Source organism: Rhinopithecus roxellana, chromosome 13 (assembly GCF_007565055.1).
Source record: "Rhinopithecus roxellana isolate Shanxi Qingling chromosome 13, ASM756505v1, whole genome shotgun sequence".
Lineage (NCBI taxonomy): Eukaryota > Metazoa > Chordata > Mammalia > Primates > Cercopithecidae > Rhinopithecus > Rhinopithecus roxellana.
The window spans coordinates 20,301,907-20,363,298 of NC_044561.1; the positions used below are offsets into that span (position 1 = coordinate 20,301,907).

Below are 61,392 nucleotides of genomic sequence, written 5' to 3' on the forward strand. Positions count from 1 at the left end.
CCCCGCCATTCAGCTGGGGGCGGGTGTGGAAGTGGGGGTAGTGTCAGGGCCACCCAGCTCCGGACGGGAAGTCAAGTTGGGGGCGGGGTGAGGAGCCGACTCCAGAGAAGATCAAGCAGGAGAGGGAAGCAGAGGGGGCCTGGCCCGGAAGACGATGGTGTCCCACTGAAGACCTGGCAAACCTTCCAGATCCAGAGCGGCGTGTGCAGGCACAGACCACGGTAGGCTTTTCCCCGGGGCAGGGCCGGGGGTAGAGGCCAGCCTCCAAATTTATCCTCCACCAAAGCAAACATCGCTCACTCCCTTGTGGGTCGGGGGCATCTGGTGGCTCACACACGCTCCAGGCCTCAGTTTCCCCTTCTATGCAATGGGCATGGTGAGCTACGCCCCGAACACCTCTCTGAGGATGTCGAGGCTAAGCAGGAGAGAACAGATGCGAAAGTGTCATGTGGACATGTGAGGGTTTAAAGAGCATCAAAGGGTTAAAGGGCAGAGGAGAGAGCTCTGGACATGGTGGCTGGAAGGAGGCCTGGATTTGAATCCTGGCTGTCTGGGACCCTGGAGGGGTCAGTCATCTGGGGGTTTTGAGTCCTGGATTCCCAAGGGACACTCAAGTTCTCTTTTCCCCAGAGTAGTGCAGGGGGCCGAGCCCATGAAGACCTCGGTTTCCTTCTGATGGAGAGGTGGTTCCTGTATAGCAGGCTCCAGCATGTGTGGTCAGTCAAGTTCAAGGCCCCTGTGCACTGGCCTTGGGCCAGTGCAGGACTTGACTGCTCTGTGCCTCACTCACTGTGTAAAATGGATCTAATTATGGGATCACGGTGGCGAGAAAGGAAAAATATAGGTAAAATCCTTGCACGGAGCCTGACATGAGAGGGGAAGGGGCTTGACCCCAATCTTGCCATCAGCAGTTCCCGAGGCCTGGGGAGAGGCTTCCGAGGGGATAGGGAGACTATCTCCTGGGTGGGCCAGTCCTGGGTCTGGATGCTGGGGTTCCCTGGCACGCTGGGGCCGGGTGGGGGCCTGGGCTCTGCCCCAGGAGTCCCTGGTTTATTTTACATCTGTGGATCTTAATTGTCTCCTCTCCAAAACGGCGACTGTAATTCCCATTTGGAAGAACTGTCGTGAGGATCTGTAAATGGGAGCTGGGGAGAGGGGACATCCTGGAAGTCTGAGGGGAGTGGGAAGGGGCAGCAGGGCCAGGAGAGAAAATTTCTCCTCCCCCTCCTCCTCTTCCTCCTCCCAGAGCCTCCGCCACGTGGTCCTGGCACCCCCTTGTGGCCGGTCCTCAGGGCTTCCCCAGGAGGTGCTGGACACGGCATAGGCTCCTCCAAGACCCCCTCAGCGGTGCCCCCCTCTCCAGCCTTGGCCTGTATCTGCCCACCCCCCATTCTGAGCCTCAGGCATCCCCGCCCACCTCCTCAAATCCCCAAATGCCACCCCACCTGGCTCTGGGGGAGGCCCAGGCTGCAGGCTGGCCTGGGGCTAGCGGGGCCCTGGCCATGGGGCCTGCTGCCCGCTGGGCAGTGGGGGGCGCTGCAGCCCGTGGTTTGGAGCTGGGTAGGTGGTTGGGTGTCAAATGCTGGTCTAGGAGCCCTGGACCTGGACTTCCCCCAGCCCTGGGCCCAACTTTCCTGGGGACCTGGGTCTCTCTCTATATCCCCCACCACTGCTCCCCACAAGCCACTCTTTAAAGAACCTTTTCTTTCTTTCTTTTTGTTCCCCTGTGTTTTTTTGTTTTTTGTTTTTTTGAGACGGAGTTTCGCTCTTGTTGCCCAAGCTGGAGTGCAATGGTGTGATCTCGGCTCACTGCAACCTCTGCCTCCCGGGTTCAAGCGATTCTCGTACCTCAGCCTCCCGAGTAGCTGAGATTACAGGCATGCGCCACCGCGCCCGGCTAATTTTGTATTTTTAGTAGAGACGGGGTTTCTCCATGTTGGTCAGGCTGGTCTTGAACTCCTGACCTCAGGTGATCTGCCCACTTCGGCTCCCCAAAGTGTTGGGATTACAGGCATGAGCCACCACGCCTGGCCCCAGAGAAGCTTTTCTAGACACTTTGGGACTCATGGACTTATCTAGAAAGGGAAACTGAGACTCTGAGAAGCTTCCTTCTGGAATTCTCACAAGCAAATCAGGACTGAAACCCAGGGTTCCCAGCTCCCTGGGAGGCCACCAGTCCACATACTATTGGGAATGTGCCACTAATTTGCTGTGTGGCCTTGGAGAAGCGACTTCCCCTCTCTGGACCCCATAGCTAAGATAATAACAACACAGCCTGGTGCAGTGACTCATGCCTGTAATCCCAGCACTTTGGGAGGCCGAGGCAGGAGGCTTGCTTGAGCAGGTGTGATTGAGGCTGCAGTGAGCTATGGTGGCACTACTGCACTCCAGCCTGGGCAACAGAATGAGTTCCTGTCTCAAATAATAGCAATATCAATAACCAAGGCATGTCTTCCGTGCTGGCCAGCCTTTGTGGAGGACATCGCTGACCTCACAGGTTGACAACACTGTTCCCCCAATTGGTAGACATTGGAACTGAGGCCTGAGCGATGAGGCCACCTGCCCAAGATTGCACAGTTTGTAAGTGGCCGAGGTGAGCCTGGACCTGGGGTCTGGCTGATTCCAGAGTCCACTTAGTCTCCCCCGCTCCACGGCGCAGCCTCATCTCTTCTCCGAGCTTTTCCTTTATCAAGTGGGGACGCTGAAGCCAGTAGGGGCCAAGACAGGCCCTAAGTCCTCCACCCCCACCCGGCACGTGGGAGGCACAGGCCACTGTCCTCCCTCTGCAAGGGTCCCCTGCTGCCAGCCCTCTGGCTAGGGTGGACTTAGGAGAGACCTTGACAGCCGAGAGGTTCACAGAGAATCTGGCTCTCTGGACAGCCCACCATGAATGACACCAGGCCCAGGCGTTGGTCCCACCCAGAAAGGGAGGAGATGGAAACAGGGTCCAGGGGTGGGGTGGGGGCGGAGGCTCGGCTGGGCAGAAGATCAGAGCAGGATTGTGTCATGCAGTTCTGTGGCTTATCAGCCACCGGGCGGCCTGGTCCAGGCAGAAGGAGGGGCTCTCCGGGGAGTGACTCTGCGGGGACCCCCTTGGGCCTGGCTGCTCAGACCACACCTGGGCCTCCAGGGTCCTGTTTTAGGGAGGCTGGGGGTAGGGGGCTGGGGTGGAGACCTGGCTCCGTTACACACTGTGTGACCCGGCACAAATCATTCCACTCTGTGAGCCTCAGTTTCCAAGTCTGTCAAATGAGGATTAAAATGCCTCCCTCAGAGAATGGGGGTCAGGACTTGAGCCCAGGGGCTTCTGGTGAGCACTTGGTAATGCTTGGTTTTGTGGGGAGCGGATGGGAGAGAGGCTTATGAAAGCCTTGGGGGCCTGAGCCCCAGGAAGGGCACTACTCCAGGCTGGGAGGGTCCTGGAGGTCTGGGGGGGACCCAAAGGTGCAGGAGGTGGGGGACAGGTATCATGCCCCAGTTGCAAGACACAGAGGGAGGCCTGGCCCCTGCAATCCCAGGTCCCACCAGCGGCTCCCCAACCTGGCCCCATCCCTCCCCTCACCCCAGGAAGCTCACTCTTCCTTCTCTTCCCAGGGAAGAGGATAGTCCAACCTCAGCCAGGTCTCGCCCCTCCATCCTCCCCACCCAGTGGGATGGGACCACTTTATTCTTTCCATGTCATCACCGTCGCCAGGCCGGAGGCTCCCATCACCCTCCCACCCACCATCCTCAGAACAATCCCTCAGGCTCCCCTGGGCACTGGGACGGGTCAGGGTAGCCCCAGTGTGCTTGGCGGGGGGAGGGAAGGGAGAGAAGGCCAGGGCCACACCTCTGCACGGCCAGTTTCAGGCTGAATAGGTCCTTGGGCCGCTTCCTGTTCTGTTTATGGCCTCCGAGTCCAGGAAATCATTGAGTGACACGTCCCTCCTTTACCCCCCAGCCCCACAATTATTTAATAGGGGCCGCTGTGGTCTCTCTTTTGGAAAATCCAGTGGGAGAAGAAAGCTGTCAGCTCGCCTCTGACATCAGCTTTGTCCCTGTGCCAAGAGTCAGGGTGGCCAGGGCGGTGTGGGGAGGAGGGGCTGGGGCGGGGTAGGGAGGAAGCCAGCTGCTGGTGGCCCCTGTGACGTGAGGCTGCCACATGGTTCCCAGGGGCGGGGGTTGGAGGGCGAGGAGCAGGGATTGTTGGAGACACACGCCGGGGCACACGCAGACCTGGAGGCTCAGAAATGCACGTGTGCACGCCCAGGGTTAGACCTCCCTGCTCACCTAGCCCTCGTGCCCAGGGATCCACATTCCCACACAAACTCAGGCAGACACAAGGCCATACACACAGTCGCACTGGCTTCATGCCCATGGGCACGTGCGCACACAAACACACACACAGACACACTCACACAACCACACAGAGAACTCACAAGAGCAGCCAGAGATGTGCACCATCTGCTCTCTCTCAGACACACAAAGCAAAAGGTACAAGCAGATCCACACACTTGCACACACCACACATGCACACACGGTACCAGACACAGGCATGCACACAGAGGCACTCACTACACACACATGCTCAGGTAAATGCCCACTCAGACTCAGACAGACAGGCAAACACACTCAGCCACGTCCCAGGGCCACAGGGAGCCCAAGTGTGCGCCCTCTACTGCGGGCTGGGGCTCTTGGCCTCGGGCTGCCCTGGAAAGGTGGCTGTGGCCACTTCCTCTTCCCGCACCCTGCGGTGAGGATGAAAGGCTCCCTGGTGGAGTAGGAAAGAAAGGCCTGTGACTGTCCTGGGCTCCACCCAGGTGGGATGGGGCAGGGCAGAGAGCCCAGGGGTCTGAGGCTGCGGAAGGGAGTGGACAGTGAGCGGCTGGGCTCTGGGAGGCCTTTGTCATGGCACAGGGTGCTGCCAGGTTCCCCACGTTGAGCACCTGCTCAGCCCCGCCCCATCCTACCCTGCGGCACCTCTGGCCCATTCCAGAGCTGGAAGGGAAGTCAGGAGCCCCATGAGACACTGCTGAGTGACCTTGGGCAAGTCACTCCTCAGCCCCTCTGGGCCTGGCTTTCAACATCGATACCAGCGGCTTGCAAATGTTTTTGACTGCCACCCACAGTAAGAAATACATTGCACCTTGCAACCAGATGAGGATGCAGATACAGACACACACAGGCAACCGGAAAAAAAAGTTTCATGGAGCAATCCTCGCCCTGGCTCTGGGCGATGCTAGGTGATTTCGCTATTCCATTTCCTTTTTGAAAGTGTTGGTGGCAACCCTCTCATTGAATCCATGGCCCTCGAAGAGGCAGAGGCCCGCAGTATGAAAACACTGCTCTCTCTACGTCTGCCTGCAATGGTCTCAGGCTAGTTCGAGATTCCGGGAGAGCCTGGGGGAGGTAAAAGTGCTTGCAGAGTCTCAAAGGCCATGCTCATGAAATGCTGATGGCTGAGGTAGACAGCAAACCATTCTACAGAGCCCTGGGGGGGACCGGCCCCACGCAACGCCACAGCCAGGCCTCTGGTTGGCCCTGCCAATGATCAGGGGCTGCTGCTTCCCTTGCAATTTCTATCAGAAATGAAGAAAAAAAATGCAGTCACTCTGATTCATCTCCAGGGGGTTGATTCCTGACACAGTCGGTCGGGAAATGTCAGGGTGATGATGGGAGCAGTTGGCAGAAGGCCAGGGTGGCTTCTGGCTTCTCCTTGGCCCTGAGGGGATACTGCTGGTCGCTGCCAGAGACTGGATCCGGTAAGGGTGAGAAGGGGCAGGCGATAGGCCCAGCATCTGGACCTCAAGAGCCCCCAGAAGACAGCTGGGCTCTCCAGGGCCCAGAGATGGGGGGAGTACTGCTTATTTCCCCCGCAAGGCTCTGAGATGCTACCCACTCTCCTAAAACCCACACCAGACTCCATTAACTGAGAGGACCCAGGAGCCACCTCCTGCCCTGACTCTCAGACCCCACTGCGCTGACCACGGGACCCAGCCCTAACCCAAGCCCCTGACTCGGTCTGGGGTTTGAGCTCCTTCTTCGGCCATAGCCAGATCTTATTAGAATGGCTGCCACGCGTCAGGCGTTTGTCCACATTTCCCAGGAAACATCCCGGTGATGGCCCCACGAGGCTGTTACAACAGCATCCTCATTTGCAGAGGGGAAACTGAGGCTGTGAGAGAGGAAGGGCGGTGCCCCGGGCCACATAGCTGGTGGTTGGGGCAGGAGGGATTTGAACCCACACCACTGGGGTGAGAACAGTAGAGGCACGGTCCGCTGGTGGCATTACACTGTCACTCCTCAAGCATTGAAGAGTGTGGTGCTCTTGCCTTTTTGGCCAGGATGCTCAATTGGCTGGGCTGTGCCAGGCATTCCTGAGTTTCCCCATCTCCTCTGGCCACCCCTCACCAGCCCTGGGCCTGGGACCCACCCTCTGGACCCCCGCTTCCTTCCTAGGCCCACCTGAGGACTCTGCTCATTTTCCAGGTACCAGGGCCAGAGGGGCTGGGGAAGGAAGGAGGGAGGACAGACTGGGCAGCCAGGGGTGCCTGGAGCACTGTTTCTGGGTCACCGGTCTTGGGGAATTCCCCAGTGCCCGGAGAGCTGCTTACCTGGTGAGTAACCGCTGCTGGCTGCCCACACAGAATGCCTGACTGTGAGGGGACCTCCCGTCCCACCCCTGCCCATGCCACTGCCATGCTGCCCTCTCTCCTGAGAGCCCCGGGGTCCAGGAAAGAGACAGACAGGCAGGGGGCTGACCCCACCCCCGCACCCCCCCACCCTGGGACTTTGCAGGGGGCGGCTGGTGATTCAAGCCCCTCAGAGCTGAGTTTGTCTCCTTCCTTCTCAGTTGGGGCCTGGGGGTGAATCAGCTTCTGGGGGCGGTAAGGCCAGGTCAGCTGCTGTTCTCAGATCAGGCTTGGGGTGGGGGTGGTGAGGGGCCAGGAAGGGGGCTCTAGGGGAGTGAGCACACTGCCCTGCCAGCCCCCTTCCACAACCTGTCTGATCTTTCTGGGGCAGCCTTGAAGCTGGAGGCTACGTGGGTATCTTGCCTCGATTTACCATCAGCAGAGGCTTGAGAGGTCTTGCTCCTGCCCAGCCTTCCCCACTCAGCACCCTGGCATGGACCCAAGTGTCCCCATCTGTCAAATGGGGACAAGAACCCTTGCTTCACAGGGAGGTCAGCACAGTGGGTGGTGATATGCAGAGAGGCAGCTTGCCGGGTGCCCAGAACCATGCTGAGCCCTGAGCCCTCAGAGAAAAACCCACAATGGCGGTACCATTATTCCCATTTTATAGCTGACGAAACTGAGGCCAGGAGGTGGTAGTGCCTTCCCCAAAGTCCCTTAGCTCATAACTGGCAGAGCCAAACCTCCAACCTGGTTCTGAATGAGGCCAGAGTCCATTCTTCAAACCCTCAGACCTCTTTGTCTCCTTTCCGTAAGAGACTTGGCACTGACGGTTTTTGGAAACTGTAAAATGCTTTCTCAAAAAATACTTAACCTCTATTCATGTCAAGGTATAACCCTGAGCCAGGTGCTGTCAAGAGTACAAGTGAGTCTCAGACCCCATTGAGCTCTCAAAGGTTGAGGAATAAGACTCGCCCCCACTTGAAACAAGAGTGGGTAGGACAAGGCCGATGTGAGCTGGTCGGGCTGTGGGAGGCAGGGGAAGCTTCCTGGAGGAAGGTGACCCGAACACACCTGCCATGCCCTTCACTCTCTGGGAGCAAGAGGTGCTGCAGGGATTGCTGTGGCCTGCAAGACAGAAGCTGGGGTTCCAGACCTGGCTCTGTTGTTAACTCTTTGTGTGAGCCACACATAGTATCTTCACCTCTCTGAGCCTCAGTTTCCCCATCTGAAAAATAAGCAGCTGTGATATTCCAGGAGAGACTTGTGGATGGCAGGTAAAAATCAGCAGAAAACAAGCAGCTGGGTAGCTGAACGTGCTAGAGGGTGCACTCACTTCCTGGAGAGCTGTGATGAGTTGGATGGCACAGCCACCTGGAGACAGCACTCCCAGGTTCTGGCCTGGTAACTCCTGCTCAATGTCAGGGGGTCCCATGTGGCTGGGACTGTCCCGCTCACCCTGAGACCGGTCAAATCCCCAACAGGCTCCAACTGCAGGAGCAGGACAGGCTGTGGATGAAGTCACAGCTGGAAGGGGCCAGGCTGGGGCTGCCACTCCAGGGTGGGGCCTGGGGTCGTGACCCTGGGAGCCAGCAGCCAAGAAGGGAGGGTGCCTTCCATGAGGGAGCCGGCCGGGGGCGGGGAACACACACACAGCATAGAGAGGGAGGGAAGAAAACAAACTCCCAGAGACCAAAGTGGGCCTGGAGCGTAGCCTGGGCGGCTGATTCCTGGGGGCCGCAGCCACGTTGCAGGCGGCACACGGACTTGCAGCTCCGAGACCCTGCCCGGCCTTCCCTCCAGAGGCCCAGAGCAGGTGGTGCCTGAACATGGACAGGAGGGGGAGGCTGGGCCTGGGGCACCGAGGGGCCCAGAGCACTTGGGGAGCACAAACCAAGTCAGGTACCGTGAGAGGAGGGGAAACTGAGGCACTGGAGGGGCCTCAGTCAGGGCTGGGGTTAAGTGGCCCTAGTGTCAGTGTCTTCTAGACCCTGTCCTCACTTCCTGTTTCCTGTGGGGTGGGGCTGAGATTAAACAGCGATCAGGGGTGGATTATAGGGCTGATGTGGGATCTGGCTTGCCAGAAGGCATGCAAGACTTGGGGGTCCACTTGGAAGGATGCAGGGGAGACACTGGGCAGCATGGTGGTGGATGTAGGGGTGGCTGCAGGAGAACTCTTGAGCCTAATGAGAGACTCAGGCCGGGTGATGGGGGTTTGATAGGTGGAGGCCACAGTGAGCCCCTGGTCACGTGGATTTGGGGTCCAGGTCAGGAAAGCCAGGCTGAGTTAGGTGACAGGGGTCTAGGTGATGTGGGATGGGGCTGGGAGCTGGTCCAGAGTTCACGTGCTCTGAGTGGTCAGGTCCTTGTGCAAGAGATGCTGGGGGAGGGGTAAGAAGAAGGGTTGAGTTGGGGTGTCCTGGGATGTGGGATTGCCTGAGCCAGGCCAGGGCAGGTGGGTCTCCTAGTAGTGTACGTTGACCCCAGAGCAAGTGTATAGGAGCAGTAAGTGCCAAGTGGGACCCTCCATGGTCCCTTAAAGAAGAGACAAGGTGTGGGGTGGGAGGCAGGAAGGAGGAAGGAGAGCCAGTTCGGGAAGTGCTAGCTGGGATAGGCAGTTTTATCACCTCACATCTGAGGCCCTGCTGGGAGAGAATGGGGGGGCAAGAGCCTAGATAAAGCAGGGTGTGTGTGTGGTGGGGAATGGCAGCAGGCACCAGGGCTCGTCCTGGCACGATGAAGGAGGAACGCGTGGCTGGGCAGGTCCGGGATGTGGCAAGAGGCAGGAGCTGGGGGCATGGAGGATGGGCGAGGGGGTGGTGGGGACCCGGGCAAGGCTGCAGGAGCTCCCTGGCCTTGGAAAACCAACTTGCACACCTTGATCTCAGGTCAGGGTCGGGCAGAAGGGCTGGGAAGGGGCCCCAGGGGACTAAATCCTCTCCTGGTACTGGGGGGGGTCCCCTGGCAGCTTTAGAGACGGCATGGCCCCAGATGACGGCATGCTGTCTGGCCAGCGCGCCCGCATCTCGTAGAGTGTATTTATTTTCACTTTTCTGTTGCCTTTCTTGGAGATGTCCCTGTGCTCATTTTGCCCTGCTCCCCACTACTCCTTCCTGCCCTTCCTCATTCACAAATCGCCTGGCTTCAGAAGACCCTCTAGAAGCACTTTTTGGGGACCTCCATCATTCTCTGAGGCTGAGCTCCAAGGGGCTTCCAAGGCAGGTCTGGAAGGGACCAGCCACTTCTGTTTCCCCAGCCATCAATCAGCACCCTGAGGAGGAAACTGGGGTATGATTTCACCAAGCCTCTCTCGGTCCCACTTCAGAATGGAAATGCTGGACCCCCTTCCCAGAAGCACCTTCCCAGAGTGTCCCGACAGAACTGAGTCACAGCCACCCCTACCCCCATGTCTTCCGAGCTCCTTCCCCAGCCTCACAGGTACAGTGGTCAGCAGGGCCAGCACACTGGTGGTGTCTGGAGGCCTGACCCTCTGGGGCCCTGGGCAATGCGTTCCCCTCAGAGCCCCTTGGAGCCCAGTGGCAATGGGCAGATTGGCGGAGGCTACCTCTAGGGTGGCTTCCAGCGCCCATGTTCAGTTCCACTTTATGACCGTCTAAAGTCCACGCCGGCCCCGGCCCCTCCTCCTGGAGCCTCCTTCTCAGCCAAGCCCCAGCCCTCCTCCTCCTCCCACTGCCCCCCTAAAGCCCCCCAACCAGGGGGCACAGAGACCAGTCTCCATCTGCTAGTCCAGACTCGCTACCTCCCCAAACCCAGGTGAGTCAGGACCGTCTGGGGCGCCCACTGCTGGGACCCCTGCTGACTCGGCCAGGGGCCCCCTCCTGGCGATGCCCATCTTCAGACAACTCCTGGGACAAACCAGGCAGGAAAACCGCAGGGCGTTTTGTCGAAGGCTTCATTATAATTTTATCAATCAAATTCTTAGAAGAGGGAAAAAGTCTGTTCTCCCCACCCTCCCCCCTCACTTGTCCCCCCCCCTTCACTCTCACTTTCTTCCATTCATAATTTCCTATGATGCACCTCAAACAACTTCCTGGACTGGGGATCCCGGCTAAATATAGCTGTTTCTGTCTTACAACACAGGCTCCAGTATATAAATCAGGCAAATTCCCCATTTGAGCATGAACCTCTGAAAACTGCCGGCATCTGAGGTTTCCTCCAAGGCCCTCTGAAGTGCAGCCCATAATGAAGGTCTTGGCGGCAGGTAAATACACCCGCCCCGCGCCGGCTTCGCGTCCCCGCTGCGGGGCGCGGCGGCAACTTGGGGCGCTTGGTAGCGCGAACCGGACGCCCACCCGCCGCAGACACACGGACGCTTGGGGCGCCCGCGCAGCCACCGGAGGCGCGGGGTGGCGGCCCGGAGCGAGCGCGGGCACATGGTCCCAAGCACCCCACGCCCCGCGGCAGGTTGGCGGCGAGGGAGGGGGCGCCGAGCCTTCCTCCTCCTCCTCTTCCTCCCCCTCGCCTTCTCCTCCTCCTCCTCCTCCTCGCTCCCAACACTCTCGCTGGCTGCTCTTCCCTCTGCGCTGTTTCGCAGATTCACTCTCCCTCTCTCTTTTTCTTTTCTTTCTTTCTTTCCGCTTTCTCCTTTCCAACCGCGGTCCCGGGCTGCTCCCAGGGAGGGGCGCGGGCGGCGAGCAGCTTGCAAACTCCGGCCTGGGACGGGAGCAGGTGCCGCCTCCATCTGCTGGTGTCTGGAAGCGTGTGGTCTGCGCTAGGTGAGATATAGGGGTGTGGCCCCCCTCCCGCAGCCACCCCGGGGCCTCAGCACTGCCTGGGGATGCTGGGACGAACAGGGGACCCAGGAGAAGTGAACTTGAGGCTGCCCTCGTCCCCGCTGTCCCAGCATGGGGGATCCGGGGGAGGTCTCCAGCCTCACTCACCCGCTGACCCCGGCCCCCACCACCTTCAGATGCCCTTCTGCGGAGCCCTGGAAAGGCGTCTAAGTGGGCTTGGGGGAATGGGGAGAACAGGCCCCCCTGGGGGAGGGGCAAGCCAGGACATGTCGGGACAGCTCCCAGCTTTCCTGTCACCTTTCACTTTCCTTCCTCCCCGCCCACCCGACTGCCTGTGACCTTTTGCCTTTTCTCTCTCCTGGTGCACCATTTCCTTTCCCTCCCTGAGCCGGTGTGTGTGTTAGGGGGGAGGGGAACCCCGGGACAAGGGACAGCAGATGAATCGGGAGAAGACATGGAGTCAGGGGCTGTCCAGAGCTGGGGGAGCAGGGAGTTTTGAATGATGATTTGGGGATGGGGAGTGGGGACAGCCAGGCAGAAATGGGGTGAACCTGAGTGAGATGGGGGACACTAGGGAAGGAAGAGATAGAGGATGATGGGGACGGGGGCAGAATCGGGGGCAATTGGCCAGGGAGCCAGAATCAAGTGGCAGGTTTGGGAGGGAGACGAGGATCAGCTGAGGACTCCTCCCCACTCCCCCATGCCCCGTGGTCCCCATGGGTGCCTGACTTGGGAGATTTGGGCTGCAATGGACCAGTGAGTGGGAAGCGCTGCTGAGGAACCTGGGCCACCCTGGGAGGTGGGAAGCAGGGATCTCCTTACTGGCGCCTGCTGGGCCTGGGGCCTGGTGCCTTCCAGTCAGAGGGCCAGGGGGCCTTAGGGCCTTTGCCTTCCTGAGGGAAAGGGTGGGATGGCTGGGAGTCCCTCCTGGACCCTGCACCCTTCTGGTGGAAATGGCTTGCGTCTTGCCCTCGTCTTAATGTCATCCCAGAAGAGAGCAGGGAGAGCTAAGGTAGAGAGAGGGCAGCAGAGAAACACACGGAGTGACAGAGTGAAGACTAGGCCCCAGGAAGACAGCTGCAGGTGGTGAGGAGGAACCAGGAGTCCTCTCCCATGCGACCCTTGCCAGACCCCCATCCGGTGTGCCATGACCCCAGGCCACCCTTCCCTGCCTTTCTACTCATGGCTTCTTCCTGCCTGTCCCCAGGAGTTGTGCCCCTGCTGCTGGTTCTGCACTGGAAACATGGGGCAGGGAGCCCCCTCCCCATCACCCCTGTCAACGCCACCTGTGCCATACGCCACCCATGTCACAACAACCTCATGAACCAGATCAGGAGCCAACTGGCACAGCTCAATGGCAGTGCCAATGCCCTCTTTATTCTCTATGTAAGTTACCCCCGAGATACTGACAGGAGATGCCAGGGAGGGGGCTTGTAAATATCACTAGGGGGTGTCCTGATCTGGGTTGAGGGCACCTTTTGGGGCTGGAAGGAGAGAATGGCTTGATTAAACCACCCGCAGACTCCTGCCACTTCCTGCCCACGCTTCCCAGGGAAGCTTCCTCAGGGTGCCCAGTGAGCAAAGGGAGAGCTAGGTGCAAAGGTGGGGGCCTGGCACTTCTTGTCTTGTGATTGTCCTGCTGCAGGGAGGGAGGGATGGAGGGGAAATGCGCGTGAGGCACCAGGGAGATGCGGTTGAGAGGCAGTGGGCTGTGGGTGCTGGGCGTGGAGGGGCGCCCTGGAACATCGTGAATGCAGGGATGGAAGTACTTGTGTGTGGTGCCCCAGCTGGGGCTAGACACCGAGTTTTCCCTTCTGCCCCCTTAGGGTGGTGATGATGATGATGATGACTGCGTGCATGGCTTAGGCTTTGATCTTTACCAAGGACACTCACACTACAATTACTTTTGGCTCTCATGACAATTCTAGATGCTTACAGGGCAAGGAGTTGGGTTCTCATGCGCTAGATGGGGAAACTGAGACTCAAGAGCTTGCCCAAAGGGTTGGCGGCAGGGCTGGGACACAGACCCCTGACTCCCACGTCACCTGCCCTCTGCCCCTTAGTACACAGCCCAGGGGGAGCCGTTCCCCAACAACCTGGACAAGCTGTGTGGCCCCAACGTGACGGACTTCCCACCCTTCCACGCCAACGGCACGGAGAAGGCCAAGCTGGTGGATCTGTACCGCATAGTCGTGTACCTCGGCACCTCCCTAGGCAACATCACCCGGGACCAGAAGATCCTCAACCCCAGTGCCCTCAGCCTCCATAGCAAGCTCAACGCCACTGCTGACATCCTGCGAGGCCTCCTTAGCAACGTGCTGTGCCGCCTGTGCAGCAAGTACCACGTGGGCCATGTGGACGTGACCTATGGCCCTGACACCTCGGGTAAGGACGTCTTCCAGAAGAAGAAGCTGGGCTGTCAACTCCTGGGGAAGTATAAGGAGACCATCGCCGTGTTGGCCCAGGCCTTCTAGCAAGAGGTCTTGAAGCGTGCTGTGAACTGAAGGATCTCAGGAGTGAGGTCCAGATGTGGGGGCCTGTCCTAGAGTGGCTGGGGCCCAGGGCATGGCTAAACCCAAATGGGGGCTGCTGGCAGACCCCGAAGGTGCCTGGCCAGTCCACTCCACTCTGGGCTGGGCTGTGATGAAGCTGAGCAGAGTGGAAACTTCCATAGGGAGGGAGCTAGAAGAAGGTGCCCCTTCCTCTGGGAGATTGTGGACTGGGGAGCGTGGGCTGGACTTCTGCCTCCACTTGTCCCTTTGGCTTCTTGCTCACTTTGTGCAGTGGGCAAACTACACAGTCATCTACAACAGCCCTGACCACAGTGAGACAGCAGGGCCCTGGGGAGTGGACCAGCCCCTGGCAAATGATCACCATCTGTGCCTTTGCTGCCCCTTAGGTTGGGACTTAGGTGGGCCAGAGGGGCTAGGGTCCCAAAGGACTCCTTGTCCCCTAGAAGTTTGATGAGTGGAAGATAGAGAGGGGCCTTTGGGATGGGAGGCTGTCTTCTTTTGAGGATGATCAGAGAACTTGGGCATAGGAACAGTCAGGCAGAAGTTTCCAGAAGGAGGTCACTTGGCATTCAGGCTCTTGGGGAGGCAAAGAAGCCACCTTCAGGTCTGGGAAGGAAGACACTGGGAGGAGGAGAGGCCCCGAAAGCTTTGGTGGGTTCTTCCTTCTCTTCCTCGTGATCTTCCTTACAGCCTGGGATGGCCACGGTCTGATGGCTGAACCTGCAGCAGGGGTTTGTGGAGGTGGGTAGGGCAGGGGCAGGTTGCTAAGTCAGGTGCAGAGGTTCTGAAGGACCCAGGGTCTTCCTCTGGGTAAGAGTCTGTAAGGAGGGGCTAGGGTAGCTCAGAGTAGCAGCTCACATCTGAGGCCCTGGGAGGCCTTGTGAGGTCACACAGAGGTACTTGAGGGGGACCAGAGGCCTTCTCTGGTCCCCAGGGCAAAGGGACAGCAGAACTTGAGGTCAGGGTCTCAGGGAACCCTGAGCTTCAAGCGTGCGTCTGACCCGGAATGATTTCTATTTATTATGATATCCTATTTATATTAACTTATTGGTGCTTTCAGTGGCAAAGTTAATTCCCTTTCCTTGGTCCCTACTCAGCAAAATATGATGATGGCTCCAGACACAAGCGCCAAGGCCAGGGCTTAGCAGGGCCTGGTCTGGAAGTCGACAATGTTACAAGTGGAATAAGCCTTATGGGTGAAGCTCAGAGAAGGGTCGGATCTGAGAGAATGGGGAGGCCTGAGTGGGAGTGCGGGGCCTGGCTCCACCCCCATCCCCTACTGTGACTTGCTTTGGGGTGTCAGGGTCCAGGCTGCAGGGGCTGGGCCAGTTTGTGGAGAGGCCGGGTGCCTTTCCGTCTTGGTTCCCGGGGGCTGGTTCACACTGTTCTCGGGCGCCCCAGCATTGTGTTGCGAGGGGCACTGCTCCTGGTTGAAATTGTGCCCCCTGGAGCAGTGGGCAAGACAGTCCTTGTGGCCTACCCTGTCCCTGTTTCTGTGTCCCCATGTTGCCTCTGAAATAGTGCCCTGGAACAATCCTGCCCCAGCACCCAGCGTGCTCCCACACAGCAGGGAAGCTCCTCCGGTGGCCCAGACACCCATAGAGGGTGGGGGGGCCTGGCTGGGCCAGACCCCAGGAAGGTGGGGGAGACTGGGGGGATCAGCTGCCCACTGCTCCCAAGAGGAGGAGAGGGAGGCTGCAGACGCCTGGGACTCAGACCAGGAAGCTGTGGGCCCTCCTGCCCCACCCCCATCCCACTCCCACCCATGTCTGGGCTCCCAGGCAGGGAACCCGATCTCTTTCTTTGTGCTGGGGCCAGGCGAGTGGAGAAACGCCCTCCAGTCTGAGAGCAGGGGAGGGAGGGAGGCAGCCGAATCAGGGCAGCTGCTCAGAGCAGTGTTCTGGCTTCTTCTCAAACCCTGAGTGGGCTGCCGGCCTCCAAGTTCCTCTGACAAGATGATGGTACTAATTATGGTACTTTTCACTCACTTTGCACCTTTCCCTGTCGCTCTCTAAGCACTTTACCTGGATGGCGCATGGGCAGCGTGCAGGCAGGTCCTGAGGCCTGGGGTTGGGGTGGAGGGTGCGGCCGGGAGTTGTCCATCTGTCCATCCCAACGGCAAGATGAGGATGTGGCTGTTGAGATTTTGGCCACGCTCACCCTTGTCCAGGATGCAGGGGCCACCTTCCCCTTCCTGCTCCATCCGGCTTAGCTTGGGGCGGGCTGCACTCCCCCAAGATGGGCTTCAAGAAAGACAAACTTGCCTGGAAACCAGAGTTGCTGATTCCACCCAGTGAGCCCCGCTGACTCGCCCATCACCTCATCTCCCTGTGGACTTGGGTGCTCTGTGCTGGGACCACCTGGCGGCCCTGGTGGCCCTGGCTCTGAGTCGCTCTCCTGCCCAGCCTGGACTCGGACCCATGGCACCCATCCTCAGTGCTCCCTCCAGATCCCATCCGGCAGCTCGGCGTCCACTCTGCACAGCATCACTGAATCACGGAGCCTTTGCGTGAAACAGCTCTGCTGGACCAGGAGCTGAGTTCCTCTTCCCTTTTTATCTGCTGGTGTGGATCACACCTGGGCCTGGCCAGAGGAAGAGAGAGGGACAGTCATTTTGTAGTTTACCAAGAGAGACGTCTCCAGCTCTGGGCCCTTATTTATTATTTAAACATTTTTTTAAAAAGCACTGCTAGTTTACTTGTCTCTCCTCCCCATCGTCCCCATCGTCCTCCTTGTCCTTGACTTGGGGCACTTCCACCCTGACCCAGCCAGTCCAGCTCTGCCTTGACGGCTCTCCAGAGTAGACATAGTGTGTGGGGTTGGAGCTCTGGCACCCGGGGAGGTAGCGTTTCCCTGCAGATGGTACAGATGTTCCTGCCTTAGAATCATCTCTAGTTCCTCACCCCAATCCCGGCATCCAGCCTTCAGTCCCGCCCACATGCTAGCTCCGTGGGCCCACCGTGCGGCCTTAGAGGTTTCCCTCCTTCCTTTCCACTGTAAAGCACTTGGCCTTGGGTGACAAATTCCTCTTTGATGAATGTACCCTGTGGGGATGTTTCATACTGACAGATTATTTTTATTTATTCAATGTCATATTTAAAATATTTATTTTTTATACCAAATGAATACTTTTTTTTTTTAATAAAGAAAGATAAATGAATAAAGAATCTACTCTTGGTTGGCTCTCCGGAGTGTACTGATGTGGGGAGATGGGCTGGAAGGGTTGGGACTATCACTGTCCTGGGCACCACCCAAGTAGGACTCAGCGAAGAGCAGAGGAGGGTGGGGGAGGGGCACCCGGCATGGGTGGGGGCAGTTAGGTGGTATTTTGGCCAAGACAGAACAAGGTGGGTGGTGTCTAGATCATGGGGGGCCCCCAAGGAAAGAGACGGATTGTTCCGAGGTAAAGGGGGTGCCGGCCGCAGTGGGTCACTCCTGTAATCCCAGTACTTTGGGAGTCTGAGGCAGGTGGATCGTTTGAGCCCAGGATTTCGAGATCAGCCTGGCCAACATGGTGAAACCCTGTCTACAAAATATACAAACATTAGCCAGATGCTGTGGTATGCGTCTGTGGTCCCAGCTACTCGGGGTGCTGAGGTGGGAGGATCCCTTGATCTCAGGAGGTTGAGGCTACAATGAGCCATGATTGCGCCACCGCACTGCAGCCTGGGTGACAGAGGAAGACCCTGTCTCAAAAAAAAAGAAGAAGAAGAAGAAGAAGAAGAAGAAGAAGAAGAAGAAGAAGAAGAAGAAGAAGAAGAAGAAGAAGAAGAAGAAGTAGTGCCGTGTAATATCTCAGCTCGTTCCCCCCAACTCCTCGCTTAATCTCATGGGATCCCCAGGAGTTGCCATCCCCACATACCAGAAGAGGAAATCGAGGCTCAGAGCCATGAAACCACGTGCCCAGGGGCACCCGAAGTGTTTAGGGCCAGTTAGGGCCACTCCTTCACCTCCAGATCACATAATCTTTCCCCTACATGAGACTTCGAGGACCTGGAAGATACCAGCTGCCAAGGTCTCTGTTGCCCAGGAATGACCCGTTGACCATTCAGAGGGACGTAACAGGACAACTCAAATGGCCCCAGAGCGGGAGGAGACAGGTGGTCCTACTCAGAATCACACGGCACACTGGGGCCAGAACCAAGGAGGACTCTGCCTGCCCTGATTCTGTCCCTCTTCCCGCTGCCCACTTGGGAACCGAATCCCCTTCCACTGCAACCTTCTTCCCAGCCCTCTGCCATCCCTTCCTGGGGGAATTCAAGGTCAGAACTGGGAAGCCACAGACACTGAGACTCTGGAGCGGCCCCAAATGTCTCCCTGCTCTTTGCTCTGGGGTTTGGGTCTGGGGCTCCCTGAGTCGAGATTTATTTCGGGGGTCTGGGCAATGTTTCTGAGAGTCACCTACTTGCTTGAATATTTGTAAGTGTCACCTCCTGTGCCGGGTTGCAATACCTTCTAAAAGCTCACAGGCTGGGAGGGACAATGAGGATGTATGTGATGGATGAGGCACATAGAGGGCGGTGAGGCCACGCTGGGGATAGCCTCGCTCTGGGAGTCAGCAGGGGGCTCGGGCTATGTTCCCCTCTCCTCTCTGTGCCGTGAAGGGACTGCATTCAACAACATGGCGCAACCTTCACCTCACCTGGAAGCTGATTAGCAGTGCGGAATCTTGGCCTCACCCCCAGACCTGCAGAATCAGAATGTGCACATCAACAAGATCCCAGGAGACTCATGTGCACATTAAAGTCTGAGAAAGGCCACCCTGTGCTTTCATCTCTCATTCCTCAGGAGTCCCCCACGCCAAGTGCAAATGGCCAAGGGCCGGGAAGGCAGTAGCTTGGGAGGGAGAGGCCGGCAGGCCCACAGCTGTTTCTGAGTCTTCCCCTGAAGTCTCCCACCCCAGTCTCCGGGAGGCTGGCTCAAGCCCTGGGCCACACCCCACAATGTCCTCCCCCGCCGCCCAGGGGTGGAAACACCCCTCCCCTCTGCTCAGAGAGACAAGGTTGAAGCTTTTCAAAAGCAACCTTTACTAGGAAACTAGAGGAAAACAAAACCAATGGCAAAACACAGAAAGGTGGAGAATGACAGCAATGTCCTGGGTGGCTGGCTGGGGGGGCCAGGGCCTGGGGGTACTCCCTGCCTCTCTCAGTCTGGGAGAGGGCCCTGCCCTGGCCAAATAGAACAAAGGACTGTTAATTGGTTATTGGGTCACCCTCCAAAAGAGAGGCAAAAACAATCACTTTGTGGGAAAAAGTGGGAGAAGGGAGGTGTTTGCTTTGCTGGGAAGGCCCTGCCCCTGAGGCCAGCCAGGATCCTGGGCCTGGTGCTCCCTGATGCAGTCCTGTGACCCTTTTAGTGAGCTCAGCTGTCTTATCTTGAAAATTGCAAGAATCATCAGTGACGAATGCCATCTTATCTACTTCGCAAGGTTGTCCGAAGGAATTACAAGTAGGGAAATAGAAATGCCTCGTGAATTCCGCTCCTTCAAGGGTGCAGATGGTCCAAGCGGAATGCGTCTCAGACACCTGGTGCCCTCTTTGCAGGGGAAGGGGCCACTCTCTCCCAGTGAATGTGGGAAGGAGGATTCTGACAGCCCTGAGTTCAAGGTCGGGGCCAGGTGGATGGGGAGGAGCCGAGCCTGGCAGACAAATGTCCTAGTAGCTGTCTGATCCCCTCATGGTAACTTGAGTCTCGGGCCCAGAGGATGCCTTGAGAGAGAGGCCCCTTGACCCCAGGCATGTGGTAGAGCCAGCGGGGCAGCCCTCTTGCCCAGCCGGCTCTCAGGAGTTCAACAGGACATGGCACCACCCTTCCTCCGATCCCAAGAGAACAACTGCCAACAGCTACCCACAGGATACATAAGCCCATGGGCTCTATGAGGCCCTACATCTTACAGTTCACAAAGCATCTTCTCACCCATCACGAGATCCTCCCAACTACTCAGTGAGGCTGTGGCTGGGTGACTCCCTCTATTTCACATAAGGGAACTGAAGCCCAGGGAGGCAGAGGGTACCCTGACATCACTCAGCTTGTGAGAGATGCTGTTGATGTTTCCTCATCTTTATGGTCAACACCATCCACTCACCTGGTCAAGGCCCTCTGTGCACCAGGCGTTAGATCTACAGGAGCTCAAGAGTTACTAGCAGAAGAAAGAGAGTCTCCTGGGTAACCTCCATTCGAAATTCAAAGATAATGCAGGATGGGAATTCATTTATTTTGCTAAACAATCACATTTTCAGCAATAAATATTAACATCATAATGGAACCACGATGTATTTATTTCCCTATTTACAGTCCTCTTTATTCCAAACAGCATGTAAAGCAGCTTATAGCAGAAGGTACCTAATGAAAATGCTGATAAAATAGAGAATCAGGATGAGCGAGGATATAAACAGAGTGAGAAAACTAAGACCACAGAAAGAAAGAAAATAAATGTTTCAGGTCACAAGGGGCCACATAATTGCATGGCTGAGCTTCAAAGTTGGCTCTGAGATTCCTGGCAGCCGAAAGAAAAATGGAAATGTGATCTTGTTATGTGATTCTCATAATCAAAAAAGAGGAGTCTCAGGGAAAGCAGAGCCTGTCCTGGGACTGGTTTCGAAAGGGAGTTTCTCCCTAGAGACTCATGGGGGGACAGGGGTGATGTGACGCCCTCTCCTCCAGCCACAGCCTTCTGCACAGGCATGTGGATTTTTGGAGGGCTGTTTCTGCAGCCATCTTTGCCAAAGCTGGTGCCCAATATCCAATGAAGTTTGCTATGATTTGAATGTGTCCAGCAAATTTCATGTGTTGGAAACCCAATCCCCAAATCCATATGTTGATTGGTGGTGGATCCTTTGGGAGGTAATTGGGATTAGGTAAGATCGTCAGTGGGGGGCCCTTATCATGCGGACTGGTGGCTAGAAGAAGAGGAAGAAAGACCTGACCTAATGTACACACCAGCTCTCACCATGTGACGTCTTCTGCCACGTCATGACACAGCAAAAAGTTCCTCACCAGATGCTGGTGCCATGTTTTTGCACTTCCCAGCCTCCAAAACCATGAGTGAAATAAACTTCTTTTCTTTAAATTACCCAGTCTGTGATATTCTGTTACAGCAACTGAAATGGACTAAGACAGAGTCCAATGAAAGGGGTCCTACAAGGGCCAGGAGGATACAGGCACAAACTGGGGCTTTAGCCTGACTAAGGGTGGACTTTTGAAGGTGGAACAGGGACTGAGTGTGCCTCAGAAGCTTCTGCCTTGACTCCAGTAGTTTAAAACACTTTTTATTGATGAAGGACTTCCTCCCTCTGGGAAGAGTCTGCAAATGCCATGAGGCAGGGGCAGGAAGGAAGGCAACATGACTGGGGCAGGAAATTGGGGATCAGTTGCCTTAAGTCTGCTTCATTACAAGGCCACTTGGGTCCTCTAGGACCCAGGCAGAAGTCTTTTCCTGGTCATTGGCTTTGGCATCCAGGACATTTCTCAAGCTTCCTCCTGCCCTAGGAGAGGCCTCAGCTTGAATCCGTCCCTTTGACTTGGGGAAGCACCACCCTGCTTTGGAAGCCAAAAATTTCAATTATGAGGACGCGGTCAAGCCCTGCCCACTCCAGCCAAGAGTCAATGACTGGGGGAGAGGGGAGGGGATGTGAAGAGAGAGTGTCTGGGGCTGGGGGGTGGGTGAGATGCAGAGAGAGAGCCACAGCCGCAGACACAGACAAGCAATGGGATTGGGGGCCCAGCAGGGGTTAAACCGAGCAAAAAACCACCAGCCAGAGGAAAATATGTGCGAAGCATTTTTGTAATTCCTAGCGGATCGGTCCAGCTCCTGCCCAGACGGTCAATGAATCAAAGCCGGGATGGGCCCTACCTGTCAGCAGGCTCTTTCCTGGCCCACTCACTCAGGCCCCACCTCCCAGCGAGCCAGCTGGCACACTCCCATTTCCCTGAAGGACTGTTCTTTGCAGATGGGTGAGAAGCGTGCCATAGGCAAGGCCCAGGCACTGGCGGCCTGTGGGTCCAGAGCTCTCAGCCTCCTCCCCTCCCTGCTTTCCCTGCCCTATCTCAGACAGGAGCCTCACCTGCACCTCCCACTGAAGGGGGTTGAATGGTAACCCCCCAGAAAAGATATAGCTGAGTCCTAATCCCCAGAATGTGACCTTATTTGGAAAAAGAATCTTTGCAGATGTAATTCAGTTAAGGATCTTGAAGTGAGATCATCCTGGATTTCTGGGTGAGCCCTAAATGCAAGACAAGTGTCATGAGAGACACAGAAAGGAGAGAAGAGGAGAAGGTCATGTGAAGACAGAGGCTGAGATCGGAGTGATCAGCAGCAAGTCAAGGAACGCTTAGGGCCACCAAAAGCTGGAAGAGACAGGGAAGGCTCCTCCCTCAGAGCCTTGGAGGGAGCACGGCCCTACTGACCCTTTGATTTCTGACTTCTGGCCTCCAGAACAGTGAGAGAATAAATGTCTATTGTTTTAAGCCACTCGGTTCGTGGTAATGTGTTAGGCAGCCTTGGGACACAAACACACCCATATCTTTCCAAGACCTATATGCTACCTGCACCAAATGTGTCCAAATCAGCCTCCATGTGGCTTGGGCTATTCCCTCCTCTGTGTCCTGGACTCGGCCTGCGCTGCTGCAACAGCCTTCAGACCCATCCCCCTGCCTCGAGCCTTCCAGTCTGACTGAACCATCTCCTCACTTCAAAAGCCTTTAAAATGCCTGCTCAAGCTGCTGACTGGGTAAGGCCAACTCCTTGTGGACCTAGTTCCCAACTTCAAGGCTAACTTCACGTGTGCACAGCCTGGGCAGCTGCCCAGGGCCCTCATGCAGGAATTCTTAATGGTTTTTCAACAAGGGGCCTGACATTTCCATTTTACAAAGCATGTAGCTTGTTCTGTCCAACGGAACCTCTGGGCTCACCTCCCTCACAACCGCTTCCCTTAGGCCATAGTGGTGGCTTGGAGGTCTGTTAAATGTCACAGAACCTTTGTTTAGACTGCCCTTTCTCCTTTGCTATGTAGAAAATTCTGATCCTTCAAGGGCCTGTTCAAATGTCACCTCATCCATCAAGTGCTCTTTGCCTCTTTCAGGTTTGACTCTCCTAAGTCCATCTGAACTTCAATTGCAGGTTTCTTTTTTCTTTTCTTTTTTTTTGGAGACAGGGTCTCACTGTGTCGCCCAGGCTGGAGTGCAATGGCGTGATCTCGGCTCACTGCAACCTCTACCTCCTGGGTTCAAGTGATTCTCCTCCCTCAGCCTCCCAAGTAACTGGGACTACAGGCATGCACCACCACCCTTGGCTAATTTTGTATTTTTAGTAAAGAGGGGGTTTTGCCATGTTGGCTAGGCTGGTCTCAAACTCCTGACCTCAAGTGATCCGCCTGCCCCTGGCCTCCGAAACTGCTGGGATTATAGGTGTGAGCCACTTTACCCGGCTAATTGCAGGTTTCTCCTGGGCTCTAGAATTCACCAGACTCTTCCTTTATAGAATCATGTTTCATAAGGACCTACTGTTTATATTGGCCCCTACTATGCACAGAACACATGATATATACTTTATGTAGGTAATAGCAATAACAGCTTCCATTTATTAAATGCCAATGCCAGGCTACACTAGGTAAAATGAATGGAGCACAGGACAGTTGTGTCTACACCTCTGGGAGCTTAGAGATGCAGAACATTTTTTGTTTTTTGTTATTTTAGAGACTAGGCCTCGTTCTGTCATCCAGGCTGGAGTGCAGTGACACAATTATAGCTCACTGCAGCCTTGAACACCTGAGCTCAGGTGATCTTCCCACCTCAGCCTTCCTAGTACCTAGGACTATAGGTGCACACCACTGAGCCTGGCTAACTTATTTTTTGTAGAGATGGGGTCTCACTATGTTGCCCAGGCTGCTCTCAAATTCCTGGCCTCAAGTGATCCTCCCAACTTGACCTCCCAAAGTGCTGGGATAACAGGCGCGAGCCACCACACCTGGCCAAAATATGGAATCTTGGCCCAACTTCAGACTGCTGGTTTGGAATCTGCATTTCACTGTGATTCTCAGGACATTGTTCATTTCATCAGACGAGAGCTGGTGTGCAGCACCCAGCACAGGGCCAGGGCTCTGACACACTTGGATTTGAATCCTGGCTTTATCTTTTCCAGCTGTGGGAGCTTAGGCAAGTTTCTGAAATTCTCTGTGCCTCAGTTTCCTCATCTGTCACATGATAGCCATTGTAGGAAGCAGATGTGATGATGCCCGCCAGGCTGGGTAAGCAGACCGGGCAGCGGCTGAATGTCAGTGACCAGTCTGCCTCCTCCTACGCTGCCCCCAGGGCTGTCCAATCTTGATCGTCTCTAAAACTCTCATAAGCCCTTCCACATGGAGTAAGGGGAATCCTAGATCTCTTGGAGGCTGCAGAGAAAGTACAGAGATGTGTGGGGGTGTTTTGTCTCCCCAGCCCCCAGAGTCCCCCACTCAGTTCAGCCTGCCACATTCTCTGCTTGCCTCCCCTCCCCCATTTCCCCCACAGGAGGTCCAGCTTCCCAGCAGCAGGGAACCCCCCAAGGGAGGCGCTGAAGGAGGGGGAGCCAGGCGTGAGGTCAGCCCCACGTCAGCCCCTCTCCCTTTCCCCACCGTGGTTGGAAGAGGCCGCTGAGCGGGTGCCAGCCATGGGGGAGGTCTGTCCCTTGCTCCCAGGCCAGACCACAGGCAGCCATGTTGGGCTGCAGCCAGGCCGGGGGGAGGTGTACTCAGCCCCCAAGCTCCTCTCTGTCTGGCCCTCGGGACCCCTCCCCGACCCCAGATCCAAGCAGCCGCCAAGGGCTCTTCCAAGCAGGTGAGGTCATTGTCTCCACCAGACCAGCCTGACGCAAGGAAGTCAGCCACCCACGTGGCAGGATTCATGCACCCCAAGTCCTTTCTCCAAACCACCTCCCCTGCTGGCAACTCTGGGGCCCCCACTTGGTTCCCTCCAAGGGGTCTTCAGGAATTGGCCCCAAGCATCTGCTGGGGGGAAACACAGCTGAGCAGGGGAAGAAAGAAACATGGAAAAGACAGATTCTAGGACCACCCTCCACAGTCCACTTGGGTCCATGAAAAGAACAAGCTCCTGGGGTGACCCGGTGCACAGGCAGGTTCAGGGACCTGTGACTTCGAGCATCGTTTGCTGTCTACGGAACAGCAGGCTGCATCAGCTGGTGTTCATCCTGTGCCCACAGAGATTTTTATCATGGCTTGGCTGAGACTAACCCTTCCTTCTGCTTTTTAGGGTTTCCCGATAATGCCTGGTACCATTTTGGGTGCCCAGAATGTCTTTGCCAAAGGCCTGGGAAGGTTCGTGGCCTCTGGAGCAGAGGATGAGTGCAGGTTCCCTGGTGAGCCCTTGAGGATATTCAAACCTCAGGGAGTCAAAATCACCAGTTCTCGGTCAGAGGCGATCTTGCTTCCAGTGGACGTTTTGCGACGCCCGGAGACAGTTTTGGTTGTCTTGCATAACCGGTGAGGTACTGCTGGCATCTAGAGAGTGGAGGCCAGGGGTGCGGCTAAATATGCCTCAATGCACAGGACAGCCCCCTCCACCGCCAAGAATCATTTTGCCCAAAATGTCAGCTGTGCCGAGGCTGAGAAGCTCTGGTCAAAGGAATCCATCAATTAACCTACCACCTCTCAGCATCTCACCTGCTCTCTGATTATGGTGATAAAGAAGACAGCCGGGCATGGTGGCTCACATCTGTAATCCCAGCACTTTGGGAGCCAAGGCTGGCTGATCACAAGGTCAAGAGATAGAGACCATCCTGGCCAACATGGTGATATCCCATCTCTACTAAAAATATAAAAATTAGCTGGGTGTGGTGATGCGCGCCTGTAATCCCAGCTACTCAGGAGGCTGAGACAGGAGAATTGCTTGAACCCAGGAGGCGGGGGTTGCAGTGAGCTGAGATCATATCACTGCACTCCAGCTTGGTGACACAGCGAGACTGTCTCAAAAAAAGAAGAAGAAGAAGAAGACAAGAACAAGAGCCAGCTCTCTTGAAACGGACTGTGGGGCTCCTCGGCCTCTGACCCCTGTTTGTGTGCATATATGCTTGCAAACACACTTATGCACACTCACGTGACAGCCCAAGAGGCCAATGACAACTGCAAGTTCATACACAGAAGCTTTAGGCAGCCCCTGGATAGCTCAGTGGGTAGGAAGCTAGGAGGCCTTTCCTCCTGGTCTTAGGCAGCCTCCCCCTTGCTGTGCTCTCTGGACATATCCCTTCACCTCTCTGAGACTTGGTTTTCATGAAGTGAGGCTGGTGTAAGAGGATGCAGGCTTTAGAGCCAGACTGCCCTGGGTGTGGGTCCTGGTTCTGTCCCTGACCGGCTATGGGAACCAGGACTCCTGACTTTTCTTCTCTGAGTTCCCATTTCCTCATATGCAAAGTGCAGACCCTGTGTCTCATCTCACAGGGCTGCTGGGAAGACAGATGGGCTAATACAAGGAAGGCACCCAGCCCGGTGTTCCTGCACTATAGAGCATTCCATAATGGCAGCTTTCTTTCCTATTACTGCGAGGTTCACACCAATCCAGTTATGCCCAGGGATTTGCACACTGCTACCCACCAGGCTCGGGTTGCAGATAAAATACAGGACACTAAAGTTCAAGTTTAACTGGCTGTCCTGAATTTTGATTTGCTGAATCCATCCAGCTGCCTGTTTTTGTAAAAAAAAACTTTATTGGAACACAGCCACACTCATTCGTTTACATATTGTCTCAGTTTTTTTGGTGTGTATTATAATAGAATCAAGTAGTCACGACAGAGACCTTGATGGTCCATGAAGGCTAAAATAGTACCTAATCCTTTACAGACAAAGGTTGCTGAGCCCTGGTCTATGTCTGGAAATAATTGCCTGAACGTGGTGGGGTGTGTATCTGGGTCCCATGGAGTAAGTGTCCCCTCTTTTGGGTGGTGGGTAGAGGAGAGGTGTGTAGAGGAAGGTGGGCACTCTGAGTCATCTTAGGAACACAGCCTGCAAGTGACCTGGCCTCGGGATACAGGGGCCTGTGTTCTTTCTTTTTTTTTTCCTTTTTTTTTGAGATTGGGTCTTGCTCTGTTGCCCAGGCTGAAGTGCAGTGGCATCATCACAGCTTACTGCAGCCTAGACCTCCTGGGCTCAAGCAATCCTCCAGGGCCTGGGTTCTTGAGCTAATCCTTTGCTGACTTTCAAATGACTCCGACAGTCTTTTCCGCAGTTCTTTTTTTTTTTCTTTTTGAGACGGAATCTTGCTCTCGCCCAGGCTGGAGTGCAGCTGTGCGATCTTGGCTCTCGGCAACCTCTGCCTCCTGGGTTCAAGCGATTCTCATGCCTCAGCCTCCTAAGTAGCTGGGATTACAGGTGTCCGCCACCATGCCTGATTATTATTATTATTATTATTATTATTATTATTATTGTATTTTTAGTATTTTAGTAGACATGGGGTTTCACCATGTTGGCCAGGCTGGTCTCAAACTCCTGGCCTCCAGTGATCTGCCCACCTTGGCCTCCCAAAGTGCTGGGGTTACAGGTGTAAGCCACCACACCCAGCCTTTTCCCCAGTTCTTACTTCCTTTTTTTGTTTGACAAATTATATTTATATATATTTCTTTCTTTCTTTTTTTTTTTTGAGGCGGAGTCTCACTCTGTCACCAGGCTGGGACTGCAGTGGCATGATCTTGGCTCATTGCAACCTCTGCCTCCTGGGTTCAAGTGATTCTCCTGCCTCTGACTCCCAAGTAGCTGGGACTACAGGTGCCGGCCACCACACCCAGCTAATTTTTGTATTTTTAGTAAAGACAGGGTTTCACCATGTTGGCTGGGATGGTCTCGATTTCTTGACCTCATGATCCGCTCACCTCGGCCTCCCAAAGTGCTGGGATTACAGGCATGAGGCACCACATCCGGCCTGTTCCACAAATATTTATGAACCGCCTACTATGTTCTAGATGACGGCTGGATGCAGGTTTCAGTCCTTATGTACACAGGGTAGTATCAGTGGGTGACAGAATGCCCTGGAAGAGGACACTATCCCAGAGCCTGGGGAGGGGCTGATTTAGATGGGTGGGCGGGAAAGGGACATTTGAGCAGAGACCTGATGGAGGAGCCTCAGTTTCCCCATCTGCTGCTGCCTCCTCAGGGCTTCCAGGGCTGCTTATGGCAGGAACAGGTTGGCTCTGGCCAACAGACTGCATTTCTCACAAACGCTTTAGAGTAAGACCCCTTGGAGAGGTCACTCCCATGTCACCCTCTGATCCTTGGAGGGGCTGCCACCTGGTGGGGAAGAGGGTGGGACCATGGGAGGTAAGCGGTGAGGAAAGGGGCAGGGAGGAAAGGACCAGTCCTGACCATGGTCAGCAGCACCCTCCCTTCCTTCCTGTGTTCACAGAAGGGGCATCCTGTCCCGAACCCACAGCTGGCCAGGCGGACCTGACCCCAGCCGGAGGGCTGTGCTGTGTGGGCTTCCTGCAGGGTGTAGCTCGGACCCCCTGGACGGCCAGTTGCCCTTGGCAAAATGGGCCAGAGGCTTGTTCCCAGCCTCAGGGAACGGCTTTGACGGGCCCCTCCAAGCCCCTGATCCGGGTGCCCTTGGAGGTAGGTGACGGCCCAGACCTGTGTGGTGGAGGGTGGTGGGGTGACAGCGGTCAATGCATGGCCCCCGAGGCCCCCCGAATGCCAGGCAGCATCGTTTCCTGCTCCAAATTCTCTCTTCTGCATAGGAGTTCTCTGGTTTTCTGTAGATGAGTCTCTTCATCGACAGCAAATTTTCTGCTGGAATAATCTGGTGAACAAATTGCCAACAATGATGGCATGAGGCCCTGTCGGGGGTGCCGGTGGCTCCATGGAAACACCACTAGGTCACACATTTACATTTTAATTGGGGCCTTCAGTGCCCTACGGCAAACGAGTGACTAATGGTGGAATTTTAGGCACCGGGGAACATGGGGAGTAAGGCGCCTTGAAATACAGCACATACTTAAAAAATCATCCCTTACAGGTGAATAGGGCTTTGGCGTTTACTAACATAAAACTCATCTCATCTCATCGGCATTCATTGACTTCATTCCATAATAGTTCTACTGGAAAGGCAGTTCTGTATTTTGTTTTGTTTTGTTTTGTTTTTTTGGAGCAGGATCTCACTCTGATGCCCAGGCTGGAATACAGTGGCGCCATCACAGCTCACTGCAGTCTCTCTCTCTCTCCCTTTTTTTTTTTTTTTTTTTTTTTTTGAGATGGATTCTCGCTCCTGGCGCCCAGGCTGGAGTGCAGTGGCTCGATTTTGGCTCACTGCAACCTCCACCTCCCAGGTTCAAGCAGTTCTCTTGTCTCAGCCTCCCAAGTAGCTGGGATTACAGGCATGTGTCACCACACCCAGCTAATTTTGTATTTTTAGTAGAGATGAGGTTTCACCATGTTGGCCAGGCTGGTCTCAAACTCCTGACCTCAAGTGATTTGCCCACTTCGCCCCCCCAAAGTGCTGAGACTACAGGCGTGAGCCACCACACCCAGTCACAACTCACTGCAATCTTGATCTTCCAGGCTCAAGCAATCCTCCTGCCTTAGCCTCCCCGGTAGCTGAGATCACAGGTGGTTACCACACAGCCATTTTTTTTTTTTTTTTAATTTGTAGAGATGGGGTCTCACTATGTTGCCCAGGCTGGGCAGTTCTTATTTTAGACTTTCATTCAAGTAGTCATTCAGTATCTGGCTCTGTGCCAAGTACTGAACCCTAGGGCGGAAACACAAGATCCCTTCTACAGAGAGGCTATGTGGTTACTATAACACATAAGATAACTATTGGATAGGAGGCAGCAAGGAGAAAATGGAGGCCCAGAGAAGTGGTGGGTGCTCTCGCAAAGATCATGCCTCCCTACCCAAGCCTCCTCACTCCCGGCCTGTGCTAGCATTGCCCAAAGTGAGTTGTGTTGCCCTCCGTTCACAAGGCAGTGCACCAGCATTCAAAGAAAAATCCTGACTTTACATCGAAAAAGTTTGGGAAATAGGTTAAACAAAATGAGAAGAAGTGTTTGTTGCAGGACTTATTAGAGCCTTAAGGGCAGTCAGGTGGGGACAGAGTATGCAGCATGTCTGTGGACTCTTTACCAGCAGCCCTTTCAGGACCACATTCCATGGACACTGGGAAATGCTGACCCAACCACCTCCTTTAACATCTTTTTTCTTTTCTTTTCTTTTCTTTTTTTTTTTTTTTAATGAGACAGAATCTCACTCTGTCTCCCAGACTGGAGGGCAGTGGTGCTATCTTGGCTCACGGTAGCCTCCACCTCCCAGATTCAAGTGATTCTCTTGCCTCAGCCTCACGAGTAGCTGGGACTACAGGCATGCACCATCATGCCAGGCCAATTTTTTGTATTTTTTTTTTAAGCAGAAACAGCATTTCACCATGTTGGCCAGGTTGGTCTCGAACTCCTGGCCTCAAGTGATCCACTCGTCTTGGCCTCTAAAAGTGCTGGGATTACAGGCATAAGCCACTGCGCCCAGCCTCCTTTAACATCTTCAGTAGCTTTCTCACAGGCTGCCACCTGCCTAGCCCACACCAAGGCAGGCGCTGGCTAGATTGTGACTGCAGACCTTTCTCCTCCATCCCTCCACGTCTCCCCTGTGACTTGGGGTTCTGGAACAGAAGGGAAATTGACCAGGCACTGTTCCTCTTGCCCCAAATTGCAGCTTCATCCCACACCTGCCAAGCAAGGGGTTGGAGCTAAACTCTGGGTACTTGGCCCATGGCACCCTCAGAGGGGTCCCTGCAGAGGCCTTACCCACCCCGGCCTCCCCAGGCCTGGCCCAGGACACAAGTCAAGGGTGGGGCCGGAGCAATCTTTCTAAAACACAAAGCGGCTGACGTAACTCCTGCTTAAACCAACCATGGCTCCCTCGTACCCTCAGGACCAAGTTTGAATCTCAGCCTCATTTTCCCCTGGCTTCCTGCTTTCTGCTCCAGCAAAAATGAACCGATTGTGTCCCTGGGAGATGCTGCGTTTATTCCAGCTTTCCTGGGAAGTCCTTCCCATCCCAGGCATTCCCCCTCACTGGTTTTATTCTTCCTTAGATGTGACTCAACTCAGGTGTCTTTCTTGGGAAAAGTCCCCAGGCACTCCCAGGCTGGCCTCTCCCCGACAGCCTGTGAAGTGATCTTGTGAGTATCCACCTCTCCAGCAGGACCACAGACTTCCGTTCTTCTCCCCGAGGCCTCAGAGTCATGCTGGTGCCCACAAACATATACTGACTCCTATGTGTCAAGGCTGTTCTGGACACATGGGGTTCCCAGGGGGACACCATAGACCCACAGATTGACTGTGTGACCTTGGGCAAGTTCCTAGAGCTCTCTGTGCCTGTCTTCCACCTCTGAGGAACAGGCTTACTGTGAGCTGAGAGAGGTTCGACACAGAACAATGTCTGGCCTGCATGAAACAATGCACGTATTGTGCTCTGATGGCAATGGTGGTGTTGGCACAAGAATCTTGGGGCTCCTGAGGATCCCTGTGTCACTGACTGGCTAGCTTTGGGCAAGAGCCTTTGTCCACCTGAGCCTCAGCATTCTCAGCTGCAAAATAAGGTTGTTGAATGGCTGATCCCCATGTAGGTTCAACAGTACCCCCTCCCCAGCCTCCAAGATACGTCTACCTCCTGGAACCCGTGAATGTGACCTCATTGGGAAAAAGGGTCTTTGTAGATGTAAGTTAAGGATCTCTCAATGAGATCATTCTGGAATATCTATGTGGGTCCTCAACCCACAGAAGTGTCCTTATAAGACAATGACAAGTGTCCTTACAAGAGAAAGGGAGAGAGAGGCTTGAGGCATGCAGGGGAAAAGGCCAGGTGAGGACAGAGGCAGAGGCTGGAGTGAGACAGCCATAAGCTCCAGGGCACCTGGAGCCACCCTCCAGAAACCACCTAGAAGAAGCAGGCAAGGATTCTTCCCTGCAGCCTCGAGATGGGTGCGGCCCTGCTGGCACCTTGATTTCAGACTTCTGGCCTCCAGAACTGTGAGTGAATAAATGTCTGTTATTTCAAGCCACCCAGTTTGTGGTAATTTATTATGGCAACCACAGGAAACTAATACAACCCCTAAAGGGCTCTGCCAGCTCCAACAAGAACTGATTCAGAGATTCTCACAAATATCAGAAACGTTTCCCGTGGCCAGCCTCAAGTCTCCCAAAACCTAGAAATCGGACTCTGGAAGGAGAACCCTTATTCCTTCTCTGGGATATTGATCCTGGGATACCAGCCCTTCCTTCTTCATCATTCTGTAATGACCCACCAGTACTCTTGGCAGTTAGCTGGAGGAATCCTTTGGGATGTTTCCTCATGCCTCTTCCCCTTAGTTCAGGCTGTTCCCTATGAGGAAATGCTGTTCCCTGCTGCCTCCATCTGTTACTTGACTACTCAGCCTCCAGATCAGCCCAGGTACTTCCTTCTTAGCAAATCTCCATTTGCCCCGTCTCCAGCTGCCTGGTAGAGTTAATTCTTGGCCCTTGGTCCTTAGTGCTATGTCTTTATTCATTTTTCTTTTTTTTTTTTTTTTGAGATAGAGTCTTGCTCTGTCGACCAGGCTGGAGTGCAGTGGTACAATGATCATAGCTCACTGTAATCTCAAACTCCTGGGCTCAAGCAATCCTCCCATCTCAACCTCCTCAGCAGTTGGGACTACAGGCATGTGCCACATGCCTGTCGAATTATTTTAGAGACAGGGTCTCACTCCATTGCCTGGGCTGGTCTCAAACTCCTAGTCTCAAGCGATCCTCTCACCTTGGCCTTCCAAGGGCTGGGGGTTATAGTCTCGAGCCACCATGCCTGGCCCATCTTTCTGTTATCAGTGTCTAATTCAATCCTGACTCAAGAGCAATCACTCAACCCACGTGTGTTCACGGGAAGGTGGGCTCCCATAGAAAAGCCCCAGTTTCCACGTTAAAAGGGCAAGCCCAGCTTTGCCCTGGCTACTCAGTGGATGGCGTGGGAGCCCCTGATAGTGAAGCTGAGAACTCCGGCTTCAGCCACTTGCAAGTGACTCCACCTCTCTGAGCCTCAGTTCCTCAATCAGTAAAAAAAAGGAAAGGAATGCATGGTAAACCTCAAAACGATGAGAAAATGCTTGTGAGTCTTTTCAGAGCTCTGACCTTGCGACAGTGGCTCTCCTGAGGCTGTGGCCACTGCTGTCAGTCTGGGACCAGACCTGGGATGTCTCCATTCAGGGCTCTGTCATCCAAACACCGCAGGGTCTGACCGGGTGTGCTCATGTCCCTGGTCTGTAACCCTTTCTGGGGTAATGAGTTCCATAAGTTTATCTTTGCTGGGTACTGTAAATTCCTGTTTACCAGCGGACCCACAGAAATAAACAGAATACTCGGATGACCAGAATTTTCCATCTCAGCATGTTCGAGGATAGCCCGAGTCACAGCTCTCACCCCCAGCCTTGCAGGGCCCTGAGGACATCCTGTAAACCTGTGATGCTCCTCACCATTAGGTATGGTCAGTTCCAGAATCACAGATCACAGCAGCCAGGAGGACCTCAGAGAAACGTTGGGAGTTTCTAACCGGGCTCTGAGAAGCTCTGTGGGGCTGGGAGGTGACTCAGGCCCACTCTGAGGTGGGTTTTTTCGGTTGTTCTTTGGGACAGAGAATTGCTCTCTCACCCAGGCTGGAGTGCAGTGCCACAATCTCAGCTCACTGCAAACTCTGCCTCCTGGGCTCAAACAATCCTCCCACCTCAGCCTCCGGAGTAGCTGGGACTACAGCCACGCACCACTGCACTCCCCCTAATTTTTGTATTACTTTTTTTGTAGAGATGGAGTCTCACCATGCTGCCTATGGCTGGTCTCGAACTCTTGGACTCAAGTGATCTGCCTGCCCTGGCCTCCCAAAGTGCTGGGATTACAGGCGTGAGCCACTGCACCCGGCCTTGGGATGGGGTTTTACATATGTGATATTACATAAGATTTTCCTTTAAGAAGCAAGGACTTCTGCTAAAACCAAAATAAAAACACCCAAAAAGCTTGGAAACCGCCAACATAGTTCAAATCTTCCTCAGTCTACTAAAGAAACCCCACAAAGACAGCCTCACAAAGGGCAGTGGGCTTCCTGCCAGCCCATGCTGTGGCTCCCACTTAATCAGAATATTCGGTTAACATGAACGCCCTCTGCCTGACCATTTCCCCGTGGGACTTCCCTTGTTTCCCCTAAAGCGTCCTCCTTCTGGCTTTGAAGACAGAGACCAGCTCGGGTATCTGGGGTTTGATGAACGCGGCTGTGGTCACCCTCATTATCCAGGTCATTTCCTCCTACACGGGAGGCTCCTGCCCACACGTCCTGCCCCTCGTCCTTCCGGTGGACACTGTGGGCCTCTGGGTTAGAGACCTGTGCACGGAGGAGCTGGACAGTGGGCTGCTTCCCAGGGGTGCATTCAGGGGACGCGAGGGCTGCAGAGTCAGGCAGCCCTGGCTGACCAGGGCCAGTTCACTGATGCCCCTGAGCCGATGTGTCTGCCTTGGTCCCTTAGTACATGCGTGTTGAATCCCTACTGTGTGGGGATCCAGAGTTGAACAAGAGACAAGGGGCCCTCCAGGAGCCCAGCATCCAGTGGGAAGGCAGACATGGAGACCCTAGACATGGTGCTGTTTAGGGGAGCACAGGGGTCCTGGAATATAATAAAAGAGAGGTGTGAATGGGATGGATGGGGGAAGGATGCAGGGAGGGCCTGCAGCGGGTGGGAGGGACACCATCCGGAATGTAAGGAGTTGGAGTAAACCCGGCCAAGGAGTGGGAGAGGGTTACGTAAGAAGAGGTGCCAACCCAGGCAGTTACTACATTAAAGGGCACGATGCATCCAAGACTCTTAGCAGCATACAGGCCACATGGGCTCAAAAAATGAGTGACTCTTGTGGTTCCTTGTGTAGAATGACAGAATCCTAGGATCTCAGGGAGTCTTAAAGGTCGTCTAAGCCAAAACTTCTTAACTGGGGGCGATTCTGCCCCAGGGCACACTTGACAATGTCTGGAAACATTTTTGGCTGTCACAGTTGGGGATGCTGCTGGCATCTGGCTGTAGACAGCAGGGATGCGGCTGAATATCCTACAATGCCAAGGGCAGTCCCCACCTCCAAGAGTGTGGATCGTGCTGAGGTTGAGGAGCCCGGTGCTAGGGTAACCTCCCTCATAGAATCTGCTCCCCTCTGCACTACCTCTTCTACCACCTGGTTGTCAGGCCTGCATTTGAATGCCCCCAGTGATGGGGAGCTCACCACCCCGCAGGCAATGCATTCTATCTGTAACTGGCTCAGTGTATTCAGAATGCTCCTTTCCATAATGAACTGAATCCCTTCTCTGTGTTCCTATAACCTCCTAGGGCATTTGTCCTTGTTCTACCCTTGGGGCCACCCAGAACTAGCCTAATTCAGCTTCTACCTAAAAGGCTTTCAAATATTTGATGGTGTGTTTGTGAATCTTTCCTGCTCCAGCCTGAACACCCTCCATGTGACCCAGGAGGTTTGGCTTGGGGTGTCAGACTGGTCTCCACCTGTGTGAAAAGCACAAGGACCCCAATTACCCCAGCTTGGGAGTCAACGGGGCCAGAGGAAAGCAAAGAGGTGGGTGGTGATGCCCAGGCCCCAGGAGCCCAACATCCCCGTGGTTCTCCTGCCTGCTCCGTGATGCTGCTTCTCCAAGCCTCAGTTTTATCTCCTGTCAAATGGGTTATAAGGACACCCACCCGGCCTTTTGCACTCAGTGCTGTGAGGCTCAAGGAGGTAAGTAATGAGAAGGTGCTTCAGAAAGGTGAAAACACTGCACAAGAGGTTGATATCCTCACCATACAAGAGGTTAATATCATCATGCCCGCGGTACTGCCATCCCTTAGGTCTGCGTGGCCAGGTGTTTTCATGCACATTGCTTTGTCTTCCTCCAGTGCACACCCTGTGCTCCCTGACAGCAGAGGTAGAGCAGCACTGGCAGTCCCCATTTTACAGATGAGCTAACTGAGCCTCAGAGACTGCAAATCACACGTGGTGGGGCCAAAAGGCTGAACCCTCCAAAAAGCCAAAAGGAGACCCCGTGACTCCAAATTCAGGACCCATTAGTGCCAGGGCCATGGCGACTCAGGGAGGCCAAGAGAGTATCAGGGCCGAGGAGACAGGAGGCTGGTGGCACCACTGGGGACCGTCACCAGGGCCTGCTCCTCCTCCACACACACTTCTTGTGCCCCTTCAAAGCTGCCTGCGGTTGGGTTCCGCAAGCCTGACGGGTGGCATGGCCATGGGCCATGGCCGGTGTGGCCCACGCCCAGGGCACCTGCTCCTCTCTCACACCTACCCTCCTCTCTCGCTTCCTCTCGCGGCTTGGGTTTCCTTCCTCCCTTCAAAGCTCACAAGTTCTCTTCTCTAGAGGCCACTTTCTTTTTTTTTCTTGGAATCTGCCCAGGGAGAGACACCTGTGTTTCTGTTTCGATTCTTCCCCAGGCACTTGTGTTTCCCGGGGAGGCCTGGGGGTAGCGGGGGCGTGGCCCCTGGACAGCAGGTCCAGCTCTATGACCACCAAGGCCATAGAGGCCTCGGTCCCTCTGTCTCCAGGCCCTGACACCCGACGACGCCCCCTCCTCCTGATTCCCCATCCGCCCTCCATTTTGCCCTCCTCACTCCAACCTGAGCCCCAGAGACTCTTAGCCTCAGAGATGGAAGGGCTTTTGTTAGAACCCAGACCCAGAGAGGGGCAAGGGCTTGCTTGAAGAAACATAGGGAGTAGAGGTAGATGTGGGGGGACTGTCCTTCCCACCACACCAGGCAGGATTCTCCTCCGTCACTCCTCCACCTCCACCCACCTACCTTCCTTCCTTCCTTCCTTCCTTCCTTCCTTCCTTCCTTCCTTCCTTCCTTCCTTCCTTCCTTCCTTCCTTCTTTCCTTCCTTCTCTCCCTCCTTTCTTCCTTCCTTCCCTCCTTTCTTCTCTCTCTGTCTCTGTCTCTCTCTCTCTCTGTCTCTGTCTCTCTCTTTCTCTCTCTCTCTCTCTTTCTTCCTTCCAGGGCCTTATTCTGTCACCCAGGCTGAGTGCAGTGGTACAATCATAGCTTACTGCAGCCTCCAACTCCTAGCCTCAAGACATCCTCCCATTCCCTAAGTAGGCTTCCACCCTTTTCACCTGTGACATCTTCTTCTGCCTCTTGCTTTCTTGCCTGAATCATTTTTCAGGACTCAGCCCAATGGCACCTGCTCCAGGAAGCCTTCCTGGATTGCCTCTCCTTTCACCCAAACTACCTAGGCTGAGAGGTGTCCCCCTCTCTTCCCATAGCATTGTACTAACATGGCCTTTTGAGGAAAACTTATTTTCACTCCTGAGCTCAGACACCTGTCCTCAGCCAGCCATGCTCACCAGGCCGTCTCCCCACGCCCTGCCTGTGCCTGCTGTATTATGACAGGAATCGTTTACTTCTCTGTCCTCCCCGACCTGTGAGTTTCTCAAAGCCTGCACCTTCACCCTTTTCTTTTTTCAACAGCTTTATTGAGAGAGAATTCACACACTGTAAAGTTCACCCATTTAAAAGTGCAGAATTCAGTGGTTTTTAGTGTATTCACTGATATGTGCAACCACAGTCAATTTTAGAACATTGTTACCACTGCAAAAAGAGAGCTTAGGCCAGGTGCAGTGGCTCACGCCTGTACTCCCAACACTTTGGGAGGCTAAGGAAGAGGATTGTTTTAGCCCAGGAGTTCAAGACCAGCCTGGGCAACATAGCAAGACCCCCATCTCTACAAAAAGAAAAAAAAAAAAAACTAGCCTGGCATAGTGGTGGGTTCCTGTGACTCCAGCTACTCAGGAGGCTGAGGTGGGAGGATGTCTTGAGGCTAGGAGTTGGAGGCTGCAGTAAGCTATGATTGCACCACTGCACTCAGCCTGGGTGACAAAATAAGGCCCTGGAAGGAAGAGAGAGAGAGGGAGAGAGAGAGAAACAGAGAGAGAGACACAGAGGAAGGAAGGAAGGAAGGCAGGGAGGAAGGGAGGGAGGAAGAGAAGCGAAAGAAAATAAAAAAGAAAAGAAGGAAGGAAGGACGGAACGCAAAGAACAAGAAAGAAGAAAGGAAGAAAGAAAGAAAGAAAGAAATAACAGGCAAAGAAAGAAATAAACAGTGAAGGAAGAAGACAGAGAAAAACAGAAAGAAAATTCACAACCCGACCAAGCACTCTTCGAACGAAAAAGAAAAAGAAGAAAGACCTAACCCTGATAGCCCTATACCCTTGGCTCATCACCCCCCCCCCAAGCTCACCCCCAACCACAAGCAACCACTGATGTTTCTGTTTTTATGAATTTTCCTATCCTAGATATTTCACACACAGAACGTCTACATGGAATTACAACATGTGGCCTGTGGGGACTGGCTTCTTTCACCTGCATAGTGTTTGCAAAGTTCACGCGTGTTGTAGCATGGGTGGGACTTCATTCCATGTTACGGCTGGATAACATTCCACTGTATGGATATTCTACATTTTGTTTTTCCATGGGGGTTGTTTCCACATTTTGCCCGTTATGAATAGTGCTGCTGTGAACATTCGTGTTCCTGTCTGTGTGTGTGCCTGCGTTTTCCTTTCTCAGGTGCATATGGAGGAGTGAGGTTGCTGGGTCATGTGGCAACTCTGTCTAATTGCTTGAGGAACTCACAGGCTGTTACGCAGTGGCTGTGCCATTCCACATTCCCACCAGCAGTGGACAGAGGTTCTGGTTTCTCCACATCCTGCCTATCTCTTGCGTTATGTGACTTTATTATTTATTTATTTTATTTATGTTTTATTTTTTAGAGACTGGGTCTTGCTATGTTGCCCAGGCTGGTCTTGAACTCCTGGCCTCAAGATATCCTCCTGCCTCAGCCTCTCAAAGTGCTGAGATTACAGACGTATACTACCATGCCTGGCCTTTTGTGACTTTGATTCTAGCCACAGCTGGTAGGTATAAAGTGGTGAGTCTTTTTATTTATTTATTTTTTTGAGATGGAGTCTCTCTCTGTCACCCAGGCTAGAGTGCAATGGTGCAGTCTTGCCTCACTGCAACCTCTGCCTCCCGGCTTCAAGCGATTCTCCTGCCTCAGTCTCCCAAGTAGCTGGGATTACAGAGGTGTGCCACCACACCTCTGGCTGATTTTTGTATTTTCAGTAGAGACGAAATTTCACCATGTTGACCAGGCTGGTCTTGAACTCCTGACCTCAGGAGATCCATCCTCCTCAGCCTCCCAAAGTGCTGGGATTACAGGTGTGAGCCACTGTGCCTGGCCTAGAAGTGGTGAGTCTTATTTCTTTTATTTGTAAGGGGTGAGGCCTGGCTGTGGAACTGTCAAGGCAGACCTGGGGCTGGAAGCCCCACTCTTTAGTGCTGGGGGACTTTGGGCAAGGTCCTTTCCTCCCTGCAGTGCTTGTCACTGTCTTCCGTGGAGTGGGACCCTGGTAGATGGATGTGAATGTGAAGTACTCAGCATGTTGCTGGCCTGCAGCCCATGATCATCCACGTGAACCTCAGTAACAGTGACAATGATCACTCGGAGAGCCTTGCAGGGCTCTGGTGCCCAACTGGCCTCCTGGGTGTAGGTGGAGGAGAACAGTGGCTGGCGTGCCCCAGGGAGGACACCAACCGAGGGCCTGGGCTGGATGGGAAGGTACCTAGGGAGACACTCCCAGCCTCCTGTTCACAGGCCCCTTGGCCAAAGCCCCTTGGAGGCCAGCTCTTGTCAAGCCTGGGGAGCAGTTTTCTTTATACGACTGTTCTGAGACTCAGCACATATGAGCTTTCTCCTGATGGTTCAAATTAGAAAGCAGTTGATGCATTCTAGAAAACCCAGGGAAAAACATTATTGTTGGAGGCCAGTCTTCTTGTTGGCAGAGCTGACTGCCCTGGCCTGGCATTCCAGAGAACAAAAACCTTCACTGGCAGAATCAGAGCCTTCCCGTCGGGGGCTCCCCTCCTCCCCTCCCTCTCTCCCTCTCACCCACCCGCCCTGGGCCTGACAAAGCACTGGCTGCCGTATGGGAGCCGGGACAAGATTCCTCTGGCTGTTCAGGCTCGTCCACCCCGGCAGCATGTTGGTGAACTGAAGTCTGACTCAACTCTTGGCCTAGCAAGGGCCTGGCTGTGTGGCGCAGTGCAAAGGTGGTGCCCTCTGGAGAAAGGGGAAAGCCAGTGGGGACGGAAAAAGACCAGGAGGAAGGTGGTCACAGGCTGACCGGACACTGAGCTCAGGAAAGGGGAGATGGTGTTGCCATTTTACAGGTGAGGAAATTGAGGCTCAGAGAGGTGAGGTCACCTGCCCACAGTCACACAGCCAGAAAATGGTGATGTGAGGCCTGGACCTCAGGCTGGCTCTGAGGGCCCCACGTTTCCTTTTCACACTGATAATAAGAGTCAAAGTGCTTCGTGAACCAAAAGGCATGGCAGAAACGTGCAGGATTTTATTTTTATTTATTTTTATTTTGAGACAGTCTCACTCTGTCACCTAGGCTAGAGTCCAGTGGCATGATATCAGATCACTGCAACCTCTGCTTCCCAGATTCAAGCAATTCTCCTGCCTCAGTCTCCCGAGCAGCTGGGATTGCAGGCGCTCACCACCACGTCCGGTTAATTTTTTGTATTTTTAGTAGAGACAGGGTTTTACCATTTTGGCCAGGCTGGTCTTGGATTCCTGACCTCAAGAGATCTACCCGCCTTGGCTTCCCAAAGTGCTGGGATTACAGGCGTGAGCCATCATGCCCGGCTATGTGTGGGATTTTAAAAATCTTTCTTATTGCTGTTTTTCTTACCTGAGTCTGCCCTTCCTCCACTCCTACCTCCCCAACCCAGAGTGGCCAGGGGAGGTGGGCAGAAGATGCTGGAGAGGCCTCCCTTCCAGCTGGCCATCAGCCTTGTGTGGCTTCTGCTTGGCCACCAACAGTTAGAGGCCGGTGACTGGGGCTGCCTTATCTCTGGCCTCCAGGGCAGCAGGCCCATACTCTGAGAAGCCCAGCTTCAGATGAGCAGTGGCGACTGGCAGGGTCTGCAGTGCCCCGATAAAGGCTCTTTGGCACGCGACGGGAGCAGATGATGTCCCCTCACGCCCTCCTCCTTCACCCTTCCCTTACTGTCCTAGCTCCTGATGCTCCGTCCCCTTCCTCAGAAGGACAGGCACTCCCAGGGCCCAGGCCACTGGGACTCAGCGGGTCCCAATCCCCAATAACCAGTTCCCATTCTAGGCAGTCCCCACTTCACTTGGGTGTGAGCCAGTCCTGGTTCTGACCCACAGCCACAGAATGGCCAAGGGGTGTGGGTGCCTTAGTTTCCTCACCCTGAAATGAGGCTACTCTCGTCTCCACCCCATGGGTTGTCCGATCAAGTCATGTAACATGGAGTTTTTGGGTTTTTGGTTTTTGAAACAGGGTCTCACTCTGTTGTCCAGGCTAGAGTGCAGCGGCACAATCATGGCTCACTGCAGCCTCAACCTCCTGGGCTCAGGTGATCCTCCCACCTCAGCCATCTGAGTAGCTGGGACTACAGGCCCATGCCACCACACCTGGCTAATTTTTAAAATTTTTTGCAAAGATGTATTGTATTGCCCAGGCTGGTCTTGAACTCCTGGACTCAAGCGATCCTCCTGCTTCGGCCTCCCAAAGTGCTGAGATTACAGGAGCGAGCCTCCGCACCCAGCCAGGTAACACGTGTGTTGCATATCAGAGGCTGGCCTGTGGGTAAGTGCTCCATAAATGATCACGTTCCTCATTCATTTCCCCAGCCATGTGCCTTAGCCGTACTGGTCCCCTCGCGTGGAATTCCTCTTCTTCTACTTTGGTCTTTTCAAACTGGCCCCTCTTTTAAGACTGAGTCTGAATCTCACCTTCTCCACAAGGCCATCCCGACTTCCCTGGTCACTATCACCTCCCTGGGTTTCCCCCTCTTACAGCACTTGCAATCGACCCCTTCAGGGAATAAATGAAAGACTGGAAGGAGGTACTCTGAGGGGTTAACCAGGGCTACTCAGGGTGGTGAGCTATAAATGATCTTGGCTTTTCCCCCCGTGTGTGTGTGTGTGTGCGCGCGCGTGCATAGAGGCACACACGCATGCACAGGTGAGTCCCACCTTTCTGCATTCTGCACAATTTACATATGCAATTAGAAAAAAATTCCAAATAAATGCTATCGTTAAGAAGGATCTGCTGCACTGGTTGACAGCTTCATGGAAAGGTGGAGCCTTTTGGTTTGTTTTTGTTTTTGTTTTTTTGAGATGGGGTTTCACTCTTGTTGCCCAGGCTGGAGTGCAGTGGCATGATCTCGACTCTCTGCAACCTCCCCCTCTTGGGTTCAAGTGATTCTCCTGTCTCAGTCTCCAGAGAAGCTGGGATTACAGGTGTGTACCACCACACCTGGCTAATTTTTGTATTTTTAGTAGAGACGGGGTTTCACGATGTTGACCAGGCTCGTCTTGAACTCCTGACCTCAGGTGATCCACCTGCCTCAGCCTCCCAAAGTGCTGGGATGACAGGCGTGAACCATCGTGCCCAGCTTAGCCTTGAGCTTTTTACCACAGCGTCGATTATGACCGTCCAGGCAGCGGGGTCTCACCCCTGATCCCTGGTGGCCACCTGCTCATCCTGAGGGATGGAGCTACAATTCAAACTCCATTGAGTGCGATGTTCACTGACTCACCAGCCTCAGTCCCGTCTGCTCCAGCCCCAGAGAACACCTACCACAAACCGTCTGAGGTTTCTGCAGAGTCCTCGTTCACATTCCCATCTCAGTGGTTCAAGCTGCTTTCCATCCCCTGCCATGCCTGCCCCAAAGACTCCCTGAGCCCTGGTTCTTCTTTGGTGCTTTGCTGGCTGCCTTGGGTTGCTAATTATCCACCTCCCTGCTAGACTGTATGCTCCTTAAGAGCAGGGCATACCTCCGACACCTCCCTGCTTCCCAGCTCCTGGCACGGTGCCCAGCTCATGGCAGGGCAGGTGGTCAGGGAGAAGCTGAGTATGGGAATCCTAAGAATCACAACTCTGGTTACCATGACAATGACGACAGCTGCCATTTACTGAATGCTGATGTTGAGCCTTTATCTGCTCAACTCTTTACCTGGATTACATCACGTAACCCTCTCCATGTTACCTTGCAACCCAGAGACTAAGGTGCTATTGAATGCATCTTACAGTGGAGAAAAGGCCACCAGGAAAGGAGGGCCGGGAGCTCAGATGCTGCCTTTTCCTGCCTCAGTTTCCTCCTCTGTAGAGGGCCCTGACATCTGCTTTCCTTCCCTCCTTCCAGGTGGTTGTGAGGGTCAAACACTACGGTTAGCATGTTGTCACATGCAAACGTCAGCACAGACGCAGCATGTGGATAAATGCTTACTGGAGGCCCCATCTAAGCCCAGCAACCTGGGGAGAAACGATAACTTATTTTTTTTTTTTGAGATGGGGGTCTCACTCTGTTGCCCAGGCTAGAATACAGTGGCACAATTATGCCTTACTTCAGCCTCTACCTCCCAGGCTCAAGTAATCCTCCCACCTCAGCATCCCAAGTAGCTGGGACTACAGATGCATGCTACCAAACCTGGATAAAATCTTTTTTTTTTTTTTTTTTCTGTAGATACGAGGTTTTGCTATGCTGCCCAGGCTGGTCTTGAACTCCTGGACTCAAGCAATTCTCCTGCCTCAGCCTTCTAAAGTGCTGGATTACAGGCATGTGCCTTCGCACTTGGCCAGAAATGGGAACTTTTTTGTTGTTTGTTTTTGAGACGGAGTCTCGCTCTGTCACCCAGGCTGGAGTGCAGTGGTGTGATCTCGGCTCACTGTAAACTCTGCCTCCTGGGTTCACGCCATTCTCCTGCCTCAGCCTCCCGAGTAGCTGGGACTACAGGTGCCCGCCACCATGCCTGTCTAATTTTTTTTTTTTTTTGTACTTTTAGTAGAGACGGGGTTTCACCATGTTAGCCAGGATGGTATCGATCTCCTGACCTCGTGATCTGCCCACCTCGGCCTCCCAAAGTTCTGGGATTACAGGCGTGAGCCACTGCGCCCAGCCCAGAAATGGGAACTTCTAACTTGGCCTTCCCGTTTACTCTTTAAGGATAATAGTGAAAGTGAAGATGTTCGTAGCAGCCTTAGTTCTGACTGAGAGGGTTCAGACACAGGGCAGGACAGTGCTGGCCCACCTCTCCTGGAACCCCCATCCCCACTCTTCTCCTCCTCTCTCACCAGTGCCGGCTACACCGGCCATCTTTCCATCCTAGTCATATCCAAGCCTCTGCCCAGACTGTGGAATTCCAGGCACTTGGAACGCTCTCCACCCTCAGCTCCCTGATTCCTGCCATCCGCAAGCTGCCACTGAGACGGCAGCTCTGGAGGCAGCCTTATTCACCCTGGGTTTAGGCAGACAGAGCCTTATGCCTTCTCCCCAGTGGCACTCATCTTTGCTTTAATGAAACAATTAATTGCACAATGATGTCTGCCTCTCCTACCTGGTCAAAGCCTCCCTGGGGGCAGAAAGGACACCATCCTGCTCTTACTCTGTCCTAGGGCCAGACGCTTGGCAGGGCGCCCAGGTGGGTTTCAGCAAATGCTCACTAAGTGGGAGTGGATGAATGAAGGCAAGAGAGAATACATGGATGTTCCATTCAGCCCCTCCCTCACCAAACTCAGCCCACACGCGCTGTGAGTCTGTCTGGGTCCGGTGGAGGATGCCACTTAGGATTACAATATTTGTAACTTGCGGTTTATGGGCTCTGGAACCAGATGGGGTCTGAATCTTGGCTTTGTTGCTTGTAGCTGTGTGATGTTGAGGAAGTTGCTCAACCTTTCTGTCTAGTTGCAGAGCAATCTATTAGAGATAATAATAGCACCTCCCTCACTGGTGCTATGGAAGTGGGGATTATATGAGTTAAAGGCTACAAGGAGGAGGATTGTAATTATTATTATTGTCGCTGGTAATGACTCAAAGGCTTCCTCCTCCCAATTAAAATCTTTGTTTTTCAAGCACAGGAGCCAAGGTCCTCATGACAGGGTTGGAAAGGCCTGGGAGGGGAGCCAGGAGCCTGAGACCAGCTCAGCAGGCCCTGGCCGTGTGACCCAGAGGAAGTCACCCCATCTCGCCTGCTATCCAGATGACTAACAGCAGCAGCAATCATATTTCCTAATTTGCTACCTCACAGGAGTGTGGGAGAAGATCAAATAGAGAAATGAATGAGAAGCATTCTCTCCACAAATATTTGTTGAACACCTACTGTGTTTCGAGGCTTGCAGAGGACCAAGTGGGGGACAAGACGGCATAAGCCTTCTCCCTAGCAATGTACAGTCAACAAGGAAGCCAGAAATTAAGGGATTGCTACAAAGTGCGCAAGTGCCTCCCTCTGCTGCGGATCGGGGCGCATGATGGCAGAGGCATCTCTGCAAATCCTGACAATCTCACGGGTCATCCCTGCTTTGCCCTCTTGGAGTCTTCATTTACGATATGGACTAGGGGTTTTGTTGTTGTTGTTGTTCTTTTTTTAGATGGAGTCTCGCTCTGTTGCCCAGGCTGGAGTGCAGTGGTGCGATCTTGGCTCACTGCAACCTCCACCTCCCGGGTTCAAGCAATTCTCCTGCTTCAGCCTCCTGAGTAGCTGGGATTACAGGTGTGTGCCACCACACCTGGCTAATTTTCGTATTTTTAGTAGAGATGGGGTTTCACCATGTTTGCCAGGCTGGTCTCAAATTCCTGACTTCAGGTGGTCCGCTCACCTTGGCCTCCCAAAGTGCTGGGATTACAGGGTGTGAGTCACTGCGCTCAGCCTGGACTGTTTTTTGTTTTTGAGACAGGGTCTCACTCTGTTGCCTGGGCTGGAGTGCAGTGGTGAGATCATGGCTCACAACAGCCTCAAACTCCTGGGCTCAGGTGATCCTCCTACCTCAGCCTCCTGAGTAGCTGGGACTACAGAAGCACACCACCACCATGCCCTGCTAATTTTTAATTTTTTAGAGACAGAGTCTCACTATGTTGCCCAGGCTGGTCTTGGACTCCTGGGCTCAAGCAATCCTTCTGCCTCAGCCTCTCAAAGTGCTGAGATTACAGGGGTGAGCCACTGCACCTGGCCTTGAAATGGACTTTGAACTGAGCATCAAAATGTACCTTCCTTACAACGCTGGTGTAAGGGTTGCACTCATGCATGTGAAAGGCCTTAGCACTGAGCCAAACACCTCTAAGACATTGCTGGATGGCAGTGATTGTTCCTGCATGACCTTGCCACTGGGCACCTGGGAATGCAGGCATGACATTGTCCTTCAAAGAGACAGGGATGAGGAGCATGTGTCTGGCACCTGGAGATCACATTCCCTTCATCTCTCAGGGCCTATATTTGCCCACACATACACGATTGCATGGGGACATTAAAAGGTTTGAAAGCAGATATTCCAAACTGGTAACAGAGGGCGAGAAATGAGGGTAATTATGAACCCAGTCATCTACTTTTATGTTTTATCTTTTATATATTGTTTGAACAACAGATCACTTTTTGCTTGTTTTTCTTTATTACGGTAAAATATGCATGACATTAAATGTTCCATTTGAACCATTTTTAAGTGTATGGTTTGGTGGCATTAAGTACATTCCCACCGTTGCAACCACTACCACCACCTTCCCCAAGTGAAACTCTGTCCCCACTAAACACTAACTCTCCCTTTCCCCTTCCCCAGCTCCTGGCAACCTTTAATCTACTTTCTGTCTCTACAAATTTGACTCATATAAGTGCAATCACACAGTATTTGTCCTTTTGTGTCTGACTTATTTCACTTAACATAATATCCTCAAGTTCACTCACATTGGAGCATGTAGCAGAATTTCATTCCTTTTGAATCTAATATTCAATAGATTACTTTTGCCATTGGGGAAAAAAACATAAAGATTGGAAAAACGCAACCATAAAAAGAATGACTGTGCGAATGACTGAAGGAGGAAGAGATGGATGAATGCTCGGGGTCTTCCAGGCATGCCTGCAACTCTGTGCATTTCAGACGGGGTGCATCAGTGGGTCAGCTGGGGTGATGCCGGGGCAGGCTCCTGTGAATCAGCCGTGGGTCTCCTCTATCACAAGAGTGGGGAGTCAGGCCTCCTGCCAGGGCTCCGGTCCCACTGTCCCAGGGACAGTGGACAATGAAGAAACTCAGCTGAGGGCTGTGAGTCACAGCCACTGAGGCTGGACGGGGCCCCCACGCTCGGCCCCTGTGGCCCCAGCCATTCAACCTAGGCAGTGAGCGGCACAGAATTCCCGGTCCCCTTCTGATAACAGCCCAGCTCCCCAGGCTCCAGGGACAACCCCGTTGGCCCGGTGAGTAAGGAGGCTCCGGACAATCCCTCCTTTCATAAAGCCCGGCTGCTGACTAATGCCTCCCAGTCACGCCGGCCCTTCCACCTTCCGCCCCAAAACCAATCCCTGCCCAGAGCCAGCCCCTGAGGGCTTTGATTCCTCAAAGCTGAAGAACCTGCTGTCCTCCGCAACCATTTTACCTTCCTGCTGAAGTCCTCATGTCCTGTCCCCACCCACCTCCAGGCTTTGCCTTGGAGACCTCTCTCCTCTGCCTCCTCCTCTCCGTCTGTCAACCCTGAGCCCTCCCAAACTCTCTGGGCCTTGCTGTCAAGCCTCAGACCATTCCAGTGATCATCAAATCTTTGCCAAGGGTCTTCTTGTATATCCTCCCCTCCCACTTATCCTCAGTCTTTTTTTGTTTTTGAGACGGAGTCTTTTTCTGTCACCCAGGCTGGAGTTCAGTGGCGTGATTTTGGCTCACTGCAGCCTCCACCTCCTGGGTTCAACTATTCTCCCACCTCAGCCTCCTGAATAGCTGGGACTACAGGCGCCCAACACCACACCCAGCTATTTTTTTTATTTTTAGTAAAGACGGGGTTTCACCATATTAGCCAAACTGGTCTCGAACTCCTGACCTCAGGTGGCCTCCCAAAGTGCTGGGATTATAGACATCAGCCACCGTGCCCTGCCATCCTCAGTCTTTTCCATTAGGAAGGAATGGCTAGCCACCTGAGGCTGGGGTCACTGAGAGATGACTCCAATGAGGGGAATTCAGGCACTCGGACAGGCCACTGGGGCGCTGTTACTGAGCGTGCATGCAGGGACATCTTGAGCTGCCTCTAGCTTCTTTGAGGTACATGGGAAGCCTTGTGGGGGTTTGAATTCTGACTCTACCACTGACTAGCTGGGTGACCATGGCCAGGTAACTTAAGCTCTCTGAGCCTCAATTTCTATACCTGTTTCTAAAAAGTGGGAGGGGGTGGGGATAATAATCTCTCCCTTCCAGAATGGACATGAAGCACCTTCCAGAGAGCCTGCTAACCCAGCCTGCACGGAAGGTTACAGTCAACAGGGGGGCTCAGAAAAATGGGGTTGAGATGCCTTGACGAGGCCTTGGCCAAGGAAAGTGTGACGCCAGGGCAGAATCGAGTCCCTCTGACTCCTCGGCATGTGCAGTGGCTGAGAAATGGTCTCTTGGTTCCCAGAGTTGATGGGAGGGTGGATGACATTCTTTCAGTCACTGTGTGAGTGTCGGCGCCTGTGCTTCTGGAGACAGGCCTAGCTTGGAGGGTACGGGACATCGGATGAGGATAAAAAAACATCGCTGTTTGATTCTGGAAGAGAACCTCTCTCTTTTTGTGGGGCGGTGGGCAGTGAGGGAAGTGGGAGAGAAAGGACCATGGCTAGCTTCTCTCACTCGTGAGGCCTAACGGAGGCGAATGGGGAAATGACTTGGTGTGATCCAAGAGGAAGCTTGGAAAACCGGGAAAGGCTCCGGCCCGGGAGCTGAGAGCCACGGTCCCCTTTCCGGGCCCAGCTGGGCCTCCTACCGGCCACGTGGCCGGGGGTGAGTCACAGTCTCTGAGCGACATGACCCTTATCTGCAAAAGGAGGTGGAGAGATGTGAGGACTTCCGAGGCCATTTCCAGCTCTAAGATTCTGTAACGCTGCAGCCATCTCTTTAAAGATGACAAGCAGAGATGCTGAGCTGAAACAGATGTGGTGGATAAAGCCAAGATAATCAGCCCAGTGGTTTTTCTCTCTCCAGTGCCCTGCGTCAGCAAGGCCTTGGGTGAATTCTGGCATTTGCTCATTTTGATAGGTAATCAAGGCAACATCTGTGGGCCTGAGCTTCCGGAAGAGGGGCTGATCAAACAGTTCCTACCCTCAGCCCTTCCTCCTTCCTGAACGGCGTGCATGTGATGTGGACCTCCTGAATCCACACGGTCCAGGCTAGCTCCTACACTGAGCATTTCCTAAACACTCTTTCTTTGCTCAGAACCCCACATTCTCCAGATCTTCCACAGTCAGCCAGAGTCTGGGGATACCCATTTGCTAAAGAACTATTTATTTTGGATCTCCCCAGTGCCTGGCACCAAAATAAAAGATTCTGGGGCACTTGTGTCAGAGGGAATTCTCATGCAGCCTTGGTGCATAAGATAACTATGCTTCCCACAGGAAGGGAGAGAGATGAGAAGGTGACTTTATATCCACAGGGCAGAGCCCTAAGTGGGCAAGGAAGTTTCTGGATGGTGGGGTGGGCAGCACAGGCCCTGGAAAGGTGGGAGGAAAAAGGAACCCGGATGGGGAGATTACAGGAACTGAGGCAGTGAGGCAGAAAAATATGGTGTGTTCAGTGCACAGTAAGGTGACACGTTTAGGCAGCACGCGGCTCTCAGAGTTTGATTTCATTTTAAAGGAACTCCATTCCCCTAATTTCCATCATAGACCGGGTTTGTTTCCTCCCCCACACTGCTTATCTGTAATCACACACTCACTTTTTTTGTTGTTGTTGAGATGGAGTGTCACTCTGTCGTCCAGGCTGGAGTGCAATGGCGCAATCTCGGCTCACTGCAACCTCCGCCTCTCAGGTTCAAGTGATTCTCCTGTCTCAGCCTCCTGAGTAGCTGAGACTACAGGTGCTTACCACCATGCCTGGCTAATTTTTGTATTTTTAGTAAAGACGAGGTTTCACCACATTGGCCAGGCTGGTCTCAAACTCCTGACCTTGTGATTCACCCGCCTTGGCCTCCCAAAGTGCTGGTATGACAGGCGTGAGCACACTCACTTTTTAATTATCTGAACCCCTTTCCAGAAGGGAAGCTCCCTGGGGAACGACTATCACTGTCCTCTTCACTACTCTCTACTCAGTGCCCAGACGGAGCTCTGCACAGAGAAGACACCGGAAAAGTTTGTGTGGCCTGCACAAAGACATCTGAGCAGGAGAGAGACAGAATCAAAGCCGTGTTTCAGGGCCCGGGGCAGTGGCTCACGCCTATAATCCCAGTGCTTTGGGAGGCTGAGACGGGAGGATCACTTGAGTCCGGGAGTTGGAGGCTACAGTGAGCTGTGATCACGCCACTGCACTCCAACCTGGGTGACAGAACAAGACCCTGTCTCTAAAAGAAAAAAAAAAAAAAGTTGTGTTTTAGGATGGCATTTGGGCAAAGAGGTCTAACACTCTTTTAAGAGCCTGAGACATTTTTTTTTCTTCTTCTTGCTTCCTAATCAGTGGTTTCTTGCCCTTCATAGGAGCCCAGGGCATGGAGCGTCTGGGCCTGGAATGCGGACATGTGTGGGAGGGATGCGAAACTGTGCTGGCAGTCCCAAGAAAAGAATCAGTCTTTGTCCTCATCTTCACATGCACCTGTCGTCCCAAACCCTTGACAAACATTGTGTCATTCACCTTCCAAACCTCTCTGCGGATTCAGGCTGGGCGGGCGGGAGCACAGTGAGCCACATTCTCAGCATTCCCGCCTCCTGACAGCTCCTGGTACCACAGCCGCTGAGCTGGGATGTCCAAACATTCCGACTGACTCATCCGTGGGTGAGCAAGGCCGACACGAGGGGACGGGTGGAGGCTGCTGGGGCTCTGTCTCTGCCGAAGTCCCTAATTCAGAGAAGAAAGTGAGGCGTGGGGGATTGCCAGGATACAGGCCATTTCCTCTTGAATGATGCTTGGGTGTCACTTGAGGTGCCAGGAAGTGGTGGCAGTTGCAGCACAGCGGCCCTGGTGGAAGCCTGGGCTCGGATCTCACATACCTGGATTTGAGTTCTGGCTCCTTGGTCAGAGCCTTTGTAACCTGATCAGGACTCTCTGGGGTTGGCCGGGCACAGTGGCTCACGCTTGTTAATCCTAGCACTGCAGGAGGATCACTTGAGCCCAGGAGTTTGAGACCAACCTGGGCAACATAGTGAGACTTCATTTATCCAAAAAGGAAAAATATTAACTCGGCATGGTGGCACGCATTTGTAGTTCCAGCTCCTGGTAGGCTGAGGCGAGAGGATTGCTTGAGCCCAGGAGTTTGAGGCCAAAGTGAGCTATGGTCGTACCACTGCACTCTAACCTGGGCAATAGAGCCAGACCCTATCTCTGAAAACAAAACAAAACAAACAAACAAAAAATAAAACAGGTCAGGCGCGGTGGCTCACACCTGTAATCCCAGCACTTTGGGAGGATGAGGCAGGTGGATCACGAGGTCAGGAGTTCTAGACCAGCCTGGCCAACATGGCGAAACCCCATCTCTACTAAAAATACAAAAATTAGCTGGGTGTGGTGGCAGGTGCCTGTAGTCCCAGCTACTCGGGAGGCTGAGGCAAGGGAATCTCTTGAACCCGGGAGGCGGAGGTTGCAGTGAGCCAAGATCGTGCCACTGCACTCCATCCTGGGTGACAGAGCAAGACTCTACCTCAGAAAACAAAACAAAACAAAACAAAACAAAAAAACTCTCTGGGTCTCAGTGTCCTCATCTGTAAATGGGGGTGGGGGGTGGGAATAATGGCTTCTGTGTAGTGTAGTGGTGAGAATGAAGCAAGAAAATGTGAATACTAAGCACGTGGCAGTTGCTTAGCAATGACTTGTGTTAGGATGTCACCCTTCTGATGCAATGACCTGAGACTCACTTCCGGGTGGGCAGGCGAGTATGTCATCATCCCTTGCTCCATCCCATAGGACAAAGGCTGCAAAAGTATCTGGCGGGAATGTCTCTGCCCTACTTTGGGATTTCGGGTAGGATTTCTCCATCAGGCTGGAGTGGGGCAGTGCTGAGCCTCCCGTGCACATTCAGTGACCTCATTTAGGGGATGAGACCAAACAGAACGGGCAGCGGCTTTTCCGGTCCTCACGCCGCCCTCCAGATGGCTTATAACCAGATCCCTGCCAAATTCCTCTCCTCCCTCCCCCAAGACTCGTCTGATGCCAAAGCATTTCTCAAAAGGGGGAAATACGGTACTTTCGTCAGCACCTCATCACCTCATCGCTGGGTCACAAATGCCCCCGGCTCAGCCCTGCCTTCCAGCTGTCTTCCCAAGGGGATGTCTCTGAAGATTTTTCCCCAGCTCTGTGCTGGGGCTGTTGGAGAGCTGGACGTCCGGGAATGAGAGGAGGATATGGGATACAACGTGACCTTGGGCCAGTCACTGGCCTTCTCTGGTTCTCACTTTCCCCGTCTGCGAAACCAGGCAGCTGACAGGTCATCCAGGCAGCAGTTTCCGGTCCCAGGGTATTGTGGCTTCCTGCCTCTGCAGGGAGAGCTGGGAAGAGGAGTATTTGTCCCTGCTCAGCAGGAGAGCGCTGTGGTTAGGAAGTCAGGGGCTCTGGGTTCAAATTCTCACCTGGCCACCAAAGGGGCCGGTGCCCTTGCTGGCTCCGTGACCTTAGGTAACACACACACCCTCTCTGAGCAGTTATCCTATTTGTAAAGTGGGTGCAATCATTGCCACCTCTGGAGTTATTTTAAGGATTAAGAGGATCCACGTGCAGAACTCGGCACAGTGTCTGACACTCGCAATATTATAATTAAATATTATAATTTCATTTCACTCAACTGCCCGCCTCACAGAGAGAAACTGAGGCCCAGCAGCGCTTGCTGGGAAGAGGATTCAGACCACGTTTCCATGTTTGAGCCGCCATCCCGGGCCAGCTCCAGGAGGAAGCTACAATAACTCAGGGGAAAAGTCCCACGGCGTCTGCTCCAGCTCCCTCAGGCAGCTCTCAGAGCTTGTGCCAAGAGATGGCTTGGCTGCTGCTCTCCCTCAATGCCCATTAGCTTAGTTCCAGATGTTCCAGGCAGCAGCCTGGGGAGTTCTTTCAGGTTCTGTTTCTTTGGATCTACTTTCCTGTAGTTTCCCTTTCCTCTGCTTTTCCCCAACTGGCCCTGGCAGCTTTATAAATGAAAAACAATGTCTTTCCCATCACCTTTGAAATCACCCAACCACAGTTCCCTTCTCATTAGATCCCTGGAAATGCCTTGGCTAGACAGACTTCATGTAGGGAGGGCCAGGACAGCCGGCACACCTTATCAAATGTGCTTCTGACCAGCAACCACATGAAAGGCCTAGAGTTTCACATTTGGATTTCATTAGTTCCCACCCCTAGTGTGCCTGGGGCCCTGGAGAATGGTGGCCTGGGAGTTCTGGTGGCCCAGGGCAGCAACCTGAAAGAGCTCTTTCCTGATCACCTACTATGTGTGGCCACTTCACCTCTGTCATCTCAGCCTTCTCAACTCCATGAAGTAAGTGTTAGCCACCTTTTTTGGATGAAAAACTAAGACTCAGGCTGTGTAATTTATTCATGGTCACCAAGCTACTGTGAGGACCACATTGATCCAACTCCGGGGTGCTGGCTCTTGGGTGATGGATGGATGGCAGGAACACTCCTCTGGGGCCTGTGGGTGACCTAGGGCTATGGGCCTTTGCTACCATCTGTCTGCCAAGCTGGATGCCAGGCTGCGAGCTCCAAATGGAAACCAGGCCCAGTCACTGGCCTTGCCTTGTCATGGAGGAGACAGTCAAATCATCTCTGGGAGAAGCATCAGTTAAAAAGGGGTTTGTGCATGAGAGGATGAATGCCAAGAATAGGGCATGGGGGGTATGTAGGTGTGAGGATGTGTGTGAGGATGCACTTGTATGTGTGCATGTGTGTGAGGGCACTATGACAATGCATATACACATATGCATGTGTGAAAATGCACATATGTGGCCGGGTACAGTGGCTCATGCCTGTAATCCCAGCACTTTGGGAGACAGAGGTGGGCGGAGCACGAGGTCAGGAGATCGAGACCATCCTGGCTAACACGGTGAAACCCCATCTCTACTAAAAATACAAAAAATTAGCCAGGCATGGTGGTGGGCGCCTGTGGTCCCAGCTACTCGGGAGGCTGAGGCAGGAAAATGGCATGAACTAAGGAGGTGGAGCTTGCAGTGAGCCAAGATGGTGCCACTGCACTCCAGTCTGGGCGACAGAGCAAGACCCCGTCTCAAAAAAAAAAAAAAAAAAGAAAATGCACGTATGTGTGTGCTTGTGTGTGAGGGTAAACGTGTACCTTAACCTAAACGCATGGACATGTGTGAAGATGTAAGGTGCAGTTTCGTGTGTATACAGAGTGCATGTTTATGTTTGTGAATGTGTGTATAAGGATGCATGCACGTGCACTTATAGTCATGTGTGAGGAAGAACATGTGTGTTTTGTGTGAGAATGTGTGTGCACACGGGTGCTTTTGAGAATGTGTGAGAAGGTGGATTGTGTGCACACTCACATATAGAAGTGTGTTTATGTATGTGGGTGTGTATACACATGCACGTATACATGTGTGAGGATGCATGTGTGGAAGGGTGAATGTATGCGTGCTGGTGTATGTCCACTACTGTGCCCATATGTGCTTCGGTGAGGCTATGTGCACATGTGCAGAGAAGCAGGGGAAGGATGGATGGCGGCGGCAGGAACCCCGTGATCTCTTCCAGATGTTTTTCGAGACCTCCTTGGTGTTGAGGACCAGACATTTCCAAGCACCAATGACAGATCTTTTTTTTTTTTTTTGAGACAGAGTCTTGCTCTGTTGTCCCGGCTAGAGTGCAGTGGTGCAATCTTGGCTCACTGCAACCTGTCTGCCTCCTGGGTTCAAGCGATTCTCATGCTTCACCCTCCTGAGTAGCTGGGACTACAGGCATGTGCCGCCACTCCCAGCTAATTTTTGTATATTTTGTAGATACAGGGTTTCGCCATGTTGGCCAGGCTGGTCTCAAACTCCTGACCTCAAGTGATCCACCCGCCTCTGCCTCCCAAAGTGCTGGGATTACAGGCGTGAGGCTGACAGATCTTTTAAATAATGTATTTTTCTCCTCACATGGTCAAAAGGCAGCAAACAAGCATACAGGGGGTTCCTTTTTCTGAAGGACTGAACCTCCTCTCACCTGGAAGGTTGATCTTGGCCATGTGCACCTCTGCAGGCCCAGCCTCCTAGGCCAGACCGTGCCCTGGGCCCATGCTCCTTCTCCACCTCAGGGAGTGGCTCTCCCCTATCTCAGGGCAGATTAACTTCCTTGGCACCGGCTTTGTTTTGGCTCGTTAAGTAGGAGCAGCAGCTGAGAGTGGAGGCCTCTCCCTTCCACTCCTGGGTCTGGTTCGGCTGAAAACACTTGATTTAGAGCTTCTCGCTTTGCTTTCCTGGCTGCATGTCCCGGGCAGAAGGGGAAACACCTAGGGCCCGGGCTATTTTGTCTGCTGAGATTTGGGAGAGGGACTTGTTTTCCCAATGAGGTGGCTCTGGCCCGAGCAGTTACTGTTTTGTTTGTTGAGCTTCGTTCCTCAGGCTGGGTGGGGTAGGGCTGACAAGGCTGTAATGGGAAGCAGGAGAGGAGAATCTGAGACTTGTGCAGATAAAAGTTCTCCACTGAGGGTCGGACATGCGTGATGGTGTGAAGGAGCTGACTTTTTTTGCAAGTGGCCTGCCAGGGAAGCCCTTGTGTTCATTTCAATCTTTTTTTTTTTTTTTTTTAATCCATTCCTCTGACGTAAGCTGATAAATTAAAAAAAAAAAAAAAAAAATCCATTCCACTCAACTTCCACTCCTCACCCCAAACCCCCACTTTCATTTACATATTGCCTCTCAAGGGCCATAAAGACCATGATGCTTTATCTCAGAAACAATTTGACCAACACGCCAACCCAGCCTGCCTGGAGCCTGTCAGGGCCTGCTAGACTGCAAGCTTCCTGAGGGCAAGGCCTGTATCTCTCATAAGCCTGTTATTGCCCTAACATCTGGCCTAGTGCCTGCTGCCTGGAGCGTAACAGGCCTCATACATATTTGTCAGATGAGCGAAGGATGAGGTAAGTTACTACTGCTTTAAGTTCACTGCCCTTAGTAAATGGCCTTAATCCAAAGATCCTTTGGATCTTGAGCCAAAATTATATTAAGCCAAAATCTACTTCCCTCCAATACAGATTGTGTGTACCATGAAAGCCCCATATGCATGTGAAGATGGACATTATACTCTTCCAAAGGCCTAGATCCAAGCTGAACATAGTTCCCATAGCATTTCTCATATCACGAGGATGCAAGATTCTTCACTGTGTGCCCACCTTTATCAGGATAAATGCTTTTTTTCAATGTATATGTTCAAATATGGTTCATGAGCTGGACCATAACTTCTAGATGTAGCCTCGTCAGAGACAAGCACACTAGATGTTGCAGGATTGTGTACCCCAAGAAGATCTGTCTTAACTCCTTGTACCCGTGAATATGACTTATTTGGAAATCTGGTCTTTGGAGATGTAATCAAGTCAAGATGAGGTTATACTGGAGGAGAGTAGGCCCTAAGTCCAATGACTGATATCTATATGAGGAGAGAGGGATTTGGAGATACACGGACACATGAGGAAGAAACCTTTGTGAAGACAGAGGTAGAGACTGGAGTGATGGGCCTGTGTGCCAAGAATCACCAAGGATTGTCAGCGACCACTGGAAGCTAGGAGAGGCATGGAACAGATTCTCCCTCAGAGCCTCTAGAAGGAGTCAGCTCAGCTGACATCTTGATTTCAGATTTCCAGCCTTCAGAACTGTAAATAATACATTTCTGGCCAGGCGCGGTGGCTCACGCCTATAATCCCAGCACTTTGGGAGGCCGAGGTGGGCGGATCACCTGAGGTCAGGAGTTCGAGATCAGCGTGGTCAACGTGGTAAAACCTCGTCTCTACTAAAAATACAAAAATTACCCGGGCATGGTAGCGGGCACCTGTAGTCCCAGCTACTCGAGAGGCTGAGGCAGGAGAATCGCTTGAACCCAGGAGGCAGAGGTTGCAGTGAGCCAAGATCATGCCACTGCACTCCAGCCTGGCCGACAGTGCCAGACTCCGTCTCAAAAAAAAAAGAATACATTTCTGTTGTTTTTAAGCCACTCAGTTTGTGGTACTTTATGACAGCAGTCCTAGGGCACTAATATGTTGGACCACTACCCCCCTTGATCAATATAAAATATTATTCTTTGCAATCTTGTGGTTGTACCCTTAAAAAATTTAAACAAACCAGATAGAAACTACTGAAATTAATAAAATGATTTATAAAAATGGCTGGACACAAGATAAACACCCCAAAATCAAGGCATTCATCTTTACCAGTAAGCTATTGAGAACCATAATTCCAATATCCTATTCACAGTAGCACCCAAAGCCATAAATCACATAGCAATAAACCTGTGTGGGATCTTCATAAAGAACACTAACAATTTTACTTACAAATTTTAAAAGAGATTTGAATAAGATAGGTGTTGTTACATGGGAAAATTCAATTTAGAAAATTTGTTTAGTCCCAAATTAGTTTGTTGATTCATTATGATTCCAATAAAAATCCCAGTGAAATTCACTGACTTTTTTTTAAAAGAAAATTCATGACTGGCATGGTGGCTGACACCTGTAATCCCAGCACTTTGGGAGGCCTAGGCAGGTGGATCACTTGAAGTCAGGAGTTTGAGACCAGCCTGGCTGACATGGTGAAACCTCATCTCTACTAAAAATATAAAAATTAGCTAGGTGTGGTAGCAGTCGCCTGTAATTCCAGCTACTAAGGAGGCTGAGGCAGGAGAATCACTTGAACCCAGAGGCAGAGGTTGCCATGAGCCAAGGTCATGCCACTGGACTAAAATTTTTTTTCATTTTTAGTAGAGATGGGTTTTGCCATGTTGGTCTCGAACTCCTGGCCTCAAGTGATCCAGCCCACCTCAGCCTCCCAAAGTGCTGAGATTACAGGCATGAACCACGTGCCCAGGCCATCCTTGACTCTTCATCATCACTGATGCAGCTGTGTGGAAAGCAATGGTGATGGGAATTCAACCTTAGACTAATAAAAAAAAAGAAAGAAAAAAGAAGAAGAAATTCATATTTCATGAATGAGAGAAAATAACAAAATCCTGAATAGGAAGGGTGAGATGGGGTTGGGAGAGGTCCATCCAACCAGTTATCAGAACATATTAACTCAAGAGTATAAAACAGAAAAACACCATAAACAGGCAGATACTAGTTGGCGTCTGTTTCCTCCTTCCAGAAGCAAGCTCAGAGTGAGGCGAGATGGCTAAGATAGGACCCAGAGAAGACAAAACAGAAAATGTTGAAAATCTGGGGCACTTAGGTGCTTACACAGACTAAAAAACTAAAGAGAATCTCCTTGTTCACCATTTAGCATTAGTAGCACAGAACATCATTTCTACCCAGAGAGATCCTGGCTTAAAACGCCATCAACCAAATTGCTTTTGGGGTGGAAAGGAAACCCCTCCACCTTATTTCTGCAATGACGTGAAAGGTTGTTCTCAGGGAGGAGTTAGAAAGGGGGAGAGGCAGGAAGGATAGTATGCTTGTGCATATCTACTGATCACATCAGCATTTCTTTGGCTAGTTCTGCCACTTGCTGCGTTCTCTGAGAGGCGGTTTTGTAATCACCAGGACAACTTTTTCTTAGGCCAGTCATTTGAATTTCCAGAACGAAATTAGGTTGGGGAAGCCCCCTGAATTTGCAGACTCAATGTTCTCTGTTATATCAGAAGTTTGCTGAGCACCTGTGGTGTGCTAAGCTCTGTGCCAGTCCCCAAATGTTCCTGAGGGTTCCCAATACACAGTTATTTGTGCCTTCAACAGGATGGATTTACACCGGCCTTGTACGAAGCTGGTACACAGACTTACTGAGGAAGGGTCCAGCCAAGCAGTCACGTGCCACTGAATGCAGCTTGGTTTTTTCTCACCTCATTACATGACAATGACCAGAATGTTTATAAATACAATCATTTTTATTGAGTAGGAAGTAACTTAAAATGTGAATTATACATTAGAGCATTTTAGGAAGAACTTTTTTGCTGTGGTACAGTCACAGGGAGGCCAGATCCCAGATGCTGAAGTGTGGGGTGAAGCTAGGATGAGGACCAGGGAGATGAGAGAATCACCAGTGCCCAAGTAAGAGGATATTGTTCAAGGAGCTGGCAAATGTGGCTCAATTATACAGAGCAGTGGAGGGGGGAGACTGCATTAGGGGGCTGGCCTAGTTCAGTGGATGGTGACCTGGACATCCATTACAATCAGCTGGGGAGCTTTAAAAAAAAAGATCTGTGCTCAGATCCCAGGCCAGCCCAGTTAAATCCGAATCTCTGGGGGAGACACTCAGGCATTCAGGTATCTGTGTGTTGTGGATGAATCTCTACAGGTGACTGTAATGTGAAAGCAGCTCTGAGAACAGAGCTCCGGCCATAAGCAAGGCTGCTACTTCTTGCTTAGTTATACCTGACCCGGTGCAAATAAAATCACAATCCCACACTTAGGTGCATATACACACATACACGTGTGTAAAATTCTGGTCAACGTTACAATTTTAAACAAATAAATCTTTAGCATATTTGCTATCAGGGATCATCCTTGACTCTTTTTACTTTTCTAACACAGAGCCTTGCTCTGTCGCCCAGGCTGGAGTGCAGTGGCTCGGTCTCAGCTCACTGCAACCTTCGCCTCCCGGGTTCAAGCGATTCTCCTGCCTCAGCTTCTGGAGTAGCTGGGATTGCCGGTGTGCACCACTATGCCCAGCTAAATTTTTTTTTTAAATATATTTTTAGTAGAGACAGGTTTTACCATGTTGCCTAGGCTGATCTTGAACTCCTGACCTCAAGTGATCCACCCACCTCAGCCTCCCAAAGTGATGGGATTACAGAACTGAGCCACCTGCCCAGCCCATCTTTGACTCTTCATCATCGTCGATGAAGCTGTGTGTGGAAGGCAATGCTGATGGGAATTCAACCTTAGACTAATCTCTAGGTCTACATGCACAGTGCTTGACTTGATTTTCTTTTTTTTTAACTCATTATTGGTTGCTTTTCAGATGTGTAGGAAAAAAGATTCTGGATATACAAACCAAATAAACTAGGGCTTCCTTATCTTACTGAGTGTCTCTGTCATTTCCCTCGTTGTTGTCCACAATTGGTTTCCTTTGACTAAAGTAGTTGTACCTGAGACTATTCTCCCTTTGAAGCTCTCTCAGCCAATCTCGCTGATGGGTGCATCAGAAGAAGATTGAGAGGGTTGTACTTGTACTTTTTTTAAAAGGGTTTGCCTACAGAGTGCGGTGTGAGATGTGGGGGGACCCATAAGGATTTTTCTAGAAGTTTCTGTCCTCAGAGATTTGCTCTAACAGAGGGTAGGGTCACAGTTTCGAATTAGGCATCTTCTTGCTGATGCTGGTTAGTCTGATACATTTGGACTTCAGAGTCCTATCCTTATGCCACAAATGTGGGCTAGTCACCCACTTTTTCCTTGTGATATATCCCAAGGAAGAAAAGCATCATAAGATTTGGAGATGGGGCTTCCCTCTCTATGATAAAAAAAAAAAACCTAGATCCAGATCAGAATGAAGAAACTGAAAAGAGAAAATCCAACCCTTTTCAGATCCAACCCCACCCTGTCCCTGGGTGGCCCTTACTTAACCCATCACCCAGCACTCCCTCTAGGGAAAAGCCTGCCCAAAAACTTTGGTCCTAAGAAAAGCCTTACCCTAATAAAGAAACTGGGCAGCTGCTGTGAGCTGCAGCTGCTTTTATGGAAGGAGCTAGACCAGAAGCTAGACTAGGGCCAACAAGGCAGGCCTCTGTAACAATCTTCCAAGGAGGTAAGGTGGGGAGAAAAAGGATTCCTCATTTACATTGAGAGTAAACTTCCTGTCCTATTAAACAATGAGGCATTCAAAATCCGCCTGAGTAAAAGTCCCCTGATGCAATGAGAGGGTGAGCAATTTCATGTCAGGCTGTTGTTATGGGATTTATACATGTCTTAGCTAGGGCTTGAGGTGAAAGTCAGAGCCAAAAACAATAGCCCTAAACCCCACATGCACAGAAACCTCATTCCAGTGGAGTTTCCTTAAGAGAGCACAGCAGACTTTTCACAAACAAAGTGACTTCAAAGGTAGACTTGCATCACTGCCTCCTCCACTTGACACTTCCCTTCAGCCCAGACCTGGCCCCTCTGTTTCTTGGTTTAATTTATGAGGTTCTCACACACATTGCAAAGCAATTATCTGAGCTGCTGGCCAACAGGAAGGTAATTGTAACTGAGTACTTCCTTTGTCAAGCGCTGACGCTGGCCACCGCAATAGTGATGACGCTGGCCGCAGCAATGGTGATCGGAGGCGTGCCGGCAGCTCAGCACCCAGTGACAGGACACCTCCGTTTCTCCCCCACCCCCAACACAGTGCTCTCTGACTGAATTCCCCAGGGAGAGGGAG

At 52.8% G+C, this 61,392-nt stretch overlaps 1 protein-coding gene and 1 long non-coding RNA gene across 2 annotated transcripts; one reads left to right on the top strand and one right to left on the bottom strand.

The window, feature by feature from the left end:
• Positions 1-10,658: 10,658 nt before the first annotated feature.
• LIF (LIF interleukin 6 family cytokine) lies at positions 10,659-17,061 on the top strand. The gene is made up of 3 exons (XM_010359549.2): positions 10,659-10,833; positions 12,573-12,751; positions 13,429-17,061. The coding sequence occupies exons 1-3, from the start codon at positions 10,815-10,817 to the stop codon at positions 13,837-13,839; spliced, it is 609 nt and encodes a 202-aa protein (XP_010357851.1). The 5' UTR covers positions 10,659-10,814; the 3' UTR covers positions 13,840-17,061.
• On the bottom strand, positions 16,970-18,360 carry LOC115892939. The gene is made up of 3 exons (XR_004052891.1): positions 18,284-18,360; positions 17,741-17,871; positions 16,970-17,564 (listed from the first exon to the last, which is right to left on the bottom strand). It is a non-coding gene; the product is annotated as an uncharacterized LOC115892939 (long non-coding RNA).
• Between the last annotated feature and the right edge of the window lie 43,032 nt (positions 18,361-61,392).

Coding starts and splice junctions, on each gene's coding strand:
- LIF (XM_010359549.2), top strand. Junction 12,752..13,428: donor ATGCCCTCTTTATTCTCTAT/GTAAGTTACCCC, acceptor TCTGCCCCTTAG/TACACAGCCCAGGGGGAGCC.